This window comes from Podarcis tiliguerta, assembly GCF_965153285.1.
Source record: "Podarcis tiliguerta genome assembly, chromosome: 16".
NCBI lineage: Eukaryota > Metazoa > Chordata > Lepidosauria > Squamata > Lacertidae > Podarcis > Podarcis tiliguerta.
Genome location: NC_139549.1, coordinates 6,878,927 through 6,951,015, shown reverse-complemented (window position 1 = coordinate 6,951,015; position 72,089 = coordinate 6,878,927). Strand labels below are relative to the sequence as shown.

Sequence of the window (72,089 nt, the reverse complement as noted above, 5' to 3'; positions counted from 1 at the left end):
AAGTGAAAACCCCACCCCCTCTGTCTCTTCTATTATATGTCTTCCCTATGGTGGCTTCTCTATGCCTTTTGCCTCTGAGCTCTCTGCTCTACTACTTTCAATGCCTGCCAGGTTCTGGGAGAGAGAAGGGTCTGGAATGCATTCTAAAGACACTCAGTCTGCCAGCTGTATCTCCCCTGGTGCTTCTTCTTCCTTCTGCTCCTCTCCCAATATTTCCCAGCTTCTCCCCTCTGCAGCCTCTGAACTATGACCTCCTGCAAACCACTGTTGTAATTCTATACTGTCTCCCTCTTCTTTGGAAGCTTCAGGAGGAAAGTGGGTGGTCTCCACCATTCCTCCTCAGTCCAGTCCCTGACAGGAAGTCACTGATATTTTAAGTACGTAAAATCTTTAACTGGGATTGTGAAACAGAAAATGGAATAAAAAATTATATCCAGAACAAAACAAAACATAAAATTGCTGAACTGAGTTGATCATGGATCACGAAAGGGAAAGAATGAAAAAGTTTCAGATATGGTGCAGATCAAGGGGAATCAAAGTGATGCCTGCACTGATATCGTGGACTTCAACGCCCATGAGACTCAGCTAGCATGAACAATAGTTCAGGGTGATGAGAACCAGAGATATTGCTGCCATCTACTAAATGTGGGTTTTGTTGTCATTATTGTCTACACCAGGAGTCAGCAAACTTTTTCAGTCCACTGTCCCTCAGACCTTGTGGGGGGCCGGACTATATTTTGAAAAAAAATAATGAATGAATTCCTATGCCTCACAAATAACCCAGAGATGCATTCTAAATAAAAGGACACATTGTACTCATGTAAAAACATGCGGATTCTGGACCATCCATGGGCCGGATTTAGAAGGCGATTGGGCCAGATCCAGCCCCCGGACTGCAGTCTACCCACGGTCTACACTGATTGCCAATGACTCTCCTGGGTTCCCGACAGACATTACTGGCCCCACCTAGAGGTGTAGGGGACTGATCCTGGGACCTTGTGCATGCAAAGCATGGGCTGTATCACTAAGGAATGACCCCCTTTCTTGGGATTTTAACCCACAACATCTAGAAGGTGCTATGCTGGCTACCCCCAGTACTGATGTTCTGAAATATAAGAAAATGATGAGATAACCCAGTAAGGTTCTTTTAAGAAAAGGCATGTCTTATCAACAATGCTATCAGTGTGTATCTTGAACATACTGGACCACAGTATACCATTGTTTAGCAAGTTGGGGATGAGCTTGAAAAAAATAAGACAGCCCTGCTCTTGCCAACCTAGCAGTTTGAAAGCACGTCAAAGTGCAAGTAGATAAATAGGTACCGCTCTGGCAGGAAGGTAAACGGCATTTCCATGGCTGCTCTGGTTCACCAGAAGCGGCTTAGTTATGCTGGCCACATGACCCAGAAGCTGTATGCCGGCTCCCTCGGCCAATAAAGTGAGATGAGCGCTGCAACCCCAGAGTCGGCCACAACTGGACCTAATGGTCCGGGGTCCCTTTACCTTTACCTTTAAGCACAACACATTCAGGTTCACTACTGAGTGAAAAGCAGAGTTTTGTGCTGTAAAAGACAGCAGTGTGCATGTTTGTCTAAATATCATTTAGGAAGGAAGGAAGAAGATGGAGAGCTGGTGGCACCTTTCAGCTGTCCTTAAAAATGCTTAATGAGAGTTTCTTCTAGCAATATCATATTCAATGCACTTACAAAGTGTGAAGCTGGAAAATCGATCTAGTCTTAATTTGATGTGAATTTTTTAATAAATTCAGAAACATTCACCCAAGAAAATGGACTTACCTGCTTCTTTGAGAAGATGGAACGAAGACAAGAGAGTCAGATGAAGCTGTTGGAGGAACCGGGAGAAGTTTCCGTTTTTATACAGTTCTGTCAACCACTCCTGTGACCAAGAAACCGCCTCTTTCCAGCTAACATTTTATTTTGTTGTCAACAATTTCATGTGCAAAATACTTTACTAAGCACAAAAGAAGGAGGTCACAAAATTAAGTGGTTGCAATAATGCAACACAAATAGTCTTGACACCAGTTTGTTCCCCTCTCCCTTCCTTTTAATTTTGCTGACCTCAAGTCAAATTGCTCTAGTTTATCTGCTGTTTTAAATCAGAAACACCCAGAGGGAGGAGATGGAGATCATCAAAGCTCTTTCATCAGTGTAGGGAACTCTAGGACATGATCAAAGCTTTCTGCTTACACCTTCTGAGACATCTCCGGTATCAGATGAAATTGGTGTCCTTGAATGCCTTGAGCACATCAGAAAAGCCCTGCTGGATGTGGTCAAAGCCCCATCTAATTCAGCTTCTTGTATTCACAGTGCAGAACCAGATGCCTCAATGGGGAACTCACAATTGGGACCTGAGAGTGCCAATGCCACTTGAAAGAGAACAATAGTGAGAAAGAGCTATGGTCCCTATGTTGACCACTGCATCTGGTTGACCACTGCAGGAAAGAGGATGCTGGACAACATGGGCCTTTGGTTTGATCCAGCTTCAGGACCCATTATATGTTATCTTTTTCACTTGTCCTAGGAGGTCAGAGATGTTTCCTTCAACCTGGCAAAAATCTAGAGTTAATCTGGAGTGGTCTTCTGGGTGGCAGAGGTGGGAGGGGGCTGTCCCAACTTCAATAGAAGATGGTGTCTGTGGTTAAAAAAACCCCCACACCAACCAGAAATATGTTAAGCATCTAAACCAGATATATACAATCAGTACCAAGTTGAAACCAAAAAGAAAACACTACTTTTTTCCTTTTTAAAAAGGCAACTTAGAAAGGCAATTAAAACTTGCATAATGGGAAGCCTAGAAAACGTATGAAATGTATTCAAAATCTGTAGTTTAGAACATGCGAATTTAAGAGCAAAAAGCCACACACAAACATAGCTGAAATTATGATAGGTTGCATCTAATAAACTCATTCTCAGGAAATTTCCATCAAAATGCACGGTGTTGACTGACATGTCCATTGCTTTCTTCTTCTTCTTTTTTTACAAAGTAATAATAATTAATAAATGAGAATAAAAATGTGCACCCCACCACTGATACCATCCCATTGTAACTATCCAGCCTCCCAGAAATTCAACACTTCTTACGATGCTTTGACCCTTTTCCGTTTTAACAGTACAAGTTCTGCAAACAGTCTCCATATCTCCTCAAAATAATTTCCGTTGCATATTTCCCATCTTACCTCAATGGCACATGTTGATTTATCATTACCAGCTATAGCCCACACCTTTTTAGACCTTTCTTCCATTTTATATTCTGCTTGCCCCTTCCACTTCTTAGCTATAATACTTCACGCAGCTGTCAATAAATTTGTGAGCAAGTCTTTCATAGCCTGCGAACCTTCCACTCCATTGTAAATTGATAATAATGCTACCTGTAGACTTTCGGTCAGCTGTAACCCAGTGATTTCTGTTATCTCTTTAAATACCCTTTGCCCAAAAAATTTGTACATATTTACACTCCCACCACATGTAAACACAATTCCCTGTTTCCTGGCATCCCCTGTCCATTGCTTTCAATAGGTCTAACATGAGCTAGTTGAAAATAACCTTAGCATTTCAGTAAGTGGAGATAGATAGATACCAACAGATCTCAACTGCCACGTTGACATTACAAGTTACAGGCGGGCTAGAAATTCAGGAAACCAGGGGCTGCTAATATTACAAGTGAATTTAATATGTGATCCCTGATTGGTTGGGACATATGTCTAGTACAGTGCTGGTGAAAGTGGCCCTCCAGGTGTCTCCTATCATCCTTGCCTACGTTATCCTTTTATTTCTTCAATCGTTTTATTTGGGAGCTGGGCTTCAAATAATTGTCAATTTTTGCTAACTCTTCAAAATCATTTTCGCTTTATTGGGTACACTTATTCATACATGTGTATATGACATCCTTGCATCAATGAAAGTTAGAGCATTAGGAAGATTCTGTTCTCACAGTGGTCAACCAGGTGCCAATAGGAATCCCATAAGAAGGACAGGAACTCAATGTCCCATTACCCAATTCTGATTCCCAACATCTGGTATTCAGAGGCATGCTACCTCTGACATTGGAGGCAGAGAACCCTGGCTATGTGCTGTGAACGGAATGATAATCTTGGATATGGAAGTCAAGTAGGCTGCTGATAAAATCTCCAGCCATTTCAGCTACTTTAATTCTCTTCAAAGCCATAACACCTGTTGATCTGTCCGAAATGAACATACAAAGGCATCTTTACATTTTCTTAATTTTTTTATTAACTCCTTTGGTGGAAGAATGAGAATGCAAAGATCAAAAGGGTGAGAATGGGAAAGAAGCGTTGTGGGGAGCAGAGGAAATGCGAACTCTTTTGCCCCATTTTTCTTTCTTATTAAAACAATTAGTGGGCATGATGCAATTCATAAATTGCTTGCTAATTAAAGCCTCAGGGAAAGGGGGTGTATCCCAGCTAGCTGTGGGGCCATCAGGGGATACAGTCAAATGAGTATAAAAGGGCTCCCTGGGCTGAGATATCCCAACAGCTTTCCTTGACTTGATCTCCTTCTCTCCATTTGTACTCCTCAGAGACTTTGGTAAGTCAAATGTGTGCATGTATGTTATTATCTTGTCTTTACGTGCTTTTTTTTCTCCCACTGCTTAGAGGGTTCAGCTGGATGCGGGTCGCACTGTGGGTTAAACCACAGAGCCTAGGACTTGCTGATCAGAAGGTCGGCAGTTCGAATCCCCGCGACTGTGTGAGCTCCCGTTGCTTGGTCGCTGCTCCTGCCAACCTAGCAGTTCAAAAGCACGTCAAAGTGCAAGTAGATAAATACTTACTGCTCCTGCGGGAAGGTAAGCTGCGTTTCCGTGTGCTGCTCTGGTTCGCCGGAAGTGGCTTAGTCATGCTGGCCACATGACCCGGAAGCTGTATGCTGGCTCCCTCGGCCAGTAAAGTGATATGAGCGCCGCAACCCCAGAGTCGGTCACGACTAGACCTAATGGTCAGTGGTCCTTTATGTTGCTATTCCATCAGGAATCCTCCATTTTGTTGGCTGACTTATTATCAATGTATTTCTTCTGAACACAAACGTTTTAGGAAGTTGCCTTACACCGAGACCAGAGTGTTCATCCATCCAGCACTGTAATGTTTGACTGGCTGCAATTCTCCAGGGCTTCAAGGAAGGGTTTTCTTCCAAACCTTACCTGGAGATGCTGGGGAGTGAACTCAGCACATTCTGCATGCAAAGAAGATGCTCTAACAATTCACTATAGCCCTCTCCACCCCCATTGTTCAGCCCAGACACTGAGATCCAGCGCCCAGGGCCTTCTGGCGGTTCGCTCATTGCGAGAAGTGGGGTTACAGGGAACCAGACAGAGGGCCTTCTCGGTAGTGGCACCTGCCCTGTGGAATGTCCTCCCATCAGATGTCAAGGAAATAAGCAGCTATCTTATTTTTAAAAGACATCTGAAGGCAGCCCTGTTTAGGGAAGTTTTTAATATTTAATGCTGTATTGTTTTTAACACCTGATTGGGAGCTGCCCAGAGTGGCTGGGGAAACTCAGCTAGATGGGTGGGGTATAAATAATAAATTATTATTTTATTATTATTATTATTATTATTATTATTACTACTACTACTACTGCTGCTGCTGCTGCTGCTGCTGCTACTGCTACTACTACTACTACTACTACTACTACATCTTATAGCATTCTTTCAAAACTAGACATTTTTGTTTTCCTGGGTGGTGGTGATGGTGAGAGAATCTTATTCTATCACAAGTTGTGCAAATCCAGCTTTCCTCATTGTAAAGTACAAATTTAGCATTCATGATGCATTGGGTTTGAGACACATGACAGCGTTCCATGGAATGTTTTTCAGATTTCCCCAACAATGTAACCTTAGCAAAAATTCAATTAGGAAGATTAAAAAAAAACAGAAGTCAGCATCAGGGAAGTACAGTATTTATTGCATAGGCTAATACTCATTTGTTCTTCATGGAAGATTTGGCAGATGAAGAAACTAATAATATAGGAAGCTGCCTTACAATTCATCCATCTAGTTCAGTATTGTCTCCTCTGACCGACTGAGGCTTTCCAGGGTTTAAATGAGAGATTCTTTCCCAGCCCAACCTGCAGATTCCAGGGATCGAATGCAAAACATATGTTCTGCCAGTGAGTAATGGCCCTTCCTCTAGGAAAGAAAAAAAGATTCCTGCATTCATTGTTCCAGCTAAAGGTCTGGTTTAAATAGAAACTTAGGGAGTTGCTTTTTACCAAGACAGACCATTAGACCTCCTAGTTCAGTATTTCCTCACTGACTGGAAGCTATTCTCCAGAGTTTCAGATAGAGGACATTCTCAGACATTCCTGGAGCTGCCAGTATTTGGATTTGGGACCCACAATTAAGAGAAGGGCTGTGGTGAAAGAAAGAGAAGACAATAAAGAATCCAAGCATTAGGGCATAGCGTTAGAACTGTCAAAGGCAGCTGATTTAAATTTCCCCTGCATTCCCCATTGAAGTGGCATTCCACATTTTCATTTTGTCCCATGGTCCCTGACGTTCCTGGGACCATGAGGGATCAGATTTAGGACCCACAATAGAGAGAAAGGTTGTAGTGGACAATACAGAATCCATGAATTAGTGCTTAATGTTTGTTGAATAACAGAAAACAGCTGATTTTCAATCAAGGAGAAAGGAAGATGGTTTAAGTTGGGGAAAATGGGAATGGGGGAAATACCGTACCACCTCTGACAGATCCCCTGCATTCCCCATTGAAGTGATGTACCCACACTTATTTTATCCCTTGGTGTTTTTGCTTTCAGACTCACCTGCATCCAACAATGGTTGACTGTGGTCCATCCTGTGCTGTCCCATCCTGTGCTTCCACTCCCACTGTTGCATTTGGATCAGCAGGAGGTCTTGGCTATGGGTATGGAGGTCTTGGGTATGGAAATGGAGGATTCGGCTACGGCTACGGTGGTCTCGGCTATGGATATGGAGGTGCTGAAAGAGCAACCAACCTCGGAGTCCTGGCTGGAGTTGCCCCATCATGCGTCAACCAGATCCCACCAGCAGAGGTTGTGATTCAGCCACCTCCCAGTGTCCTGACCATCCCAGGGCCCATCCTCTCTGCCAGCTGTGAGCCCGTGTCTGTTGGAGGCAACACTCCATGTGCTGTTAGTGGTTCTGGGCTGGCAGGAGGCTATGGTTATGGTGGGTGGGGCTATGGGGATGGCCTCCTTGGAAGCTCTTGGGGCTATGGTCTGAGGAGGGGTGGGCTCTCTGGAAGGAGGGCTCTGCAGTGGCGTCGTGGCAGCGTGTGCTATTAGGCCTATTGAACTTGTGAAGAAAATCTGTGTGGTAATGATTTGAATGACCCTGAATGGATGAAGATCATGCCTATCCATTATTGGGTGTCTCACCTTGGATTCTGGGAAATCTGAGTTTCTGGGACCGTCATCTAAGCCAACAGCATTTACACGAGTCTCTGCCATCTTTCCTTTCTCCTGCTTTCCCACTATGTGTCCCGAAAGCCTCCAGACCAAGAAGAAGTTCAAAGCCGCATTGTATACTGTGTGGCTTTGCCTTGTTCCTGTCCTGCTTCTTTTACAATTGCCTGCTTGAAGCTTTTCATATTTCCATTAAAGTTCATTCTGAATCAACTCTCTTGGTTTGGCGCCTCATTGCGACATTATCTTTTTTTATCAGTGCAAGCACACACTTCCGCACAAGTTGCACTTGGGGGAACATCTCTTACAAGGAGATAAGGGCAGGCCTGATGGATCAGATCAAAAGCCCATCTAGTCAATGACCCTGTTCTCACACAGGCCAAACAGTTGACCCAATGGGAAGCTCACAAGCATGTCATAAGTGCAACAGCAACATTCCCCACTTGTGATTCCAAGCAACTGGTATTCACAGATAGGCTACCCCCAACAGTGGGAAGAGGACATAGACATAATGGCTAGTAGTCACAGACGGCTTTATCCCCCATGAATTTGTCTAATCCTGTCTTATAGCAATCCAATTTACTGGCCATCTCTTAACCATTGTGTGAAAGAATTTTGTAGTTTAATTATGCCCTATTTGAAGAAGTCATTGCTTTTTTTCTGTCCTGGATCTTCTGACATTCAACTTCATTGGCTGGCCCCAAGTTCTAATATTATAAGAGGAGATAAGCAGAAAATTTAAAACAAACATATCAAGCTACCATATGAGAAAAGCTAAATAATTCTTTAAAGCAGGTAAGAGACACAAAAAAATGACATGCATTGCAGCAAATAAAAGTTTGACATTTAAAAACAACTAACCATTTAAATGGGGATGCGGGTGGCGCTGTTTGTTAAACCACAGTGCCTAGGACTTGCTGATCAGAAGCTCAGCAGTTCGAATCCCCAGGACGGGGTGAGCTCCTGTTGCTCGGTCCCTCCTCCTGCCAACCTAGCAGTTCAAAAGCACGTCAAAGTGCAAGTAGAGAAATAGGTACCGCTCTGGCGGGAAGGTAAACGGCGTTTCCGTGCACTGCTCTGGTTCACCAGAAGCAGCTTAGTCATGCTGGCCACATGACCCAGAAGCTGTACGCTGGCTCCCTCGGCCAATAAAGCGAGATGAGCGCCGCAACCCCAGAGTCGGCCATGACTGGACCTAATGGTCAGGGGTCCCTTTACCTTTAACCATTTAAATAAACCCAGCCTTAAATAACCCCAGTTAGATAATTAAGAAACTGCCTTGTACAAAGTCAGGCCACTGGTCTACCTAACTCAGTATGGTCTACATTGGCTGTAGCATCTCCCAGGGTTTGAGATAGGAGTCCTTTTCCTAGCACTCCCTAGAGATGATAGGGATTGATCCTGTGACCTTTTGCATGCAAAGTAGATGTTCTACAACTGAGCTACAGCCCTGGAATGTGTGCAGAAGAGGGCAACCAAGATGATCAAGGGTCTGGAAAACAAGCTTTATGACGGAGCTGGGTATATTTAGCTTGGAAAAGAGGAGAATGAGATATGACAGCCCTCTTCAAATATCTCAAGGGAGGGAACAAACTTTTTCTCTTGCTCTTGAGGGTAGGACTTCAACCAGTGGCTTCAAGTTAAAATAAAGGAGATTCCAACTAAACATCAGGAAGTACTTTCTGACAGTAGGAGCTGTTTGACTGTGAAACAGTCTCACACAGGAGGTTGTGGACTCTCCTTCCTTGGAGGTTTTGAAGCAGACGTTGGTTGGCTATCTGTCATGGATGCTTTAACTGAGATTCCTGCATTGAAGGGGGTTGGACTAGATGACCCTTGGGAACTCTTCCAACTCTACAATTCTATGATTCTATGAAAAGGTAACTCAAAACAATACCAATTAAAACCTGTTTTATTTTTTTAAAAAATGCACAGCTGAGACAATTTTCATTTCAATGGAAATTGTATTCCATCATTTGGGAGAATCATAGAAAAGGCCTTACCTCTTCGGCCCATAAACCAATTTGACCTGAAGGATAATGGTACAGATGCATCCTCTGTAACAACCTCCTTTGGGTGTAACTGTTTTTGTCTAAGGCAGGTACCTGCAGCCAACGAGATGTCATTGAACCACAGCTCTCATCAGCCCCGGAACAACAGTCATACTTGCTGGGACTGGTGGGTACTATATGTAGTTGTTCAATAGCTGGAGGACCACAGCTTTCACATCCTTTGTCTACCTTGATCTCAAATTACAGCACAGCCCTAACCAAATCAATCTAAGTCCTATTGAATTCAATGGGGCTTACTGCCAGGTAAGCAGGGTTAGGATTGCAGCCTCAGGCAAGTAAGATGGAGGTTGGATAGGTGGTTCCAGGCTTGACCAGTTCTCACAGAGGCTACAGTACACTTTCATATATTCTAAAGTTGCACCCCTAGCAAGCCAAACACAAACATCCCACCTCTTTGTTCCAAGTGTTAGAATTACTAACTTGCAATGCTAAAGCAATAACTCCCAAAGTGAGTGGAATCACCCCAAGGGAGGCAGTGGGGTAATCCAGGGAGGTGCTAAAAGGCAAGCGGGTAGCAGAGGGGCATTGGAGATGTAATTACCAGGTTGTAAAAAGCTGGTATCCCTGGATCAAGTTCATAAATGTTGAATCAATTAAATTAAATAGTTTTAATAGGATTTTGAAAGGCTGTTGTCTTGCCAAAGGCAAGGTGGTTCTTTTAAAATGAGATTCAGAAGCAATGCAAACTACACAAGTGAGTGAGAAGATGAGAAGATTTCATTCTAAAACAGCAAGCAAGCACTTCAATCTGCCACTTGGAAGCCCTCGAGAAGCAGTGAAGTGACTCCTCTAGGTAGCCTCAGTTTGCCCTGCAGCCAATCAGTCCATGCATGATCTTCAAAAAAACTCTGCCCAAACCATCCAATTTTATAGATAGCCACCCCCTCCCATTGCCTAACTTCCTCAAAACAATGTCCAACATCAAATAAGGCACCCAACATTATCCTCCACAACTTGTTAAGGCAGCTGGGGGGAGGGGCTTCATGGGGCCATGAAGAGTCGGACACGACTAAACGACTAAACAACAACAATGCATTCTAACACTGTGACACCAGATGATGCTGTGGAGTCCTGTTTTTGCCAACCCGATTTCTCATGCAAAGTTTGCAATGCATTTCACGGAAATGCTTCTTTGATTTGTCTAGATCCAGCCTAAGTTAAGCGTGAGTGGTACTGTTCTGCAGTGATTCCAGTCCTACTTGGACTTCCAGTAGGTGATGCTTGGTGAGTGCTCTTTGGCTCTGTGAGGCCCATGGAGGGTTTGATCTTGTCCCTCATGCTGTTTAATATCCACATGAAACTGCTGAGTGGGGTTATCTGGAGTTTTGGAGTATGTCGTCAGCAGGGGCGACTTACCCATAGAGGCTAGTGGCACAGGGTGACGGGGCACCAAGTTCTGGAGGGTGCCAGGGAAGAGGCGGAGGCTGGACGCAGTGCCTCCCAGCATCAGCTCTCCACACTCGCCCAAAGCAGTGCCGTGCCGGGAGCCTCCACCTGCTGCGGCCACCGTGGCACGAAGCGGCCAGCTGAGCCGGGAGATGCCGCATCCAGCCTCTGCCTCTTCCCTGCCAGAGGAGCTGCCCTCCAGCTGCTGCCTACCTCCTTCAGCCTCCTCCCATCTTCCCTAAATAAAGGTTGACAACTCTGGGGAATGGAGGGAGCCTTGCACCACGGCGCCGGATATGCTTAAGACAGCCCTGGTCGTCAGCAATATGCTGATGACACACAGCTTTACATCTCTTTTATATCTCAAGGCTTGTCAGTGGATGTGCTGGGCAGTTTTCTTCCTTGGTAATGGACTGGATGAGAGCCAACAAACTGAAGCTCAGTCCAGATAAGACTGAGGTACAGTTAGTGGGTGGTCCGTAGACTGGATAGATGGGAGGTGGTTTGCTCTTGATGGGGTTACATAGCCCCCGAAGGAACAGACACATAGCTTGGAGGGTCCTTCTGGTTCCACTGCTGTCACTTGAGGTTCAGTTGGCCTCAGTGGCATGGAGTGCCCTCCATAAGATTTGGCTGGTGACCCAGCTGTGCGTCTATCTGAACAGGGATAGCCTAACCCAGTGATGGCCAAACTTGGCCCTCCAGCTGTTTGGGGACTACAACTCCTATGATCCCTAGCTAACAGGACCAGTGGTCAGGGATGATGGGAATGGTAGTCCCAAACCTGGAGGGCCAAGTTTGGCCATCACTGGCCTAACCTCTGTTGCCTCTACCACTAAGTGAGATTTCTGCAATGCATTGTATGTGAAGCTGCCTCTGAAAGCAGTTCAGAAACATCGGCTGGTGCAGAATTTGCTGGCTGAGTTGCTCACTGGGGCAGGACAGTTTGAGCATATAACACCAATCCTGGCCTGACTCCACTGGCTGCTAATTAGTTTCCTGACCCAATAAAGCCTTAAATGGCTCAGGACTGCAATATCTCAAGGACCACCTCTGCCCATATGAACTGACCCAGTCCCTGTGATCACCATCTCAGACCTTCTTGAGGTATCTCCTCCACGAGAGCTCTGAAGGACAGCAACAAGAAAATGGACATTTTCTTTTGTGGTTCTCTGTTTTTGGAATGCTCTCCCCAAGGAGGTTCAACTGATGCCTTCATTACATATCTTTAGTTGCCAGACAAGAACATTCCTCTTCTCTCAGGCCTTTGGCAGCCTTCCCAGCATCTAAGACACCAGAGGTACTAGAACAATTGCTTAAACCCTTTGAGACTAAAAAAAAACAGTGGTCAATTTTTATAGATATTTGGTGTCAGGAAATCAATATGATATACAGAATCTAAGAAATGAATGGAATGTTCATTAAATATTCCTCTAATCCAAATTTTAAGATTCCCCCTATTGCTGAGCAGACCGTCTTAAAACAACAGTGATACCTCTCTCTGGATTTATTGCTTCTGTGCCTTATCAATATTCTCTGTTGGTAAGCACCCCCATGATATCCCTTTCACCTTCTCCAATGTTCAAGGGTTCTGATGGTCTCTAGATGGCAAGTTCTGGAAACACTTCTTGCACTGTTAACAGGATGGTGGATGCTTGAACCAGTCCAGGAGGATATGTGATATGTTCTTAAGGCTGTGACCCTGAACCAACTTACTTTTGAGTAAGTTGCATTGAACTGTATGGAAAGGAATTTATTTCTTGGTAGACGTGTATAGGATTGTGCTGCCATATAAAAGGAAAACCAGAAAGCCAGTGCTATGATGCAGAAAAAGTTTTATTGGGAATTTCAAACAGTAAAAGTATTCAAGTGAATACTAAGCATACTGCAAGACAATAAAGCAAAAAAGAACACATTCCAGCGAACAGCTTCTCCTTTAGAATTATTTTTTTCATCCTGGAGGTAGAGTAGAGGGTTCTACATTTATAGAACATTCTTTCCACCTTCCTTTACATTAAGTCCCAATTACACATATTTACACTCGCATGCTAATTTCATAGACATAGTGAATGGATCTTGTGCTTTTCTTCCCAATGCGAACTGGTGTGTTTCAAAGAGACGTAGGCAAATAAATATAGTAACAAGCAGGAGAAAGGGAGATAAAATTAAACTGAAAACAGCTGCATGTTCTAGATGGGCCTGATTACAAGGGATGCAGAACACTCTCCCAGCTCCCATTGGGATTGCCTAGGGAGTTTGGGTGCTCAGCATATCTAAAATCAGACCGAAATAGTCCACCACAGATCTTTTTTTCCTTCCTCCTTCTTGACAGACCGTGAGAGCTTAGCAGGGGGTATAGCAGATGCTGCCTCTACGCCCCCCAAACCCATAACGGCCACGGCCCCCCAAAGCACCAGAGCTAGACCCCAGAAGACCTGCACCACCATAGAGCCCTCTGCCAAATCCGCTTCCAAATCCGCTGCCAAATCCGGATCCAAAACCACCAGGGGAGCATGGAGCATATCCTCCCACAGCCACGGGCTCACAGCTGGCAGAGAGGATGGGTCCTGGGATGGTCACGATGGCGGCAGGTGGCTGGATGACGACCTCTGATGGTGGGACCTGGTTGACGCATGAAGGCTGGACTCCAGAAAGAATACCAAGACTGGCAGAAGGGACGCCGGATCCAACCAGGGCACCGGAGCCAATGCCATAGCCAGAACCATAGCCGAATCCACCGCCAAGGCCACCGCCAAGGCCAAGGCCACTGCCAAAACCACAGCCAAGGCCGGCTGATCCAAAACCAACAACTGGGGTGGAAGCACAAGATGGGACGGCACAGGAAGGTCCACAGTTAGCCATGGTTGAGTCTGGAAAGACATAGGCAGGCACATATTATAGCAAAGAAACATTGTAATTCACAACAGCAATGAAAATTATGGGTTGCATCCAACTACCAATCTGAGTCGACATGTCTATTGATTAAATGGGTCTACATGGAAAAACATGGAATACATGGAGGAACATGGAATACAGCCCTATGTATTCTCAGTGGCACAGTATATCAAGAGAGGGATATACCAGACCATGTACTGAGCATCTTTATTTTCCCCCTGGTTAGATCTGAAGCTGGTGTTGCCAGTCTTTTGAGGCCAGTAGGGACATTTTATTCTTGACAATAGTTCTAATGGAGTGAGGGGAGAAGTGGCCTATCAGAAACTGACTGCCGTATCTGAAGAACCGGGAAAAGAGGCAGGGACATAATTTTAGTTCAACAACACCTGTGGACTCAAGGTTGAAACACTGATGCAGGGAGTTCGGAGCTAGATGATCTAATGACCAATACCATGATGGTTATGCTCTGCCTCACTAGTTACAGGCATCATGCTTCTGAATACCACTTGCTGGAAACGTCAGAAGGGGAGAGTGCCATTTCATAGGGATCTAACGGATGGGCTTTCAACAGGCATCTGATTGGCCTGTGTGAGAACAGGAGGATGCTGAACTAGATGGGCCTGATCCAACGGGCTCTCCTTAAAGCTTGCAACATATACAAGGTTCAGACTATTTATTGAGGCGTTTCAGTGAGGATAGTGGTGAAAACATGGCAAAGAATGGAGCTATACGCTATGCAAAAGCTTCATTAAGTTGTATTAACTGGCCTCAGTATATCATTGGCACATCCCCTACAATAGTCTAGGGTAGGAATGGAACCTAAGATGATGTCCCTGCTCCAGATGATCTACCATTGAGCTATAGCCCTCACTGAGGTTTCAGAAAGGGTGGCATTCCCATCCCTACTTGGAGATGCCAGGCATTCATCTGGGAACCTTCTGCCAGCACAGCAGATGCTCTGTCCCAGAGCTACAGCCCTTCCCTTAAGGATGACTTACCTGTCTCTTGGAGGAGCTGGAGATGAATGAGAAGGTTTGTCAGGTGAAGCTGTAGAGAGAACCTGGGATGGCATGAGCTTTTATACCATTTTTCCAGAAGGAGTGCCAGTTAGGAAACGCCCCATGAGGCTCAGAGGCTTTAATCAGCGGCAAACAAATTTCTTTTTATGCATCATGAGAGCTCATTAATGCTATTACTCACAGCATGCAAGGGAAATAATTAACAACTTGTCAGTGTTTTGTCTTCCATTCCAGAATGGCTTGTGGGCATTTCTGGTACTTTTCTTTCTCCCCCCCCCCCCATCACCTGATCCTCCTGGGGAATGCTATGAATCATAGAATCATAGAATCATAGAATCATAGAGTTGGAAGAGACCACAAGGGCCATCGAGTCCAACCCCCTGCCAAGCAGAAAACACCATCAGACCACTCCTGACATATGGTTGTCAAGCCTCTGCTTAAAGACCTCCAAAGAAGGAGACTCCACCATACTCCTTGGCAGCAAATTCCACTGTCAAACAGCTCTTACTGTCAGGACGTTCTTCCTAATGTTTAGGTGGAATCTTCTTTCTTGTAGTTTGGATCCATTGCTCCGTGTCCGCTTCTCTGGAGCAGCAGAAAACAACCTTTCTCCCTCCTCTATGTGACATCCTTTTATATATTTGAACATGGCTATCATATCACCCCTTAACCTCCTCTTCTCCAGGCTAAACATGCCCAGCTCCCTTAGCCGTTCCTCATAAGGCATCGTTTCCAGGCCTTTGACCATTTTGGTTGCCCTCCTCTGGACACGTTCCAGTTTGTCAGTGTCCTTCTTGAACTGTGGTGCCCAGAATGAAATGATTATGTATCTTCATCAATCAACATTGGTGTCCCACCATTCCAGGTGTCATAGGTTAGTGGCAGAGCACCTGTTCTGCATTCAGAAGGTTGTCAGGTTCAATCCCTGGCATCTACGGGTAGGGATGGGAATGTCCATGCTGAAACCCTGGATAGCTGCTTCCGGTCAGTGTAGACCAAGGGTGGGGAAATCTCAGGCTCAGGGGCAAATGTAGCCATCTCAACCTCTCTATCTGGCTCTCAGAACTCTCCCTATTTGGTGCCACCTTCCAGCACCAATGCCAAGTACATCCTTTGAATGCAGAAGCTCTCAGATTCAACCCCTAACTTTTCCAGGTAGGGCTGAGAGAAACCACCATACAGAACCCTGAAGCAGCACTGCCAAGCGACATAGACAATACTGAGATAGAACCAATGGCCTGACTAGAACCTAAGGGAGCACTTTGATCTAAGGCAGTGGTACCTCTGGTTACGTACTTAACTCGTTCCGGAGGTCCGTTCTTAACCTGAAACTGTTTTTAACCTGAAGCACCACTTTAGCAAATGGGGCCTCCTGCTGCCGCCGTGCTGCCAGAGCACAATTTCTGTTCTCATCCTGAAGCAAAGTTCTTAACCTGAAGACCATTTCTGGATTAGCGGAGTCTGTAACGTGAAGCATATGTAACCTGAAGCGTATGTAACCCGAGGTACCGCTGTTATTCTATAAACATTTTTCTTTGAAACTTTGAGACTGTGGGAACAGTCTGCCTAAGGGCCCCTTGCTTGGCTGGCCTACCCAGACTGGTATTTATGGCAGGAGGAGAGTAAAGACTCATTGACACACATGCAAATAAAACATACAAAAGTATAATTGAAATAATTGAAATAGTCTGGCTTCTTTCCAGCTCTATGCTTTACGTTTGCCTTAGAGTATTTGGCATGTGCCATTAAAGACATGGATACCTCTTGATATCCTTGTTGAAGTTCATTCAGATATAATACCCAGTGGATACCATTTTGAAGATATCAGCAATGCATTTTTTAGACGCAGAGGAACATAGCTTGGCTCCCAATGTAGAAAGGTGCTTTCTACCAAGACAGAACACTGAGGTCCCTATAGCTTAGTGCTGATTACATTGACAGGCATCTCCAGGGTTTCAGACAGGTGACAATTCCCAGCCCTACCTGGGCATTCTAAGGATTGAACCTGGGACCTTCGCCATGCAAAGCATGGACTCGATCAGTGAGCTATAACGGAAGGCAGAAAGAGCATCCATCTTGACAATGTATCAGCATTGATGGAGCATAGGGGACAGTAAAGGATTCTTGGCAACATCCCAGAATCCTCACAGCTGTGGAACGGGTATTTTGTGGCAGCAACAGAGATGTATGATGGAAGGGAGATTATTGGTTTTTATTCAAATAAGTCTTAATCATAGTAGACATACTGACATAAGTGGACAAGGTACTCAGGGCCACCAGAGTAATCAATCACTTTCACTGGGTCTACCCTTGGTAAGTCTTCATTGGTTCTAGGGATAAGTGAAGCTATCTATTTCAGTCTCTCCTTTATCCAGTGTGTTAAGTTCCGTTATCCACATTTGTATATAAAGTTGTGAAATTATTATTATTAGTAGTAGTAGTAGTATTAGTATTAGTATTCATATTAGTATTTTTTAATTAACATCATCATCATCATTAAAAAAAGCGCCTTCAGGAAAATTCATCAGCGTTGCTCTGAACTTGCATACAATATACACAATTTTACAACAGCACTGCAAAATTCAGAGAAGTGCAAATTTCGGAGTATGCTTTGCTTATTGTTTCAGCAATGTAATTTAGGTAGGCTTCCCTTTGATTGTGATTTGTGCCATCCATAAAAGGGAATTATTTTTTTAAAAATAAATAATATAAAATAAAATAAAACAAACCCAATTTGCATTGTGTGGGTGGGAGATCTTGAGGGGGCACATCTACTGGGGGGCAAAGCCCCCACACAAAATATCTTGCCTCTTCATTCATTTCCTTTTCTCACTCTCAGCAAAACAAAATCAAACCCAGACAACCCACGTGTTTGGGGGTGCCCTGGAGCTTAAACATGGTGACATACCTGCTGTTTAATTTGCTTGTTTCTGTCAAACTAATTTTGAGAGATCAGAACCCCGATTAAGGGAATGAGCACTCTAATTATACTGGTAAGAAACCTGTCCTGCCCAAAATGTAAAATGATTAATGTTAATTTCCCCAAATCGGTGCATCAGCAGCTTGTCTTGATGTGTTTGTGTGTGTGTGCATGTGTGCAAGAGAGAGAGAGAAGAGACAAGGGACAAAATGATGCTCTGTTGACTTGATCTTTATCACTTACAACTTAGCTGTCAAGGCAGCATCAAGTTAATGACAGAGTCTCTCTCCCTCCCACCCCCCCTCTCTCTCAAGTCAGGAGAGAGTAGCCTGGAAGAAATAGTTTACCCAAGGTAACACTAAGCTACAACTCATCCAGCTGGCCTCTTTTACATCATTATGGTTCTCCAACCCCAGCATTCTCTTCACAAATGTAAGAAAAGGCCTGCTAGCTCAGACCAAAAGCCCATATAGCCCCATGGCATACCCTCCAACATTTCTCAGATGAACATTGGTACGTTCTATTCTATACCAGGAAGCTTCTCCCATGTTTGATCTCCCACCCAGATATGCGTCATATACACCTGCCACCTTGAGCCAATTACAACCTCTCTGCCAAATCTGTTGAAAAGAAAAAATGTGTGAGTGAAGGAATCATGTGAAACACCTTCAACAGATAAATGGAACAGAATAAAATTGTAGCTGTGAGCTGCCTTGAAGAGAGTTTGGATTTGGATTTGATATCCTGCTTTATCACTACCTGAAGGAGTCTCAAAGCGGCTCACAATCTCCTTTCCCTTCCTCCTCCACAACAAACACTCTGTGAGGTGAGTGGGGCTGAGAGACCTCAGAGAAGTGTGACTAGCCCAAGGTCACCCAGCAGCTGCATGTGGAGGAGCAGGGAAGCGAACCCAGTTCACCAGATTACGAGTCCACCACTCTTAACCAATACACCACACTGGCTCTTGAGTCCCTGTCAGGGGGGAAAAGAAACAACAATGAAATATACTCAGGGTCGCAAAGTGATTTCATGCTCTTTATTCAGCTCATAGTGGTGAGGAGGAATGAATGAATGTCCCCTCAAAGTATCTGCTTTATATACATTATCTACACAATGGGCTGCACATGATTGGTTAATTCTGGAATTCTACTGTAAGCCAATCAGGTTGTGGATTCACTTATATCTGGAGCATGATTGGGTGGTTCCTGCCAACCAATCAGACTGCTGCATTGTTCTAGGACCAATCAGACTGATGCATTCTGAATCCTATTGTTCTAGGACCAATCAGACTGCTGCAATTTGGATCCTATTGTTCTAGGACCAATCAGACTGCTGCAGTTTGGATCCTATTCAACTCAGTACATAACAAACAACAACAACAACAACAACAACAACAACAGAAACTTTGAGAATGATCAGGAACATACCAGAGAGAAAATCCCATTGAATTCAGAGGGACTTAGTTATATATATATATATATATATATATATATATATATATATATATTATACAATACAGTCACTGGAAAGAAAAGAACATAGCATTAAGTTTATGGTGTTATTTTATATGATCTTAAAACGTTGGCAGTCCATATAGGTTCTCCACAGACAGGTTTGTGAGGCTGATAGAAGAGCTTTACTTACTTTTTCCTTTACAAATAAAAAAAGGGGAGACCAGGTTTCACCAAAGGTATTTGCCTTTATAACACCATTTGCAACTCTTCTAAGCCCAGCAGTCATTCTGAACTAGCTATATCCCAAATATTATTGAACCATGTCTCAAGAGGTAGCTCCACCCGGGATTTCCAGTGATACGCTATCACTAAATGTGCAACTACCAGCAGAAAGAGAATTAAATCTTTATACTGGATAGTAGGGTTGGAATCCGGGATTAGGCTGCATCAACAGAAATATAGTGTCCTGATCAAGGGAAGTAATATTATCACTCTATTCCACCTTGGTCAGACCACACTTGGAATACTATGTCCAGTTCTGGGTGCCACTATTTAAGATACATGTTGACAAGCTGGAATGTGTGCAGAGGAGGGTGACCAAGATGACAGAGGGTCTGGAAACCAAGCCTTATGAGGAAGGGTTAAAGGAACTGGGTATGTTTAGTCTGGAAAAGAGGCGACTGAGAGGAGATATGATAGCCATCTTCAAATATCTCCAGGGCTGTCACATGGAAGAGGGAGCAAGCTTGTTTTCTCCTGCTCTGGGGGGTAGGACTCAAACCAATGGATTGAAGTTACAAGAAAGAGTTTGACTAAACATCATGAAGAAATTTCTGACAGTAGGAGTTGTTTGACAGTGGAGTTGTCTTCCTTGGGAGGCTGTGGACTCTCCTTCCTTGGAGGTTTTTAAGCAGATGTTGGATGGCCATCTGTCATGGATGCTCTAGCTGAGATTGCTTGCCAATGGAAAGATGCGTCACACCACCAGATGTATGTGAGGGAGATCTCCCCTCCCTGCCTGGCAGCAAAAGCAGGGTGGCAGAATGCCTCTCCCCTCTCACTCAGCAGGAGGGGAGATGTTCTACAGAGTTTTGACACCAGTCCTTCTCTGCCCGTAGACTAGAGGCTGCGAAGACCAGTGGCAAAGCTGTGTGAGCTCTGCTTGTTTACATTGGATTGCATACACAATTTCTGTGTAATTTTTGTTTGCTCCTTGTAGGAAGTATAATCTTGAGAATTGTGTAACTCACAAATTTGAAATCTTTGTAAAGAAAAGTCAAGGAGGAATGATTTAAGTCAAACATGTGCAAACTTTAAGCTTGTCTTGTATTAAACCCTGAGAAAAAACATTCAGACAATTTTAATTAAATAAACTGAGCATTTTAACAAGCACACACTACAATTTTCTTTATGGGCAAATAATTACAAGCAGGGCAAAGCGGCTCAATTAATGCTGGAATGCAGGATTGCATGGGGTCATGGCACTTAACTTGCTTAGTTGGTTTCTTCTGATCTTGTCGACAATTTTGGGAAGCCAACAAGAATCCTGGAAACCCAAAGAGCCAACACCTGACACCTGACACAAACGGAAGGCATCAAAGCAGGGAGATGATCCTCTAGCCACAAGGTTGCTTGTGGGTTTTTCTCCTGTTAAGATTGCTGACTCCTGAATTACCCTGCGAGGTTCACACTATTCAGCTGACCAGGCATCACCAATGCCGGATTTACGTATAAGCTAAACAAGCTATAGCTTAGGGCCCCACTCTCTTGGGGGCCCCCAAAAAAAATTAAAGGAGAAAACCTGGATGTACATTTCCAAAATATAAGGAAAAGAAACAAATAAGGTCTGCTGTCCCAATGAACAGTGTGGACTACTATGGTGATATTGATGTTATAAAAAAATGCATTGTAATAACTACAATTGCATTGTACAGGTTATAACACTTAATTTCATATTAATAATGCTATTTATAATTATTCGTAGTTTGCCTCATATATTTACACCTATTATTATTTCATGTTATAGCAAGTTTCTAGAGACTAGATTATGGGTCTTTGTAAACTGAGTTTCTAAAGCAGCTTTTCTTATTGACAAATGCCATGTGTTTGCATTATTAAGTTTGTTATGAATAAAAAATCATTTTAAGTTAGAGTTTAATAATTATTTCACTATTAATATTCTTCTTCTTATTGTATTTCACTATTAATATACTTCTTCTTAAGTGTATTTCAGTTCAACAGTTACTTTGATAAAATACATATTTTGTTATGTGCAAATGGCTTTTGATACCTATTAGGTTCATAAATTACCATATAGCATATATTCAACACAAAAATCAGTGACAATTTGTTGTTGACAAAGGACAGCTGGACATATAAAGGGCCCCATTACCTTCAGCAACTGAGGGCCTCATCAAACCTAAATCCGGCCCTGGGCGCCACTGACAATATCCATTAACACAATCACCATGGCTCCCCCCAATGAATCCTGGGAACACTGGAATTTCAATCTCTCTCCGTTTCTCATATCCCCCATCTTAAGATCAATTCTTTTAAAAAAAAAGATATAGGCCCATCTCATCTATATAGGTGAAGCATCATTAGGCTGCTTTAAATAGTTATGGATATTTAAAGTCCCCAAAAAATGGTAACTGCAGTTTGTTAAGGGGGGCAAAAAGTTGTTAGGGGACCCATATTCCCAGCACAGAATTACAATTTCCAGGGTGTTTTAACAATCAACTGTTTAACAAACATGGGAACTCTGGAAATTGTGGCTTTGAAAAGGTGACTAACTGCAGCTTCCAGAAAAATATACAAGATCCCCACAGAATGTCACAGAAATTGCTTTGAGGGGACCTGCACATCTTTTCCTGTAATTTTATTTCCAAAATGGCTAGAGATTCTGGGTTGCCCCAGCCCCTCTGGGCGGCTTCCAACATATGTAAAAATATAATAAAACATTAGACATTTAAAAATGTCCCTATAAAGGGTTGCCTTCGCATGTCTTCTAAAGGTTGTATAATTACTTATCTCTGAGGCTCAGGGGTTGCATAACTGCATACCCTCCAACATTTATCAAATGAAAATAGGGAAATCCTAGGGAAAAGTGGGACATTCTGGGACTAATCAGAAACCGAGTGAGCTTTTAAATCCGGGACTGTCTCTGGAAAATAGGGACACTTGGAGGCTCTGTTATAGTTGCTGTTTCTTTGTATTTTCATTTGTTTAAAAATGCTGTATATTTAAAAACAGAACGAAAAGGAAATAAGGCCCACTTTTTTCCCCAACGAGATTCCTTCCCAAGCCAACGGAATACAGTGAACAATTCCCGGAGGGAAGAAATGGAGGGAAAAAATGAACATGTTGTGTAATAAGCTGATTACAGAGTTGGCATCCTGACAATGTTTGGCTTATTAAAGCAATTTTAGACTATGATGGAAGCAGCAGATTTTGATCGTGGATAATTGAGACATTAAGTGTGAAGGGGCGTTTCTTAACCATTAGGGACTCCGTGAGGAGGGTATAAAAGCTCTCCTTCTTCCACTGTTCACCAACAGCTTCACCTCTCATCATCTCTCAACTTCCCGCTCATCAAAACAACACAGGTAAGCTTGGTTTGTCCAAGTCCTTGCATAGATCAAATGGGTAAAAGCTGGAGGAAGGCCAATCTTGGTTGGACATAGCACAGTTTGTAGGAAAGCAGGGAGCATAGGAAGCTGCTTTATATTGAGTCAGATGATTGGTCTACCGAGCTACACTAGGAGTGGGAAACCTTTGGTCCTCCAGAGGTTGCTGAACTGTAGCTCCTGTCATCCTTAACAAGCATGGCCAATGGCCAGGGATGATGGATGTAGTAGTTCAGCAGTCCCTGGAGAGCAGAAGATTCCCCACCACTAGTCTACATTGGGTTCCACACTGGGTGTATCTGTCACCCCTACCTGAAGGTGCTGGGTGTTGAACTAGGGCCTTTTGCATACAAAGTAGATGCTTTAAACAGAGCCAGAATCCTTCCCCAAAGAAACCGATTGGTTTGATGAAGGAAGCGATTGACTAGAGAGTTGGGTAGTCAATATCTCCTGCACTGGAGGTCTGGATTGCCTGCATCAAACCAGGGAGATAGGAATTGATGGTGTAAAAAGCTATAGTTCTGTGATTCTTTATGGAGAGCGTTTAGAATAGTTACACTGATTCATCTCGGAAGAAGCTCCAGTTTGCTCCCATTTACAGTGGTACCTCAGGTTACAGACACTTCAGGTTACAGGTGCTTCAGGTTACAGACTCCACTAACCCAGAAATAGTACCTCGGGTTAAGAACTTTGCTTCAGGGTGAGAAGAGAAATAGTGCAGCAGTGGCGCGGTGGCAGCGGGTGGCCCCATTAGCTAAAGTGGTGCTTCAGGTTAAGAACAGTTTCAAGTTAAGAACAGACCTCCGGAACGAAATAAGTTCTTAACCCGAGGTACCACTGTACTTATACCTGTCAATGAAGGACTTGACTGGGAGATTTAAATTACTAATGCACACTTATACTAAATCTCCATGGTGTATTTCTGCTACCTAGTTCCTTTGAAGTATATCTCTTAGACTTCCACACACATTTCTAGCTCTTTTGAATTTCCAACATCTTTCAACAGTAGGCTGGGGATGTCGCATTCTCAGCATGTTTTACGCTATATGCTGGAAAGTCTACCTATGATACAAACCTAAAACTGATTTAATATTTCTTCTCTCTTTGGAAACAGAGATGTAATTCTGTTTGTGAGGGGGTAGAGATTTCTTCCAGAAGCCTGATCTAAATGGCAGTATTGGGAGCTGCTGTTGGATCAGGCAAATGGCCCATCTAGTCCAACATCCTGTTCCCACATAGGCCAATCAGATGCCTGTTGAAAGCCCATCTGTAAGATCCCTATGAAATGGCACTCTCCCCTTCTGAAGTTTCCAGCAAGTGGTATTCAGAAGCATGATGCCTGTAACTAGTGAGGCAGAGCATAACCATCATGGTATTGGCTGTTAGATCATCTAGCTCCGAACCCCCTGCACCAGTGTTTCAACCTTGAGTCCACAGGTGTTGCTGAACTAAAATTACGTCCCTGCCTCTTTTCCCGGTTCTTCAGATACGGCAGTCAATTTCTGATACGCCACTTCTCCCCTCACTCCATGGGAACAATTGTCAAGAATAAAATGTACCTGCTGGCCTCAAAAGACTGGCAACACCAGCTTCAGATCTAACCAGGGGGAGATAAAGATGCTCAGTACATGGTCTGGTATATCCCTCTCTTGATATACTGTGCCACTGAGAATACATAGGGCTGTATTCCATGTTCCTCCATGTATTCCATGTTTTTCCATGTAGACCCATTTAATCAATAGACATGTCGACTCAGATTGGTAGTTGGATGCAACCCATAATTTTCATTGCTGTTGTGAATTACAAAGTTTCTTTGCTATAATATGTGCCTGCCTATGTCTTTCCAGACACAACCATGGCTAACTGTGGACCTTCCTGTGCCGTCCCATCTTGTGCTTCCACCCCAGTCGTTGGTTTTGGATCAGCCGGCCTTGGCTGTGGTTTTGGCAGTGGCCTTGGCCTTGGCGGTGGCCTTGGCGGTGGATTTGGCTATGGTTCTGGCTATGGCATTGGCTCCGGTGCCCTGGTTGGATCCGGCGTCCCATCTGCCAGTCTTGGTATTCTTTCTGGAGTCCAGCCTTCATGCGTCAACCAGGTCCCACCATCAGAGGTCGTCATCCAGCCACCTGCCGCCATCGTGACCATCCCAGGACCCATCCTCTCTGCCAGCTGTGAGCCCGTGGCTGTGGGAGGATATGCTCCATGCTCCCCTGGTGGTTATGGATCCGGATTTGGCAGCGGATTTGGCGGCGGATTTGGCAGAGGGCTCTATGGTGGTGCAGGTCTTCTGGGGTCTAGCTCTGGTGCTTTGGGGGGCCGTGGCCGTTATGGGTTTGGGGGGCGTAGAGGCAGCATCTGCTATACCCCCTGCTAAGCTCTCACGGTCTGTCAAGAAGGAGGTAAGAAAAAGAGATCTGTGGTGGACTATTTCGGTCTGATTTTAGATATGCTGAGCACCCAAACTCCCTAGGCAATCCCAGTGGGAGCTGGGAGAGTGTTCTGCATCCCTTGTAATCAGGCCCATCTAGAACATGCAGCTGTTTTCAGTTTAATTTTATCTCCCTCTCCTGCTTGTTACTATATTTATTTGCCTACGTCTCTTTGAAACACACCAGTTCGCATTGGGAAGAAAAGCACAAGATCCATTCACTATGTCTATGAAATTAGCATGCGAGTGTAAATATGTGTAATTGGGACTTAATGTAAAGGAAGGTGGAAAGAATGTTCTATAAATGTAGAACCCTCTACTCTACCTCCAGCCTGAAAAAAATAATTCTAAAGGAGAAGCTGTTCACTGGAATGTGTTCTTTTTTGCTTTATTGTCTTGCAGTGTGCTTAGTATTCACTTGAATACTTTTACTGTTTGAAATTCCCAATAAAACTTTTTCTGCATCATAGCACTGGCTTTCTGGTTATTCTTTTATGTGGCAGCACAATGCTAGACACGTCTACCAAGAAATAAGTTCATTTCAATAGAGTTCAATGCAACTTACTCAAAAGTAAGTTGGTTCAGGGTCACAGCCTTAAGAACCTAACACATATCCTCTTGGACTGGTTGAAGCATCCACCATCCTGTTAACAGTGCAACAAGTGTTTCCAGAACTTGCCATCTAGAGACAATCAGAACCCTTGAACATTGGAGGAGGTGAAAGGGATATCATGGGGGTGCTTACCAACAGAGAATATTGATAAGGCACAGAAGCAATAAATCCAGAGAGAGGTATCACTGTTGTTTTAAGATGGTATGCTCAGCAATTGGGAAAATCTTCAAATTTGGATTTGAGAAACATTTAATGAACATTCCATTCATTTCTTAGATTCTGTATATTCCCCGACCTGGCCACAGTGATCCATGCGACGGTCATCTCCAGGCTTGACTACTGTAATTCGCTCTACGCGGGGCTGCCCTTGAAGCTGTCCCAGAAACTCCAGCGGGTGCAGAATGCTGCAGCGAGGCTCCTCACGGGGTCTCTGCCATGGGAGCATATTCACCCAGTGCTTTTCAAGCTACACTGGCTCCCGGTGTAGTACAGGGTCAGATTTAAGGTGCTGCTTTTGACCTTTAAAGCCCTTCACGGCCTAGGACCCTCATACCTACGGGACCGCCTCTCCTGGTATGCCCCACGGAGAGCTTCAAGGTCCATAAATAGCAACACCCTAGAGGTCCCGGGCCCTAAGGAAGTTGGACTAGCTTCAACCAGAGCCAGGGCCTTTTCAACACTGGCTCCGGCCTGGTGGAACGCTCTGCCTCATGAGACCAGGGCCCTGCAGGGCTGTAAGACTGAGTTGTTCCGCCTGGCCTTTGGCTTGGAGCCAATTTGATTCCCTCCCTCCCTCTCTTTCTTTTTTCTTTTCCTTCTCCTCCTGCGATGAGGCTACATTTTAATATTTTAATGTTCCAATATTTTAATGTTGTATTTTATTTTTGTTTTTAAGTTGTAATCATTCATCTTGTTTTTATTATTTCTTGTAAGCCGCTCTGAGGCTGGCCATGGCTGGGGAGGGCGGGGTATAAATAAAAAATTATTGTTATTATTATTATATCAAATTGATTTACTTATACCAAATATCTATAAAAATTGACCACTGTCTTTTTAGTCTCAAAGGATTTAACCAATTGTTCTAACACCTCTGTTGTCTTTGATGCCAGAAGTCTGCCAAAGGCCTGAGAGACATAGCTGTCAACTTTTCCCTTTTCTTGCGAGGAATCCTATTCAGAATAAGGGAATTTCTCTTTTAAAAAGGGAAACGTTGACAGCTGTTCTGAGAGAAGAGCAATAGAAGATATGGCAGAGGGCTCCATGGTGGGGCAGATACTCTGTTGTTGTTTTTTAAATACAATTTATTGATTTTATAATGACACAAAAAAGAAAAACACACACTACAAACATATCATAAATTTTAACTCAATTGACTTCCCTCCATTTGGTTCCATTGTTATATGCTTATTCATGCACGTCTGTTAAACATTATACAGTGGTAATAATAATAATAATAAATTTTATTTATACCCCACCCTCCCCAGCCCAGGCCTGGCTCAGGGTGGCTAACAAGCAATAATAAAAACAAGTTTTTTGAATACAACTTAAGAACAAGATTAAAATGCAACATTAAAATATTGAAACATTAAAATATTAATGTTTTATTAATGGTACCTTGGGTTACAAACGCTTCAGGTTACAAACACTTCAGGTTACAAACTCTGCCACCCCAGAAGTAGTACCTCGGGTTGAGAACTCTGCCCAAGGATGAGAACAGAAATCGTGCCCCGGCAGCACGGCAGCAGCAGGAGGCTCCATTAGCTAAAGTGGTGCTTCAGGTTAAGAACAGTTTCAGGTTAAGAACGGACCTCCGGAACGAATTAAGTACTTAACCCGAGGTACCACTGTATTCAGTAGAGAAAACCAGTACAGTGGTACCTCAGGTTAAGAACTTAATTCATTCTGGAGGTCCGTTCTTAACCTGAAACAGTTCTTAACCTGAGGTACCACTTTAGCTAATGGGGCCTCCCACTGCCACCGCACAATTTCTGTTCTCATCCTGAAGCAAAGTTCTTAACCCGAGGCACTATTTCTGGGTTAGCGGAGTCTGTAACCTAAAGCGTCTGTAACCTGAAGCGTCTGTAACCCGAGGTACCATTGTACTTCTAACCTCTTCCCTCCCCTCCTCCCACATTGCTCACAGATACAAATTTTAACAATTATATATTCAAATCTTAACATTCCTTCACACCAAAGTAATTTTTAGTATCCAATATAAATAAAACTGATTTTTATTTTAAATCCGATTTAGTCCAATATTAGCTATGGGTATTATAGTCCTCTTCTTTCAATCTTGATTTTTAACCAGCTGATGCCTTTTAATACAATAAGTCCACAATTCTAACTCCATTAGGTTTGGTATCTTCAGCGACTCTGAAAAGCCCAGAAACTCTTTCCCAAAGGTAAAAGAAATTCAGAGAGTCAGCCCTGTCTTTCTTCCAGAGAAGAAAATTATTATTATTATTATTATTAAAAAAACATTGTAATTCTTCTCAGGTTTAACCTCCATTTTCAGTCAAGTTCATTAGCGCCATAAGATAAGTTCAGGTTCAAATTGAATTCAAGTCAAGTTTGCTTTTTTTAAAAAAATTGAGATTGGTATAAACCAGCCTTTCTCAACCTGTGGGTCCCCAGATGTTGTTGAACTGCAACTCCCATCAGCCCTAGCTAGCAAGGCCAGAGCTCAGGGGTGATGGGAGTTGTAGTCCAACAACATCTGGGGACCCACAGGTTGAGAACCGCAACGAAAGCTGTGTAAAACCTTTTAGTCCTTATTGTTCATTAGTTAACTTGTCTCCCAAAGTAAACTTCATCAGCACTTCACTTGTGTGGATTTTGTGCTCGAAGACCTGAAAAGGAGAGTAGATTTCCTTTCCCCCCTCCCGCTTTGCTGAATTATATTAGTCAAATTAAACTGATCCTCCTCACCTTTCAATCGGCTCAATGTATTGGAAAGGTAACTGCTCGTGACTAGATCAGAGGCTTTGCTCTATGGAGTTGCATTGGTGCTTAGCTCACCGGTGGGTTCGGCTCTCCCCCCCCCCCTTTAACACACTTTTCAGTACAGAGGCAGGGACAGACTATGCCAATGTGCCATCAGTGAGCATCAGGACCCTGAGACACCCCAATACTCCCCTTGGAGCTTTTTGGGGAGGTGTGTCGCCCTTGCACTCTTCTATTCTTCTACACATTAAACAATAATTTAATATACAGTGGTACCTTGGTTTGCATACGTCTTGGTTTGCATACATTTTGGATTATTAACATTTCAAACCCAGAAGTGTGTGTCCCAGTTTGCAACCTTTTTTTGGATTACAGCCCATTTTTTTTGGATTACGAACAGTTTTATTTTGGAGGCCCCATTGGCGAAAGTGCGCCTTGGGTTACCACCCGTTTTGGTTTACAAATGGACCACCGGAATGGATTATGGTTGTAAACCAAGGTACCACTTTTTAGCTAGATTTACAGGTGTGCATAGCTCTAGCAAACTCTGTCCAAAGTAGTGAAAGGCTACAGACTCGCATTGAGGTTCTATATGAGTAAATAACATGTTTTCTGGAAAGGTATAATAGGAGTTTAGGTGAGTGATGCTGTGGGAAAGAGTGCTGGGGAGGACTACTACAATGTTATGCCAAAGCCACTTCCAACCTCGGGAGGCGGTGGTGTTGCGGGCTCACGCCTCCAACATGCACGCGGAGGCTGGCTTCCAGCCCTGCACGATCTGGGGAATCCTCTGCCTCATCATCGCCTGGCCAGCCAATTGGCTGGCTCAGGGGGTGTGGCTTGCCACATTTAAGGCAAGCGTGGCAGAGGATCTCCCTCTTTGGCTGCTCAGTTGGGGTGATTTCTCACCCTCCTGCCCTTCATGGTTTCTTCTTTGACCTTGCTATGGACTTCTGTTGGTCGCCGTTAAGGGGCCTGGTAGGAATTTTTCCACTTGGCAAACTGGCACCAGCCATTGGGTTTTTTTGCCTACCTCGTAGCAAATCATCACAACTTCTTCGGTTTTGGTGGTTAGGCATTGGTAGGGGTATTGTTATGTAGATGTGTTGGGGGGGGAGGAGTGCCATCACCTCCCCCAAATATTGAAGGGTAGTCCAGTAAAGGATTCCGGGGGGGGCGTGGCCTTGTCCGAAGCCTATGGAGGTGAGGGCCTAAGACCCCAGGGAAGCTCCTAGTTTATGTGCATCAGCAGGGCTCCCCCTGCTGGTGTTAACCCTTCCCAGTCTTCTAGCAATCAGGCTGAAGCCGGATAGTCGGATAGGACCAATGCCTAAGCCAATAACGCTCATCACCTGTAACCAATAAAGATGTGGCCAATTATTGTCCATTAACCTAATATAGTTGTGTCACGTGTCTTTATTCCTTCTGGTGGGAGGCGGGAACTCACCACGCAATCTAGAAAGACAATACCTAGGCTCCCAAAAGACTCATATAAGGCCCCATATATTGTTGCGTATATATTTACCATTGACTCTATTTTATATCTTATAGCTAATGTTGCTTTTTATGCTCCCGCTACCCCAGGCAGCAGCTGGTGGTTCTACAGCAGCAGTCCAGCTGACCATTCGTGGGTCAAATCCAACTAATTTAAACTCAGAGTATACCCATTTAAAGTTCTGACCATAAAACTGCCATACGCCGTCATTCTCATGGGCTTGAATAATATTGGAGTCTACTCTAGGGGAGGTATTCATGTATCATGTGCTTCTGACCATTCTATCAGCAAAAACACTTCTACTTGCTCCCTGGAATGATTCCACACTCTCCACCAACCTCCACATGGTATTATGGGGATTCTCCTGACCCTCCAGAGAAGATATGAAGGATGTGCAGTTATGAGTGGGCACAGGAGAGGGAGAAAGGCCTGTTGCACTAGTGGGAGTCCCAGTGCTGATTTCTGCTGGAATGCTGGGTTGTTTGAATCCAGTCCTATGATCTTAGAAGAAAACCCAAAAACCAGTGCTATGATGCAGTGTAAATTTTATTAGGAATGTAGAAGACAGCATTTCAGTGAACAACAAGCAGGTTTGAACAGGGCAAAATGCAAAAAGCTCATGCGATTGAACATCTTATTTGTTTCTGAGAGAGGTGATGTATTTAAATAATATTATTGCTCCTCTCCTTTACAGAAGGTCCTCAGTTACCTGGAAGTTCCGGTGCAACTGAAGTGCTAATTTCCTTGACAGAGAGAATAATTCCTGTGCTCTTTACTCTGCCATAGGAACATATGCCTTGAAGAGCTCTAGGCAAATAAATAAACAAACATCAGAGAGGAACATAAATAGTGGGAGAAAGTTTAGATAGCAAATAGATGCATGAAAGATCTAGTTGGGCCTGATTCCCAGGGGTGCTGAATGCCAGCTCCCATTGAGACTGACTGGGATTGGGGTGCTCATCATAGCTAAACTCAGGTGTAGCTATTCTGCTGTTTATCTGGGTCTGTCTTCTTCTCGTTAGTTGATAGTCCATGTGAACTTAGCAGGGGCTGTAACAGATGCTTCCTCTGTCTCCAACGAATCCATAGCGACTCCCAAGTCCAAAACGAGATCCTCTAAGACCACCAGCTCCAAGAGCACCGGCTCCAAGAGAACCAGCTCCGAGGAACCCACTGCCCAAACCACCAGGGGAGCATGGAGCATTTCCTCCTACGGCCACTGGCTCACAGCTAGCAGAGAGGATGGGTCCTGGGATGGTCATGATGCAAGCTGGTGGCTGGATCACGACCTCTGATGGTGGGACCTGGTTGATGCATGAAGGGGCGACACCAGAAAGAATACCAAGACTAGCAGAAGGGATGCCGGATCCCACCAGGGCACCGGAGCCATAGCCGTAGGTGTCACCAAGGCCAAGGCCACCAAGGCCACCAATGCCACCAAGACCTGCTGATCCAAAACCAACGACTGGGGTGGAAGCGCAAGATGGGACAGCACAGGATAGTCCACAGTTTGCCATGGCTGAGTGATGGAGGTGAGTCTACAAGGACACAGGAAGGAGCAGAAACAATACTATAAATAAGAAGTGCTACAATGCATTAAAGCCTAAGTTATGTTACCCAATGGCCCATCTAGTCCAGCATTCTCACTGTGGTCTTCCTGATGGGAGCCTTGTAAGTAGAACACAAGCACAAGAGCACCCACCTCCCTCCGTTATCCTGAAGCATTATTGCTTTTGGCCATGGATGGCACAGCAAAGGTGTCATGCCTAGTAGCCACTGAAGGTCTCATGGAAGCAATGTCCACAGTCATGGAAACAATGTCCATACAATCTGTGGGAACAAATTTAAGATAAGCTTTGCTGGATAAACCAAATTCTCATTTGGTGCAGTTTCTTGCTTTCATGTTGGCGAAACAGATGCCTGTCCCGACAGTGCAAGGAATGCAAGGATTGGAAGAGTGGCAGGGATAGATGTGGGGAGAGACAGCCTGACCATGAGTGTCTGCCTGTTTACTGTGTACCAGGGATAAGGAACTGCATCCATCTATTCTAGTTGTTCCTGGAGAACAGCTCCATCATCTGTGACCATCATGTCTGCTGAGTGGGGCTGACACGAGTTGCAGCCCAATAATATATGGAGGGCCACAGCCTCAACCAAAGAGTAAGGCTGCATCTGACAAATATCTTCATGTCGGAATTCAACATCCATTTTGCAAGAAACACCCATTCTGTTGATTGAACTAGCTCAAAGAATCACCATGCCATGCATATTTTTTTTAAAGCAAAACAGAGAGGAAGAGATGGATGGAGACAGATATGTCTTAGAAAAGTGACAAATGGTATTCCAAAAAACCCTTCTGGAGTCAGCCCTCTTACCTGCCCTTCCAAGCAATAGAAAGCTGAGAGATGTCGGAAGCTCTGGTGGAACTGATGGGAAAGCTCTCCAAGCCATGAGTTTATATACTCTCAGCCTCACTGGTCTGTGGTTTCAGGACACAGTGGTGGTTTTCTTTTTTTCTTCCCCTGTTGTCCTAATTAGCTGCTGACAAATTGCCTCATCAGCACCACACACCAGATTACTTTAATAATAGCCGTGAAGTGTTGGAGCAATTTGTCTTTAATGAAGCTGTTGTTAGATTCTCACAGTAACTGCACTGCACATTCCAACATATGGATCTTCCTTCTCCCCTCACTGAGATAATGTTCCACCAGCTTCATTTCAGATCAAATAAAGCAGGGAAACTTTGCAAAGAGGCCATGTGGAGGCATCACTGAACACAAGCCACTCATCATCATAACCCAGGAAGAGCCAGGCTGGATTAGGCCATAAACCAAAGGCCACCTAGCCCCACATCCAGCTCCATACTTGCCCCTCCGGAGAGGGGCGGCTTAAAATGGGGGCCGCTTTAGCACCCGTTGCTGCTGGCACCAACAAAGCCCAGCCCCCTTCCTCCTCTAGGTAGGGTGGGGAGAAGCCAGGAGGAGGGAAGGTGGAGCCACCACCACTGCCGCCGTGTGAGGGAGAGAGAAAGAATGTGCGTGCTGGTGATCTGCATGGTGATTCCTGGGCCGTCCACGGCCCAGATCCAGAAAGCAATTGGGCCTGATCTAGCCCACGGACCTTAGTTTGCCTACCCATGGTGTAGACAATACTGTATAGACAATACAATAGTATGGTTTGATATAAGGCAGTTTCCAAGGCTCTGAGCTTTTGCTGAACCCTGCTTTCAAGCTAAACATTTGAGGCAGGTTCCTAGCCCACAGTTTTATTAATTCCCATATTTATAACTGACAGAGACTGAAACTGAGAATGATTCAACCTGCCGCTGCATCTTGCATGGCTAAGCACCCCGTACCTTTCTTTGAGGTTTCCTAGAACAACAAATCAAACAAACACAAACACAGGATATTTGCTTCCTCAGAAGCTTGGCATTTTTTCGGAGCCATTTTCCAAGATCAAAGTGCCCATCAAAGCAAACTTCTCTCATAGACTGTTCATGCCAAGAACTAAATGCCAGGCTGAGATTTAATAAGAACATGGCTGCAAGCCGAAGCTCCTGTTATGGAGTCCCGACACTCCACCATCTTTTCTAGTGACAGGTCGGATATTACATATTACACAATAAAGACCTAATCTCTCAGAAGTGTCCACGTAGCAAATTTGTGGAGTTTAATGAACACTTCAGCCCAGCTTCTCATAACAACATGGCCCATCTAGTCCAGCGGCCTGTTCTCACAGATGTCCCTTTTGAGATAAAGGTAAAGGGACCCCTGACCATTAGGTCCAGTCGTGACCGACTCTGGGGTTGCGGTGCTCATCTCGCTTTATTGGCCAAGGGAGCCGGTGTACAGCTTCCAGGTCATGTGGCCAGCATGACTAAGCCGCTTCTGGCGAACCAGAGCAGCGCATGGAAACGCCGTTTACCTTCCCGCCAGAGCAGTACGTATTTAACTACTTGCACTTTGACGTGCTTTCAAACCGCTAGGTTGGCAGGAGCAGGGACCGAGCAACGGGAGCTAACCCCGTCGCAGGGATTCGAACCACCGACCTTCTGATCGGCAAGTCCTAGGCTCTGTGGTTTAACCCACAGCGCCACCCGCTCTCTCATAAAGGAAGAGATACATTCACAATTCTTTTTGAATATCTCCAAAAGTATATTGTTGAGCTGGGGAAAAGGGGGTAAGCAAAATGATCAGGGGACTGGAACAACTTTCCATAGTTACTTGCTTGCCACTCTTTTGTTTAGAACAGGCATAGGCAAACTCGGCACCCTCCAGATGTTTTGGGACTACAACTCCCATCATCCCTAGCTAACAGGACCAGTGGTCAAGGATGATGGGAGTTGTAGTCTCAAAACATCTGGAGGGCCGGGTTTGCTTTTGCCTGGTTTAGAACAAGTAACAGTGAATGAAATAATTTTGTGGAGTGATGACAGAGTGGATAGAGAGGAGCTTTTCTTCCCAACCACACTCACAGCGCTATGATACCACATAGTCATTGCTCCCCCCAAAGAATTATGGGATGTGTAGTTTCCCAGGGGTGCTGAGAGTTGCTAGGAGATCCCCTATTCCACTTCCAGAGCTCAAATGACCTATGTTCCACGAGGAGAGGAATTTTTTAAGAAAGATCAATTTTGTTAAACGTTTTCAACTTATAGTACAATAAAAACCAAACAAAGGTAATATCTAAAGAGCAAAATAAGAAAAAGAAAAAGAGGGAGGAGGAGAGAAAAAAGAAACACATCTACACAAAGCAACATTTTTATATTTTATCAACCTTCTGTCTTAATCTTTAATTCACAGAAATCCATGTCTTCCTAGCTCCCACTTGGGACAGCTCCCATCTTTCTCAGCCTCACACCCTGAGAAAAACCACGCTATTCTGTCCCTCCTACAGATCTGAAGAGGGATTGATTGTGAAACCACCCTGAAAGGTGTAGCTTTGAATTAAGTAAAGGATGATTGAAATAGGAATATAGGAAGCTGCATTGTGCTGAGTCAGACCATTGGTCCATCCAGTTCAGTGTTGTTTACACTGACTGGCAGTGCCTCTCCAAGTCTTCAGACAGGAAACCTTTCCCAGCCCTACTTGGAGGTGCCAGGAATTGGGACCTCATGAATGCAAGAAAGATACTCAATCACCCTTGAGACAGAGGGTGGTTGAGAGGGTGAGACTGAGACAATGTGCCTTAAGGGACCTACAGGGCTCCAGTCCTAGATTACCAAACAGGTGGATATTGGTTGATGGACAGAGTTGCATGACATTCAACAAACTTGGGTCTGATCTGTCTAGTCTAAAAACGCCCTTAATCTCAAATTACAGTGCTAGCTTGAGGTCTCACATACTAGTACATTACAATTCTCCTGAAGAATTGATATAGCTCCTCCATTTTCAAGAAGAGTGTACGAGCTATTCCTGGAAAAGACTTCATTGGGTTTTTTTACTGGGAATAGCTAGTACCCTGCTCTTGAAAATGGAGGAGCTATATAGATTATTCTGGAGAATTATTGCTTCTGTGCCCTACTCAGAAGATTCACAGAAGGATCTTGTTGTCCAAAACTAGTCAGACTTTGTGTTTGATCAATAGGGATCTTATTGTGTTCTTATATGTGGTGCTACAGAAACAGCAGCCAGTAGATTTATATTAGACCTGATCTATACAAAATGGGGCCCAAATGTGTGTGAGAGTGTGACCAGTGTCCCCGCAAATGTCATTGGATGCTGAGTGTGGGTGGGTTAACTGTAGATGTCTGTGGATGGTTGACTGTGGGTGCTTGAGTGAAGGTTGACTGTGAGTTGACTGTGGAAGTAGACTGTAGGTGGACACTGTGAATCTTTCGGAGGGATGAAGCCCAAGGTGAGAAATAAGAACACATAGGAACTGTTTCAGTTAATAATAAAATAATAAGAATAATTTTTTATTTACACCCCGCCCTTCCCGGTTCAGAAAACTGGGCTCAGGGCGGCTAACAACAAATTTAAAACACTTAATTGTAAAAGCAGCAAAAAATACAGTATAAAAGCATGAATAGCAATAAAATTCAAAGTTCAAAAATCAATTTGGGGAAAATCCATCTAATAAGCATTAGATAGTTACCAGGGCTAGCTGGCTGAATTGGTCCTACTTGGGCCAGCGAGGAGGCCAGGGGAGAATTAGCTGTGGGGTCTCAGAGTGGGTGATCTTCATAAAAGGGGAGGGGGAGGGAAGAGAAGGGAAATAAAAGATCAGGCTGAATTCAAATTAAAGGCCAGGCGAAATAGCTCTGTCTTACAGGCCCTGCGGAAGGAGTATAATCCTGCAGGGCACTAGTCTCATGGGACAGAGCATTCCACCAGCTCGGAGCCATCACTGAAAAGGCCCTGGCCCTGGTGGAGGATAGTCTGACTTCCTTAGGGCCCGGGACCTCTAAACTATGATTATTCATGGACCTTAAGGTCCTCTGCAGGGCATACCAGGAGAGGTGGTCCCATAAATACAAGGGCCCTAAGCCACAAAGTTAAAACAGGGGCAAGGAATCTATGGGACTCACCTGATGTTGTTGCACTCTAACTGCCCTAGCCGGCACTACCAATTATTGGGAATGATGGGAGTTTTAGTTTAAATTCCTTTCTTTCTTTCATTTTATTCAGATTAGCTTGGTTTTTGTTGTATTATGTTGAAAAGTTTCAATAAAAATTCTTTAAAAAACAACACAAAATCAACAGCTCAAAATCCTTTGCATGTTTTCTCACAAATAAGTCCCACTAAGACCAACAGTCGTCAGTGTGGTACATCAAGTCACTAGGCATGATACTAAAATATTAATGAAAATTCCCAGAGAGAAGACAGAGAGAACTTGAAAAGACGATCTGAGTAATTTATTGTAATAAGCTGAGGACAGCAGAGTCCTTGGCCCTGACACCACTGGGATTATTAAAGTAATTATGCACATGATGAAACCAGCAGATTTTGAGGGCGGATCTTGAGAGCAAAGAGATGTCATTGAGCAGGGATGCCACAGACACAGTATAAAAGGCCCTCACTTGCCCAGAGTCCTCCAACAGCTTCACTGATCAGCTTCTCTTGCCTTTTCATTTCTCAAAGGTACAGGTAAGCTTCTCTTGTCCAGGTCATCTTGGTAGCTTTGACCACTTCGAATCACAGGAGCTAAGATTTGGGTAGAATGTAAAGCAGCTCAGCAATGCAACCAATAAGCCAGCTCATGTTGGCTGTGTTCTTTGGTTATGTTCCATGTGCCAAAGGCAGTGGTGCTTCTGAATAACACTGGAGTGGCAAGAAACTTCAGGAAGAGAGTTTGCTGTTGCATTCAGGTCCTGCTTGAGAATTTCTCAAAGTCATCTGGCTGGCCACCGTGATGACAGGATGAAGGACTAGATGGGCCAGCAATATCTGAAGGACCACATCTTCTCCATACATTACTTATAGGAACTCTCACCTCTCTACATCGAAGGGTTGTCATCTCTGCTTTTAATAAAGAACTGATGTGTTTCTTCTTTTAGGATTATAAATGCACATTTTTATGACATTTAAACAGATTTTCTGTATTGTGATGGTGGTGGGGCTACATATCTCCCCAAACTCCTGAACATTGCAGCACTTCTTGTCTACAATTTTGCTTCTGCTTCCTCTTATGCCCCTGCAGACTCATCTCCATCACTCAGCCATGGCAAACTGTGGACCATCCTGTGCTGTCCCATCCTGCGCTTCCACCCCAGTCGTCGGTTTTGGATCAGCAGGTCTTGGTGGCATTGGTGCCTTGGTGGCCTTGGCCTTGGCGACACCTACGGCTATGGCTCTGGTGCCCTGGTTGGATCTGGCATCCCTTCTGCTAGTCTTGGTATTCTTTCTGGTGTCACCCCTTCATGCATCAACCAGGTCCCACCATCAGAGGTCGTGATCCAGCCACCAGCCTGCATCATGACCATCCCAGGACCCATCCTCTCTGCTAGCTGTGAGCCAGTGGCCGTAGGAGGATATGCTCCATGCTCCCCTGGTGGTTTGGGCAGTGGGTTCCTAGGAGCTGGTTCTCTTGGAGCCGGTGCTCTTGGAGCTGGTGGTCTTAGAGGATCTCGTTTTGGACTTGGGAGTCGCTATGGATTCGTTGGAGACAGAGGAAGCATCTGTTATACCCCCTGCTAAATTCACATGGACTATCAACTAGCGAGAAGAAGACGGACCCAGATAAACAGCAGAATAGCTTCACCTGAGTTTAGCTATGATGAGCACCCTAATCCTAGTCAGTCCCAATAGGAGCTGGGGGAATGTTCAGCACCCCTGGGAATCAGGCCCAGCTAGATCTTTCATGCATCTCTTTCTATCTAAACTTGCTCCACTGTGTCCCACTATTTATGTTCCTCTCTGATGTTTATTTATTTATTTGCCTATGGCTCTTCAAGGCATATGTTCCTATAGCAGAGTAAAGAGCACAGGAATTATTCTCTCTGTCGATGAAATTAGCACACTCATTTGCACCGGATCTTCTGGGTAACTGGGGACCTCCTGTAAAGGAGCAGAGCAATTATGTTCTTTAAATACATCGCCTCTCTCAGAAACAAATAAGCTGTTCAATCACATGAGCTTTTTGCATTTCGCCCTGTTCAAACCTGCTTGTTGTTCACTGAAATGCTGTCTTCTACATTCCTAATAAAATTTACACTGCATCATAGCACTGGTTTTGGGGTTTTCTTTTAAGATCATAGGACTGGATTCAAACAGCCCAGCATTTCAGCAGAAATCAGCACTGGGACTCCCACTAATGCAACAGGCCTTTCTCCCTCTCCTGTGCCCACTCATAACTGCACGTCCTTCATATCTTCTCTGGAGGGTCAGGAGAACCCCCAGAATACCATGTGGAGGTTGGTGAAGAGTGTGGAATCATTCCAGGGAGCAAGTAGAAGTGTTTTTGCTGATAGAATGGTCAGAAGCACATGATACATGAACACCTCCCCTAGAGTAGACTCCAATATTATTCAAGCCCATGAGAATGATGGTGTATGGCAGTTTTATGGTCAGAACTTTAAATGGGTATACTCTGAGTTCAAATTAGTTGTGTATGACCCACGAATGGTCAGCTGGACTGCTGCTGTAGAACCACCAGCTGCTGTCTGGAGTAGCTTGGGAGCATAAAAAGCAACATTAGCTATAAGAAACCAAATAGAGTCAATGGTAAATATATACACAACAATATATGGTCCCATGAGTCTTTTTGGAGCCTAGGTATTGTCTTTCTTGATTGGCATAACATTGTACTAGTCCCCCCTCCCCAGCGCTCTTTTCCACAGCATCACTCACCTAAACTCCTATTATACCTTTCCAGAAAACATATGTTATTTAGTCATATGGAACCTTGGTGTGAGTCTGTAGCATTTCACTACTTTGGACATAGTTTGCTAGAGCTATGCACACCTGTAAACCTATCTAATATATTAAATTATTGCTTAATGTGAGAAGAACCCCATTCTGGCTAATGGCTCATCTAGGCTGTCTTACAGATATTTCTTCTTGTTTAGTCATTTAGTCGCGTCCGACTCTTCGTGACCCCATGGACCAGAGCACTCCAAGCACTCCTGTCTTCCACTGCCTCCCACAATTTGGTCAAACCCATGCTGGTAGCTTCCAGAACATTGTCCAACCATCTCGTCCTTTGTCATCCCCTTCTCCTTGTGCCCTCCATCTTTCCCAATGTTCTATGAAGACTTACAACACCGTCTAGAAATGACATCAAATAAGGATGTTCTTCTCATTATAGGGGATTGGAATGCTAAAGTAGGGAGTCAAGAGATAAAAGGAACAACTGGCAAGTTTGGTCTTGGAGTTCAAAACAAAGCAGGGCAAAGGCTTACAGATATAAGGGTGTCCTATTAGATATTCCCCCAGAAGTCCACTGTTGAGGAATGAACTCAGCTCAGTGGTTACTTTTGCTCCTTAGGTCTTTACATTTGTAGAGACTTTAACAAAGAGCCTTATGGTGGTGGGTGGTATACTCTGCATTTTTAGCACCTTCTCTTAAAAATTATGTTTGAGAACAGAATACTGGCGTGAAATTGTTAAACCAATCACGTTAGTTAAAAATTACTGTGTTTTGGATCTTGCCAAGTGTTTTAAAAACATAAACAGCAGATGGTAAAAAAATACACAAGACTATGGTCTTATATGATTTTCGTTTAACTGCTTCCAAACTTTTCCATGCTCATAAGCAATTCCAAACTATGATAATCTCAAGTCAGTCTTCAAAGTAATTAATGTACGATTACAGGGTAACAATAAAGGGGACTGGGTAGGAATGGCAGAAAACAGCTTGCAAGTTTGTTTCAGACATATTGCAGAATTTACTGTGATTTTGACCTGGACAATAGTCCTTTTCTTCTTAATTTCAGTGTTCAGATAGGCAATGCACATTAGGCGAAGGATCTGAGCTTCTTATTCCAAGTGAAGTCAGCATGCCACAGAGCATATGAACATCATGTATGCATGCCAGGGTGATGTTGGCATGCCTGGCCACCCAATGTTGCGGGGGCAAGGCAGTGCACCTGCCCGCCACCATTTTCCCTAGGAAAAGAGCTCTACTTATATGATTCCACAAACCAGAGCTCTTAGAACCATCACTGTCAACTGTTGTGTGTGAAACATTCATACAGCCGGAAGACTTGGTTTTAATTGGTGACAGCTTTGCTAGGGCTCTGCCACCTGGGCACTTGTCATAGCCAGCAGCTGCAACAGCAAATATAGAGTTTCCATTTCTGCATGGGAGAGAGGCTGTCTTTGCCACCTTATGTTTGGCTCTCATGTTTCGGTTCATTGAAATTGTTCACAATACTGCTGTAAGTGCTTTGGGTCACAAAGGCCAATGATGCAGGGAAGAGAGATGGAGAGACAGCAGTGGTTGGTGGTGCCTGTTGTTGTCTCGGGAAAACATCTGCACTGAGGGGTTGCAGGGACAGTTTATAAAGGTTGTCAGTAGAGCCGACTGCTTTGTGAATTGACACCAAGTCCTCCATAGTGTTGCTGGTGAATCGTTCTCTGTGGAGTATGGTGGTTATAGGGTTAACCTCCAGTGATGTCCTGGATCTGGGGGGAGGAGCTTCTAGGTGAAGCTGTGTGTCACAGGTCTTTGTCTCTGTGTTACTTTCAGTTTAGGCTGAAATGCTGAGAGACACAGAGCTTGCTTTTGTGCTCTGGCACTGAGAGAATGTCTCCAAGCTCTGACGGTTTTTGTGAACTGATTTATGGTTGTAAATAAACGCTTCAGGAGATAGAAGAAACAGTCTCTGGACTTTTTACTCCTCCTTCTCACATGGAAGGCAACCGCTGCGACTCTGCATCTGCCTAGGTCATTTTCCACAGAGTTTGGCTCAGGGGAAACGTGCTGGACAGCAGTTTTTCACAAGATTCTCTCCTTCTGAGCTGCTGGTATTGCACATCTTCTGACCAGAACCACTGGAGAAAAACCTTGCTAGTATAGATGGCCTGTAATCCATCAGCTTCATATTGTTACGGTAAAATCTGGGTGCGAGGCTGCTCTGTCACCCAGCTTGTCGGACTAAGTCCGCGGGTCCCTGAGGAGGAAAATGAGCTCAGCCGGAGACAGGAGCAAACGGCAGAAGATCCAAGTTTATTGCGCAACAGGTTCAAGGCGAGATTGAACAGCGAGAAAGGGGTGACATGAACTTTTGAAATTTCCCTCCATGTCCCAGAATACAGTGCAAAATACATCCCAGTTACATCATGAATACATTAAGAAGAGGTTGGGTCACACAATATTAACATATGGAGGAGGGAGAGAGGAATATGCAGAGCTGGAGATATGTGCAGATAAGCACATCCTGAGTACCTGATGAGAAGACAATGGTCCATGTATGCATGGTCTGCCACCTGGCCTTGCCTGGAGGAAAGGCTTGGCAGAGTGATTTGACAGGATTAGGGTCTTGACACCTTGCTTGAGGGATTATGGAGGACAGGGGAGGTGTCATGGAGTCCTAGAGAAATTGAGCAAATTGGCACGTTGATTTTCTATGAATTTTATAGATTTTAGTCCCTTTTGACATTGACATTTGGAAATAAATGGATATATTGTAGCGAAGAAGGAGGTGAAGAAGACATGCCCCCCCCTTCCTTATCAATATGAATACCTTTTATTTTCAGGAGGTTTCATCGTTTGAATCCATTTGGGAACATATGCTGAGAAGACAGCTGGGACGAAAGGACATGCAGAGAAGGCCCCGTTCTCATGTTGCCACACTCCGGACCTCTCAAGGAGGAGGCACACAAAGGAGGGCCTCAGAAGATGATCTCAGGGTCCACGTAGGTTCATACTGAAAGAGGTGATCCTTGGGGTATTGTGGTCCTGAGCCATTTAAGGCTTTATAGGTCAAAACCAGCATTTTGAATTGGACCCGGAAATTAACTGGTAGCCAGTGCAGGATCGGTGCAATATGCTCAAACCATCTTGCTCCGGTGAGCAACCCGGCCACTGAATTCTGCACCAGCTGAAGTTTCCAAACCATCTTCAGAGGCAGCCCTACGTATAACGCATTGCAGTAATCTAACCTTGAGGTTACTAGAGCATAGACAACAGTAGTTAGGCTACTGTTAGTGGTGTAGCTGGACCACCAGCCAAAGCTGATGGAAGGCACTCTGGGCCACCGAGGCCACCTGAGCCTTGAGCGACAGCAAAGGATCTAGGTGTACCCCCCAAGCAATGAACCTGCTCCTTCAGAGGAAATATAACTCTATCAAGAGCAGGCGATCTCCCAGCCATCTGTTCTAGGGAACCACCCACCAACAGTGCCTCAGTCTTATCTGGATTGAGCTTCAGTTTGTTGGGTCTCATCCAGTCTATTACTGAAGGAAGACACTGGTCCAGCACTTCCACTGCCTCCCCTGCAGATGTAAAGGAGAAGCAGAGCTGAGTGTCATCAGCAAACTGCTGACAAGGTACTCCAAACCTCCGGATAACCCCACCTAGCAGTTTCATGTAGATGCTAAACAACGTGGGGGAAAGGATTGAGCCCTGTGGAACCCCACGTTGAAGCTTCCATGTGGCTGAAAAACATTCCCCAAGTAACACGCTCTGGGAACGACCATCCAAGTAGGCCTGGAACCAGCACAAAGTGGTGTCACACACCCCTAGTTCAGAGAGTCGCTCCAGAAGGTTACCATGGTCAATGGTATCGAAAGCTGCTGAGCAGTCAAGAAGTACTAACAGGGACATGTTTCCTTTCTCTCGCTCTCTTTTATCTTCCTGCCCAGTTGAGAAAACAGAGTCCAGATGCATTGGCCAGTGACATGTTGGGGCAAAACCATGGTTGTCATGGCAGCCATGAAGTCCTGAGCCATGCCAACTTGGGCATGGTTGTTGAAGTCCCCCAGAACCAGCAGTCTAGGCCTCCTCAACACTGCCTCCGAAACCAGCTCCATCAGACCAGGCAGGGAGACTTCTAGTCGGTGAGGTGGGCAGTAAATCAGCAGAATCCATAATCTTTCTTGATTGCCCAATGCTAAGGACACATGCCCTGGATCTTACCCAAATTGAACAGAGAGCTGGGAGGGAGAGAGGAAAGGAAGAAGAGAATCTCTATAGACTACAGCAGCAACTCCCCCTCCTTGAGCGCCAAGTCTACCATGATACTACGCCGAATACCCCCGTGGGCACAACAGGGTGAGACCAGATGCACCCAGTTCACCCAGGTCTTAGTGAAACAGCCCAGATTGGCTTTCTCATCCACAATCCAGCCATAGATAAGGGTGGTCTTACCGTGAGCTGACCTAGTCATAGCAGCAGCAGCTGCAGACCCCAGGGCTGGCTGATAGGACCACCACAGTTCCCCAGGTTGGAGGAAGGGCTGGCACATGGCACAGGCAGTAACTTACACAGCCTGTGGCTTCTTCCACACCATACTTCCCCCTACACTTTGCTTTTTTCAGAAAGGGTTCAACCATGCAAGCTAGACATGAGTAAAGGCAACTTACGCACAAGCAATCCCTAGAATCATTACACTGAGCCACTGTAAATCACTTTTGCTTTCTTTATCAATGGAATCTCTATGTGTGTGTTTTTATATTCTTTTTAAGCGATGCTTGTGAAGTGTGATTGAGACTGAACAGGTAGTGGAAGGGACTGTGTCGATCCAACTTCCCATGATTAAGTCTACTCTGAACCAAAGATCAACCAACTTTATTGATTAAATTCCAAAGGAAAGAGTGTGTCAAGTCTTCCAACTCCCTCCTCAAGCACTGGGCACTTTTCTGGGAAGCAAATAGAACTGCCCTGACCATCTAGGAAGCCGTGAATGGGACCCTTAGAAGCTACATTGGAGCCAGGAAAGTCCTTGAGGGTGCCATTGCTCTGAGAAATGTTGGAGACCCCCTCTGTAATGTACCCCACCTACGCCGTGTCATGTAAGGATTCTAGAAACTCCCTGAAAATTTGCCCCAATCCTGCAAAGAATGCTCCAGAGATGGAAGGCCTTGATTGGAATCCAATCATCAGATGATTCTCTTCACAGTAAAGGTAAAGGTAAAGGTAAAGGTATCTCTGCCCGTACAGGCCAGTCTTGACAGACTCTAGGGTTGTGCACTCATCTCACTCTAGAGGCCAGGAGCCAGCGCTGTCCGCAGACACTTCTGGGTCATGTGGCCAGCGTGACGAAGCTGCTCCGGCGAACCGGCACCAGAGCAGCACACGGAAACGCCGTTTACCTTCCCGCTATAAAGCAGTACCTATTTATCTACTTGCACTTAAGGGTGCTTTCGAACTGCTAGGCGGGCAGGAGCTGGGACCGAACGATGGGAGCTCACCCCGCCATGGGAATTCGAACCGCCGACCATGCGATCAGCAAGTCCTAGGCGCTGAGGTTTTACCCACAGCGCCACCCGCGTCCCTCTCTTCACAGTAATCCATCTTTAAGGAAGAAAAGAGTCTAAATGCTAAAGTAGAACAGGAGACCAGAGCTATGATGCAGGGTAAGTTTTATTAGGAATCCAGGGGTGGGGGAGAGATACATAATTGAACAAATTCTCAAGACGTTGGTTATTTTTTGAAAAGGACAAATCTGAAGAAATATACATAAATTGTCTCTGTATTGCAAATCTTGTCCCAGGATGAGATGAATTCTATTTGTGGGATTTATAAAACTTTTCCCACCTCTGCCATTTTCACAGATGTACCAAACTGACTGGGCATTAATTCCAGGGGACAAGTCCATAGTTGTTGGCTTTTTTGCTCTTTAGTCTGCTGGAGGAGTGCAGAAGAGCTGTAGAGATAATAAATAAAAGCCAGGGGAGGGGAAAGCACATAAACAGTGGGATAGAGGGGGATTATGTTAAGATGAGAAATGGATGCATGAAAGATAGTTGTGGATCTGATTTTCAGGCTTGCTGGGTGCCCCCAATGCCCAATGGCTTCATCAGGAATTGAGGATGCTCAGCATATCTTAAACGCAGGCTTGAACGTTTTGCAGTCGATATTCTTTCCTCTAATAAACCTTCCATGTTAACTTAGCAGGGGCTGTAACAGATGCTTCCTCTGTCTCCAACGAATCCATAGCGACTCCCAAGTCCAAAACGAGATCCTCTAAGACCACCAGCTCCAAGAGCACCGGCTCCAAGAGAACCGGCTCCTAGGACCCCACTGCCAAAACCACCAAAGGAGCATGGAGCATATCCTCCTACGGCCACTGGCTCACAGCTAGCAGAGAGGATGGGTCCTGGGATGGTCACGATGCAGGCTGGTGGCTGGATCACAACCTCTGATGGTGGGACCTGGTTGATGCATGAAGGGGCGACACCAGAAAGAATACCAAGACTAGCAGAAGGGATGCCGGATCCCACCAGGGCGCCGGAGCCATAGCCGTAGGTCTCACCAAGGCCAAGGCCACCAAGGCCTCCAAGGCCTCCAAGACCTGCTGATCCAAAACCGACGACTGGGGTGGAAGCGCAAGATGGGACAGCACAGGATGGTCCACAGTTTGCCATGGTTGAGTGATGGAGATGAGTCTGAAAGGACACAGGAGGGAGTAGAAAGATAGACAAGTGTTTATGGGAGATATTTAGCCTCACCTTTACAATGCAATTAATCTGTTTAAATTTTATCACAATGTGTATTCATAATACTAAAAGAAGATTTACATTTTATTGTGCCTTAAAGCATATCTGGGATGCGGGTGGAGCTGTGGTCCAAACCACTGAGCCTAGGGTATGCCGATCAGAAGGTCAGCAGCTAAAATCCCCACGATGGGGTGAGCTCCTGTTGCTCGGTCCCTGCTCCTGCCCACCTAGCATTTCGAAAGCCTGTCAAAGTGGAAGTAGATAAATAGGTACCGCTCCGGCAGGAAGGTAAACAGTGTTTCCGTGCGCTGCTCTGTTTCACCTGTTTTTGCTCTCTTACTTTCAAGATTTGCCGTGTTCCAGAAAGGGGTGGGGGCAGTGGTCTGGAATGCTTTCTAAATACACTGTGTCCACCAGCTGTCTCTCCCCCCCGTTCTTCCTCTTCCTCCTCCCCCCATTATTTCCCAGCTTTTCTTCTCATTAGCCTCTGAGCTGTGACCTTCCTCAAACCCCTGTCTGAAGTGTCTTCCTCTTCTCTGGAAGGGTTAGGCTGGGCAGGGGGTCTCCACCTTTCCTCCTCTCCCCAGTCCCTGACATCTGGAGAGTCACAGGTTTTGTGTCCCTAGATGCAGTGCAATGGTGCAGAGCAGGCAATTCCCACAGCTTGCAGAAGAACAACGTAAGAAAAGCCCTGCTGGATGAGACTAAAGACCCATTTCATCCAGTATCTTGTTCGCATGGTGCCAGACACATATCCCTGGAGTCCAAGGAAAGCCAGACTGGACAAATGGCAGTGATGGATGTGTAGAGAAAGAGCCTGATCAGGAGCGTCAGCCTGGTGACATTATATCAGGGATGGGGAAGTTGTGGTCATCCAGAAATTCCTAGACTACAGCTCCCATCAGCCCTTATCCTCAACCCTGCTTGCTGGGGCTGATGGGAATTTCAGTCCAGCAACATCTGGGTGGCCATTGGGTCCCCATCTGCAGCTCATCCAAGCATCCAGCCAACAGCTAATAAACCTCTTAATGTATAGATTCGCCTTCCCTTTTGTGAGGGACGCACATTCTGTACTTGAACCGGCTCTAAGATCCACCATGCTATCCATATTTTAAAGGGGGAAAACCCAGAGGAAAGGAAACAGGAAGACAAAGATACATTGAAAAGGCAAGTAATGTTCTCGCAAACCCTTCTGGAGTCAGCCCTCTTACCTGCTTTTCCAACCAACAGGAAGCTGAGAGATGTCTGAAGCTCTGGTGGAACTGATGGAAAAGCTCTGCATGTCATGGGCTTATATACTCTAAGCCTCACAGGTCTGTGGTATTGGGACACAGGATCTTTCCCCTCCTGCCCAAAGTCATAATTAGCTGCCAAAAAATCGCCTCATCAGCATCACACACCAAATTACTTTAATAATAGCCATAAAGAGTATGAGCAAATTGTATTTAATGAAGCTGTTGCTGGATTCTCACAATAACTGCACTGCACATTCCAACATGCTGACCTCCCTTTTCCCCACTGGGAAAATGTTCCACCGACTTCATTTTACATCAAAGGCAAAAAGGGAAGCTTTGCAAAGAGGCATCACTTAATACATGCCATTGATCATCATAACCCAAGAGCCCTGGGCCAAAGACACATAATCAATCCTTCATCCAGGTCTCATACTGGCTAATGGATTAACAACATAGGTCACTTCCCTGTTCATATGGAGAAGCCTCCTAGAACACAACGTACATCAGGGGACTTACTGTAGTTTGGTCAGAATCGAGGATACACTTCCAGAGCTAACATGAAATACATTACCCCTGGTCAGGGCTTCTTAAGCATATCCGGCGCCGTGGTACACTGCTCCCTCTGGTGCCCCCCCCCATTTCCCAGAATTTTGTAGGGAGGACGGTGGTGCCGGTGGGTCTGGAGGAGGTGGGCAGCAGCTGGAGGGCAGCTTCTCCAGTGGGGAAGAGGTGGAGGCTGGACGTGGCACCTCCCGGCTCAATTGGCAGGTGGCCACAGCTGTTGGAGACTCTGGGTGCGGCACTGCTTAGGCGCAACATGGCGGAGACTGGTGAGCATGGCAAGCTGATGCCGGGAGGCACCACATCCAGCCTCTGCCTCTTCCCTGGCGCCCTCCAGAACTTGGCGCCCCGGCGCCCCTCACCACTAGCCTCTATGGGTAAGATGCCCCTGCCTCTGAGCCACCACGTTCGCTAGAGGACTATGAAACTTTCTGTCCGAGGCTTTAGATGGTGGTTTCAGTCCTACTTGGATCGCCGTTCCCAGAGGGTGTTGCTTGGAGAGTGCTTCTCAGCCCTGTGGAACCTTCAGTGTGGGGTTCCGTGGGGCTCAATCCTATCCCCCATGTTGTCTAACATCTACATGAAACTACTGGGTGGGATTATCCGGAGGTTTGGAGCATGCTGTCAGCAGTATGCTGATGATGCTCAGCTCTATTTCTCCTTTGCATATGCAGGTGAGGCAGTGGAAGTGCTGGACCAGTGACTTGCCTCGGTAATGGACTGGATGAGACCCAACAAACTGAAGCTCGATCCAGATAACACTGAGGCACTGTTAGTGGGTGGTTCCCTAGACTGGATGGGTGGGAGATTGCCCGCTCATGATGGGGTTACTGCTTCTGAAGGAATAGGTTGGTAGCTTGGGGTTACTCCTGGATCTTTTGCTGTCGCTCAAGGCTCAGGTGGCCATCAGCTTCGGCTGGTGGCCCAGCTGTGCCCCTATCTGGACAGGGATAGCCTAACTACTGTTTTCTATACAGTGGTACCTCTTAATTCGTTCCGGAGGGCTGTTCTTAACCTGAAGCACCACTTTAGCTAATGGGGCCTCCCACTCTCGCTGCGCTGCCGGAGCACGATTACTGTGTTCATCCTGAAGCAAAGTTCTTAACCCGAGGTACTATTTCTGGGTTAGCGGAGTCTGTAACCTGAAGCATATGTAACCCAAGGCACCACTGTACTCTGGTAACCTCAAGGTTAGATTACTGCAATGGATTTTACATAGGGCTGCCTCTGAAGATGGTTCAGAAACTTCAGCTAGTGCAGAATTCAGCAAATAGGCTGCTCACTGGAGCAAGATGCTTTGAGCATATTGCACCGATCCTGGTCTGACTGCACTGGCTACCAATTCGTTTCTGGGTCCAATTCAAAGTGGTTTTGATGTATAAAGCCTTAAACAGCTCAGGACCACAATACCTCAAGGACCGCCTCTTTCCGTATGAACCTACCCGGACCCTGAGATCATCTTCTGGGGCCCTTCTTCATTTGCCTCCTCCTCGAGAGGTCCGGAGGGTGGCAACTCGAGAACGGGGCCTACTCTGCAGTGGCTCCCTGGCTGTGGAATGCGCTCCCCAGGGAAGTTCGCCTGGCGCCTTCATTATCCACCTTAGGCGCCAGGCAAAAATGTTGTTTTTAAACCAGGCCTTTGGTTGATTTGATTAACACCCTCTGCTCTTTTAAAATGTGTTTCTTTTTGGGAGGGAGTTGTTATTGGGTTGTTGCTTTTATTTTGATTATATATATATTGTGGTTTTTATGTTGCTCTTTTCTGTGAACCACCCCGAGACCTCTAAGTATAGGCCGGTATATGAATTCAATAAATAATAATAATAATAATAATGGGTAAAAGGTAAAAGGCAGCTTCTAAGGCCCAGAATGTTTGTTAAACCCCGTTTATAAATAGGCATTTTTGGCAGGTTTCCGTCCACCAGTGGTCTTTTTAAGGCCCACTTTTATAACTGATGGGAAGTGGGAATGATCCAGCCATCTCCGCATCTGGCTAAGAATCCTTTACCCTTCTTTGGGGTTTCCCGAAACAACAAATCAAACAAACAAACACAGGTTATTTGTTGCCTCAGAAGCCTGGCATTTTTCGGAGCCATTTTCCAAGATCAAAGTGCCCATCAAAGCAGACGTCTTCTGGGATGTTCATGCCAGGAACCAAATGCCAACCTGGAATTTAATAAGAACATGTCTGCCAGCCTCAGCTCATGTTATGGACTCCCAGGCTGACACTTCCACCAGCCTTTCTGGTGACAGGACAGATATTACCATATTATATAGATTTACTTTAGCAAACCACAAAATAAGAGCCTAATTTCCTGGAAGACTCCTTGTAGCATATTTGTAGAGTTTAATTAACACTTGGATTAGTGTCTCCAACCAATGACTTATTTACCCCCCTTCTTTGAAGAAAGCAACGTATTCATTTGTGTACAGCTCTGTTTGAAAAAAGAAGATGAATAGAATATTATTATAAAAAAGAAATAATTTCAAAAACGAGATTCTTGAACTGGGGGAAAGTGCAGAAAGCAGGCAACCAAAATGATCAGGGGCCTGCAACAACTCCCTTTACTGGGAACATTTGTATTGCTTGCTACTTTTTAGTTTAGAAAAACTAAAAGTGAATAAAAGGAGAGGGGGCGGACGGGAGATGAGTGAAATGACGCATGGCGTTGAGAGAATGTATTGAGAGACATCTTTCTCCCTGGCCAAAATTCAGTGGTACCTCAGGTTACATACGCTTCAGGTTACAGACTCCGCTAACCCAGAAATAGTGCTTCAGGTTAAAAACTTTGCTTCAGGAGAAGAACAGAAATCGGGCTCTGGCGGTGCGGCGGCAGCAGGAGGCCCCATTAGCTAAAGTGGTGCTTCAGGTTAAGATCAATTTCAGGTTAAGTACGGACCTCCAGAACGAATTAAGTACTTAACCCAAGGTACCACTGTAATGTCATGTACAGTCATACCTTGGGTTGAATGTGCTTCAGGTTGAGCGCTTTCAGGTTGCGCTCTGTGGCAACCCAGAAGTAAAGGAGCACGCTACTTCTGGGTTTCACCGCTCATGCATGCGCAGACGCTCAAAATGATTTCATGTGCATGCGCAGAAGCGCAGAGGCATTGTCGCATCTTATGTTCGCTTCAGGATGTGAATGGGGCTCCGGAATGGATCCCATTCGCATCCCGAGGTACCACTGTATTTAAAGCTCTATGATACCACTTTAAACAGACATGACATCCGGCAAAGAATTCTGGGAGCTGTAGTTTGTTTAAGCTTGTTTGCTGTTAGGCTGAATGTTGTTAGGAGACCCCTTCCATTCCCCTCACAATTCTACAATTCCCAGTGCTCCCTGTGCAGAGGGATTTATTGTAGCTCTCTGGCCTTTGAGATGTAGTCCTGCACTGGCCCCAAGGAAAGCCATCTAGATTAGGAGTCAAAATGCAGGCTCATACGCCTGCCCCCTGCAAGTGTCCCTATTTTCCAGGTACAGTCCCAGAATTGCAAAAGCCATCTCGGCTTCTGATTTGATCCCAGAATGTCCTTATTTTCTCTGCCAAGCTTGGGCAGGAGGATGAACCAGTGCTTGTTCTGAGTAGGGGCAATGGCAGTGGTGACTGTGAGGGAGCACCCTATTGCCTGTCTATGGCTGCTGCTGCTGGCGGCCTCCTCACTTGAGCAACTCGTAGTGGCTATTGGGAAGTGGGTGTCAGGCGTGGAGAACCCTCTCCTCCCTTCGGTAACATCACAAGCAAGAACAACGAGCACTTAATATTTTACAGTCCTTTTTGTTCAGTCCTATAGGTAAAGGGACCCCTGACCATTAGGTCCAGTCGAAGACGACTCTGGGGTTGCGGCGCTCATGTTGCATTATTGGCTGAGGGAGCTGGCGTACAGCTTCCGGGTCATGTGGCCAGCATGACTAAGCCGCTTCTGGCGAACCAGAGCAGCGCACGGAAAAACTGTTTACCTTCCCACCGGAGTGGTACCTATTTATCTACTTGTACTTTGACATGCTTTTGAACTGATAGGTTGGCAGGAGCAGGGACTGAGCAATGGGAGCTCACCCCGTCACAGGGATTCAAATCACTGAGCTTCCCATCGGCAAGCCCTTAAGTACAAAATTTGCTAACCTTCGGCCCTCCGGTTGCTTCTGAACTGCATCTCTCTTTAGTCCACAGGCAGCAGAGCCAATGATCAGAGACAATGGTAGAGCATCATTTCTGCTACATCTGGTTTAGAATGCCACACGCCCTATGGTCAGGGATGATTTCCAGAAATGGTTTCTAGGATCTGGAAACCAAGCCTTATGAAGAACGGTTGAAGGAGTTGGGTATATTTAGCCTGGAAAAGAAGAGGTTGAGAGGAGATATGATAGCCATCTTCAAATATCTCAAGGACTGTCACATGGAAGAGGGAACAAACTTGTTTTCTCCTGCTCTGGAGGGTGGGACTCAAACCAATGGCCTCAAGTTACAAGAAAGGAGATTCTGACTAAACATATGGAAAAACTTTCTGACAGCAATAGCTGTTCAACAGTGGAACCATCTCTCTTGGGAGGTTGTGGGTTCTCCTTCCTTGGAGGTTTTCAAGCAGATGTTGGATGGCCATCTGTCATGGATGCTTTAGCTGAAAGTCCTGCATTACAGGGGTTGGACTAGATGACCCTTGGGGATCCCTTTCAACTATGATTCTAAGACCTGGAGTCCAGCCACATTCTGGAGGGCCACACCAGTTTCCCATTTTGGGGATAACAGGAGTAAGGGGTTCTGCAAATTTAATGAAAATTCTCAATGAGCGAAACAGAGAACATGAAAATGCAATCTGGGTGATTCATTGTAATAAGCTGAGGAGAGCATAATACTTGGCCCTGACATCACTGGAATTATTAAAGTAATTTTGCACATGATGGAATCAGCAGTTCTTGAGGGTGGAACTTGAGAACAAAGTGATGTCACTGGGCTGTCAAGGATGCTACTGACACAGTATAAAAAGCCCTCATCCATCCAGAGTCCTCCAACAGCTTCACTGATCAGCTTCTCCTGCCTTTCCATTCCTCAAAGGAACAGGTAAGCTTGGCTTGCCCAAGTCATCTTGGTAGCTTTAACCACTTTAAATTCCAGGAGCTTAATTTGGGTAGAGTGTGAAGAAGTTTAGCAATGCAACCAATGAGCTAGGCCATGTTGACCATGTTCATTGGTTATGTTCTACCTCCACTGTTAGAGGAGTGGTACTTCCAAATGCCAATGACCAGCAGCAATGAGGGGGAAGTGTTGCTGATGCTCTTAGACCCTACTTGAAGGTTTCCCAAAGGCATCTGGTCCAACACTGTGATAACAGGGTGAAGGACTAATTCAGCTGACATTTACTATGTTCACATGTGGACTACAGCTTCCATCAGCCCTGGCCATTGGCCCTTATGGGTGTGGATGATAGGAGTTGGAGTTCACAAAGTCTGTTGAGCTGCAGCTTGCATCATTCCTGACCAATGGCCATGCAGGCGGGAATCCGGCAAACTCTGGAGGGGACAACATTGAATTTGGGGATGCCTTAGTCTTCCTTGCCTTGGAAGCTGCTTATGCTTTAGCCCGGAGAATGCAAACAATTGATTATGATGACTTCACTAGCAGTGATGTAAAAAATATTTAGGGCATTTCTGTACTAGCTAGGACAGCTTTGGTCAACCTGAAACTCTCCAAATTGTAATACTTAGAGTAGAAGGATGAGAGCTGTGGGCTTCCAGATACCCATCAGCCTCCAGCTCTCAAGCTCATATTTTCTATCAGCCTCCAACTCTCATCAGCACCACTCAGCAAGGCCAGCAAAAGGGGATGAATGCGAGCAGCAGTTCAGCAACAGATCAACCTAGGGACATTCTCACCTCTGTAAAGGTGCCAACCACCATTTTATGGCACTAAAAACACATTTTTTACACTGTAATGGTGGTGGGGGAGGTGAGGCTAAATATCTCCTGTCACCCTGGAACACTGCAGCTCTTCTTGCCTTCAAATTGTTTATGCTCCTTCCTGCGTCCTTTCAGACCTTCAATGGATACTAGGCATGGCACCTTTGCTGTGCCTCCGTGGCCAAATGCAGTAATGCTTCTGAATAGCGGAGGTGGGTGCTCTTCTGCTTGTGTTCTACTTACAAAGCTCCCATTGCCACATCAAGAAGACCACAGTGAGAAGATAATGCTGGACTAGATGGGCCATTGGGTAACATAACTTAGGTTTTAATGCATTGTAGCACTCCTTACCTATAATAATCTTTCTGCTCCCTCCTGTGTCCTTTCAGACTTACCTCCAACACTCAGCCATGGCAAACTGTGGACCATCCTGTGCTGTCCCATCTTGCGCTTCCACCCCAGTCGTCGGTTTTGGATCAGCAGGTCTTGGAGGCCTTGGAGGCCTTGGTGGCCTTGGCCTTGGTGAGACCTACGGCTATGGCTCCGGCGCCCTGGTGGGATCCGGCATCCCTTCTGCTAGTCTTGGTATTCTTTCTGGTGTCGCCCCTTCATGCATCAACCAGGTCCCACCATCAGAGGTCGTGATCCAGCCACCAGCCTGCATCGTGACCATCCCAGGACCCATCCTCTCTGCTAGCTGTGAGCCAGTGGCCGTAGGAGGATATGCTCCATGCTCCTTTGGTGGTTTGGGCAGTGGGTTCCTAGGAGCCGGTTCTCTTGGAGCCGGTGCTCTTGGAGCTGGTGGTCTTAGAGGATCTCGTTTTGGACTTGGGAGTCGCTATGGATTCGTTGGAGACAGAGGAAGCATCTGTTACACCCCCTGCTAAGTTAACATGGAAGGTTTATTAGGGAAAAGAATATCCACTGCAAAGCATTCAAGCCTGTGTTTAAGATATGCTGAGCATCCTCAATTCCTGATGAAGCCATTGGGCATTGGGGGCACCCAGCAAGCCTGAAAATCAGACCCACAACTATCTTTCATGCATCCACTTCTCATCTTAACATAATCCCCCTCTATCCCACTGTTTATGTGCTTTCCCCTCCCCTGGCTTTTATTTATTATCTGTACAGCTCTTTTGCACCCCTCTAGCATTGCAAAGAACAGGAAAACTATGGACAAGGAACTTGGCCCCTGGAATTTATTCCCAGTCAATTTGGTACATCTGTGAAAAAGGCGGGGAGAGTTTTTATAATTGCCAACAATATAACTGATCTCTTTCTGGGAAGGGATTTGTAATCCAGAAACGATTCATGTATATTTCTTCAGATTTGTCCTTTTCAAAAATATCCAACTTCTTGAGCGTTTGTATTTGTTCACTCAAATATCTTTTCCCCGTTCCTAATACAACTTACTCTGCATCATAACTCTGATCTCCTGTTCTTCTTTGGCATTTAGACACTTTTCTTCCCTTAAACATGATTTACTGTGGAGGGTACCTTTTGATGAATGTTGACCTATATTGGTAGCGACCTAAATCGTTGGGAACAATGCACCCTTGAGAACATTCCTGGCACCCATAAAGTTTATATAATTCTCTTCACTACCCCCCCTTGTACTGGTCTGTGTTGTTACCCTTTTTCCCCTGGAAAAGTACAATAGTACCTTGGGTTAAGAACTTAATTTGTTCTGGTGGTCCGTTCTTAACCTGAAACTGTTCTTAACCTGAGGTACTACTTTAGCTAATAGGGCCTCCCGCTGCCACCGTTCCGCCGCTACACAATTTCTGTTCTCATCCTGAAGCAAAGTTCTTAACCCGAGGTACTATTTCTGGGTTAGTGGAGTCTGTAACCTGAAGCGTCTGTAACCTGAAGCGTCTGTGACCAGAGGAGGCACTGTACATATAGCTGAAGGAGGAAGTTGGAAGTTGGAAGTTGGAAGAGTGAGCTTTCCCCACTCATCCTTTCCATCTCCATGTGCTTCACAAGACTGAGATTAATGCATTTGGGTCTGAATTTATCCAGATCTCATAGAAGCATGAAGTGTTGACTCCCTCCCCGGCCCCCTCTTCTTTGGGAGGGAATGATTTCATGGAGAGTGGGGGAAAGTAACCAGATTTAGTGGCACCCACAGCACTTATACAAAAATCAAAATGTGCCCATCAGCATAAAATAGTTGGTGGTCCCTGCAAAGTGACTGGTGTTGGGGGTGGGGGCTCTAGCAAAACAGCATACATTTTGAGAAAATCCAACACCAAAAAAAGCCCTCTGCGTTTCCATACTTCCTTCAGTTGTGACCCAATTGCACCTAAGGCAAACCTGGAAGTCAATTGGAAGGTTATTGGAAGGTTGCATCTAAATGCAAGGAGATAAATCTGGTTGCATATTTGCATGTGGCAGGAAGGGGTGATTGTTGTCCCTGTCAGGAGTTCAGCCTACACTCGAGTAGGACCCTGGCAGAGAGACATGCCTGACTGGCATGTTCCCTCCTTCCTAATTGATCGTTCGGGAGCTTCAGAAGCTTTCTTCAGCCCAAACATCTCAGCGACCAATGCCAACCGACACCGGCACACTTAGGGATCCACAGAGTTTGCGCATCATGAGCATGACAGATCTCAGCGACTCAGCATTTTGGCTAATCTACATTATTTACATATAAACACACACGGAGCACTGCAACATGGCTCCCTCTCTCTCTAGCATTCTACAGCAAAGAGAAAAAGAACAAAGGACAATAGTCACACTTCACAGAACACAATAACACAAACATCCTGTCTCTGTCACTTCCCACTCTGTGGAGTCAAAACACATACTGTCATGTGATAGACAAAAACCCCACGACTGCAAGCACGGAGTAGGAATTCTAACAGTCCCATGTGTTGAGAAGCATCACTGTAACTTCTAAGTATGGCATCCAGAATGGCTAAATACTGCTTTGTGTGGAAAAGCAGTATCATTACAGCTTCTCAGCGAAGGATCTCCTGGACCAACTGAGTCCAGTCTGGCCTTGGGCTTCTGCTGGGCAGGAAGGGTCTACAAGAGCATTTCTTGGGTCCTTTCCTTGAGCAGCAAGGCCTCCCTGAGCTCCAGAACATAGTTATCTGCCTTCCGCTGAGCCATATCGTTGGCCCAGCTAGCTCAGGGTCATTTACACACAGCACAATGTCGAACTACGAAGCTCACTCCCACAGGAGGCAGGGATGTCTTTGAAAGAGGAGTAGACAAATTCATGGAGGAAAGGACTATCAATGTGATAAAGGAAAATCTTGGGGATTTACTCCACTGCCCAGCTCGTCGGGGTGGCTTCTCCCCGTGGGTCTCTCCGGTTAGCAAAAGAAGGAGTTTCCAACCAAGTGAAAGAAGCAAACAGCGGTCAGCAGACCTGATCTTCATTTGTTGCAACAAGGTTCAGACACACAAAGAGTAGGAACCCCGAGCATGGGGCTGCGTGGACTTTTAAGACCTCTCCCATTTCCCGCAATACATTTTTCAACAGCATCATCAATACATCACAAATATGTCACGAAGTAGGTGTGTTTGGCATGTAGAAACGTGAGCCCATCACCCACCCCTGTCAATAACCCCAGTTCCTGAAACCTTTTAACTACCCTCTTCCCCAAAGAACAATAAGAAAATTTACAAATCCCCCTAGCTACAAGGCTTTCTCCTTTGAAAGTACAGTAGTACCTGTGGTTAAGAACTTAATTCATTCTGGAGATCTGTTCTTAACCTGAAACCGTTCTTAACCTGAGGTTCCACTTTAGCTAATGGGGCCTCCCACCATCATCGCATGATTTCTCTTCTCATCCTGGAGCAAAGTTCTTAACCCGAGGTACTACTTCCGGGTTAGCGGAGTCTGTAACCTGAAGTGTTTGTAACCCGAGGTACCACTGTATCAGGATTCAACCACCATCCCAATGGATTTCTGTCTGGTGCATGTGCTGTCCTTGATTGCCTCCTGCCTCCTATTGTGTGGCTAAGTTCACACCTTGTGGAGGAGCAAGTATTATGTGACCTTATGCTTAAGCGCAGCGGTTCTCAACCTGTGGCTCCCCAGATATTGTTGGACTACAACTCCCATCATCCCTGAGCTCTGGCCTTGCTAGCTAGGGGTGATGGGAGTTGTAGTTTAACAACATCTGGGGACCCACAGGTTGAGAAAGGCTGGCTTAAGGGATTATGGAGGCAGGGGGAGCCCTGGATTCCCCTCTTCCAGAGGAGTCATTAGCTGCCTGAACCAAGGAAATCCATCAAACCATTGAATTTTGGCGATTATTTTGATTCTATATTGGATAGCCAGAGGAAACAGTATGATCAACAGTATCTGCTTATTGCTACAATTTTATAGACTGCTTTTCTGAGCCTCTTTGCTGTTGTGTATGTACGGTGCCTGTGTCAACGGTCATTGTCCTGGCCTTAGTTAGAGGCTGTCATGGGGACTTGGGATTTTGGGGGGAGTCGTTTAACTGCCCCCCCATTCCTGGTTTTAACAAATGGCTACTAGCTATAATAGGGGACGCGGGTGGCGCTGTGGGTAAAACCTCAGCGCCTAGGACTTGCTGATCGCATGGTCGGCGGTTCGAATCCCCGCGGCGGGGTGCGCTCCCGTTGCTCGGTCCCAGCGCCTGCCAACCTAGCAGTTCGAAAGCACCCCCGGGTGCAAGTAGATCAATAGGGACCGCTTACCAGCAGGAAGGTAAACAGCGTTTCCGTGTGCGGCTCTGGCTCGCCAGAGCAGCTTCGTCACACTGGCCACGTGACCCGGAAGTGTCTGCAGACAGCGCTGGCTCCCGGCCTCTAGAGTGAGATGAGCGCACAACCCTAGAGTCTGTCAAGACTGGCCCGTATGGGCAGAGATACCTTTACCTTTACTAGCTATAATACTAGCTCCCCCTCCATGGCTGTAGGTGGTAATGCTTATGAATGGACTTAAATTAAACTGATAACTTCCAGCATGTGGTTAGTGGAGTCCCCATGTCCCTCCTGGGCAGGCAAAACTATGAATCAAGTGTGGGAGAGTTTACTTTTGAATTGCCTCTTGATTTCCACTGGGCAAGCCCAAGATCCTTGAGCAAATCATCAGATCCTGCCCTATTTAGTTTTCATTGTTTTGCTTCTACACATTTCGTTATGATAGAACTGCTATATAGAGCCAGTGTGGTGTAGTGGTTAAGAGCGGTAGACTCGTAAAGCGGGATATCAAATCCAAACACCTCCTCCTCCTCCTCCTCCTCCTCCTCCTCCTCCTCCTCCTCCTCCTCTTCTTCTTCTTCTTCTTCTTCTTCTTCTTCTTTTTCTCTGTCTGTATGTCGCTCCCTCGTGTGGCTCACCTCTGAACTGCAGGTGCCTGTTTCTCATTGAAGTAACACCAGGGCTTGGACTGGCTCCACCAGTTGAATGATCCAAGACAGGAAGGAGTACAGGAGGACTCCCTATACCAATTAAGCTTTGCTCTATATAGAAGAACTTTAGACCAGTTATCTTATTTAAATAGCATGAGACTGTAGTTTGCACAGGGTCAAGATAGGAGGGAGAAGAATAAGTGTATGGTGGTGTCAAATACAGGTTACGGTGAGGCTAGCAGTTGGGGTGATGTGAGAAATGAAAAACGGGGCCATGGAAATGATAAGGCCTCTTTTATATCAGGGTAGGTAACTTTTTTGGTCCAGCTGACCAGCTTGGGTGTCCTCCTGTATCCTTTGCTGTCATTCAAGGTTCAGGTGGTCTCAGTGGCCCAGAGTGCCTTCCATCAGCTTTGACTGGACAGGGGTAGCCTAACTACTGTTGTCTATGCTCTGGTAACCTCAAGCTTAGATTACTACAATGCATCATACATAGGGCTGCCTCTGAAGACGGTTTGGAAACTTCAGCTAGTGCAGAATTCAGTGGCTGGGTTGCTTACCGGAGCAAGATGGTTTGAGCATATTGCACTGATCCTGGTCCAACTGCACTGGCTACCAATTAGTTTCTGACCCTAATTCGAAGTGCTGGTTTTTGACCTATAAAGCCTTAAACGGCTCAGGACCAAAATACCTCAAGCACCGCCTCTTTCCATATGAACCTACCCGGACCCTGGGATCATCCTCTGAGGCCCTTCTTTGTGTGCCTCCATCTCAAGAAGTCTGGAGGATGGCAACTTGAGAACGGGGCCTTCTCTGCAGTGGCTCCCTGCCTGTGGAATGCTCTCCCCAGGGAAGTTTGCCTGGCGCCCTCATTATACACCTTCAGGCACCAGGCAAAAACATTCCTTTTTAACCAGGCCTTTGGTTGACTTGGTTGACATTCTATACCCTTTTAAAACATGGCTGCTTTTGGGGGGGGGTGTTATTGGGTTATTGTTTTTATTTTGAAATTATATATTGTGATCTTTTCTGTGAACTGCCCTGAGACCTCCAGGTATAGAACACTATATAAATTCAATAAATAAAGAAATAAATAAAATAAAAGCTTATGTAATAGAGTGTTGGACTATGACCCGGGAGGCCATGGTTCGAATTCCCACTCAGCCAGGAAGCCTACTGGATGACCGTGGGGCAGCCACCATCTCTTAGCCTAACCTACCTCACAGGGTTGTTGTGAGGATGAGATGGGGAGGAGGAGGACCATGGACACAGCTTTGGGATATTTGGAAGATAAAAGTGTTATAGAAAGATAATAAATAAATGAAACAATAAATAAATCTTTATCTGGACTAGATGGTGAATCACAAAATAACAACCCCACCACGGAAGAAGGGATGAGTGAAGATCTAAATCTGGAACAAGGGGGAATAAAGATCTACATCAGCATCTGCTGCCCCTGTGGATCCTGCCACCTGAGGTCATTGCTTCACCTTGCCTCATGCGTGGGCCGGTCCTGCTGAATCGGTTCCACCCGAGGTGGACAGCACATTCATTGCTGAAAGACAGGAAAAATATATCACAAAAGAAGCGTGTCTGTGTGGTTGCATGCAACAACCTGCTATGCATAGAGAGGTGTGCATTTCATGTCCCCCCCCCCTTCTGTTGAACAGCCACAGCTGGATTCAGGCTCTTTATAGGCATTGGTAACAAGGAATGTTAGAATCGTGGAATTGCAGAGTGGGAAGGGACCCTGAGGGTCATGTAGTCCAACCCTCTGCAATGCAGGAATCTGTATATGCAGGGTTACAGACAGATCACTGGCAGGACTCTAAACCAAAGCCTGTGGCAGGATTTCTCCTAGTCCAGTGAAAGAGGAGGAGGGAAAATTCTGGAGGCCGGGCTGTAAATAAAATAACAGTGTATGGTTAATACCCTGGGCCTGTGTGCACCACACCACAATTCTGTTGGCACCAATGGTAGGTTGCTGACTCCTGGTACAAATAGCACTGGATGCAACCTTCTATCCAACACAGAGACAGAGAAATAAATGGGAAGGAGACACCTAGGAACTTGCTGGGAGATTTGACTAGGAGAGAGAACATGTGGAGAACATCTGAGGGTATGTGTGTGGGGTATACACACCAAAAGCATTTATATTGCCAATGAAAGTTATTCCCTAAAGGAAGCAGGGGCATGGAGTGGCTAATCAGGGAATGACAGGTCCAGAGGATAGATGGATAAATGATAGATAGATGATAGATGACAGATAGTTAGATGATAGATAGATAGATAGATGATAGATAGATAGATAGATGATAGATAGATGATAGATAGATAGATAGATAGATAGATGATAGATAGATAGATATAGATAGATAGATATAGATAGATAGATAGATAGATAGATGATAGATAGATATAGATAGATAGATGATAGATAGATAGATAGATAGATAGATAGATAGATATAGATAGATATAGATGATAGATGATAGATAGATGATAGATGATATATGATAGATAGATGATATATGATAGATAGATGATAGATGATAGATGATAGATGATAGATGATAGATAGATGATAGATGATAGATGATAGATAGATGATAGATGATAGATAGATATAGATAGATAGACAGACAGAGATAGATAGATATAGATAGATAGATATAGATAGATGACAGATAGATAGATAGATGATAGATGATAGATGATAGATAGATAGATAGATGATAGATGATAGATGATAGATAGATAGATAGATAGATAGATAGATAGATGATAGATAGATAGATAGATGGATAGATGATTGATAGATAGATAGATAGATAGATAGATAGATAGATAGATAGATGATGATGATAGATAGATAGATAGATAGATGATAGATAGATAGATAGATAGATAGATGGATAGATGATAGATAGATAGATAGATATTGCTAGGCGCTGTCAACCTTGGTTGCTTGAGTACTCCAGGTACCCACCAACCTTTTTGCTAATGGCCCTTCCCTCCCCCCACCTGTGCAAACCCCTTCCCTTGACAACTAATTCACTCACACACCTATCAGCCTGACAGCTCACCCAATCCGCACCTTTGGTGTGGAGAAAGGGGATAGCGAAAAGTTTTCCTCCTCTCTCCAATGAAGCTGAAGGCCTTCACTATACCATTTACTGGTAAACACAAGGGCAGGGAGCACTGTTCCTGCACAGGTCCTGCTTGAGGGCTCCCCAAGAGTCATCTGGTTGGCCACTGTGAGATACTGCACCAGGTGGACCACTGGTCCATTCTTATCTTGTCCAGACCGCTGGTTCAGTGGGCTCTTACCTTGTGCAGACCATTCTCTCCTGGAATGCAGTGATGTTCTTACAGGAGCATTCAATGGCAGGTCTGTTTATATTGCTCCTTCAGCTGCCTAATGTATAATCTAGGACAGGGATACCCAATCTGATGCCCTCTAGATGTTGTTAAATTACATCTCCCCACCCATCCCTTACCATTGGCTACCCTGGTGGGAGTTGCAGCCCAAAAAGTATCTGGAGGACAACACGTCAGATGTCTTGATCTAAGAGATGGCCCACAGCTCATTTGTGGCTCATTACACTTCTCTGTCATCCTCTACCATATAATTTGGAATAACAGCTCCTCTAAGTAATTAATAGCCAGCTCCAGATTGCCTCAAGTCAGCTCCTGTTGTTATTCTGCTGACTTCACTGGGATTATAACGAAAAGAGCTTTTGTCTCCACCTTCATTTAGTGAGGATGAATGAAATATATCTGTGCCACACAATTATGCTTCTAGATCAGATGTGGTCCCTTTAGATCAGTGGTGTAGCATGGGGGGTGCACCGGGCACAACATCTGGGGGGGGGGCGCGCTCGCACTCGCAGCTCTCTGCCCCTACCTGGCTCACTCACTCTCTCTCACTGCAGTGCTGGCTGTGCGAATCCGATCCGAGCCGCCAGGTCGCCGCCCACTGTGGAGGGGAGGGTGCGAGGCGTGCGGTGCGGTGCGGAGAGAGAGCGAGGGACTATCTGGGGGAGGGACAGTGCCTTGCCCCGGGTTAGGGGGCGCAAATTACTTGCCTTGCCCCGGGTGCTGACAACCCACACTACGCCACTGCTTTAGATTCTTGGCTGTTCTTATATTCACCCATGGTCCACCTATGACCGAGGGTGGACTTTAACATTCACCCAGAAAAGGACTGTCTCTATGAATTGATCAGTCGATTTGTTCTCCCCCTCCACTGTCTATAAAAGTAAAGGGAATCCTGACCATTAGGTCCAGTCGTGGCCGACTCTGGGGTTGCGGCGTTCATCTTGCTTTATTGGCTGAGGGAGCCTGCGTGTGGCCAGCATGGCTAAGCCACTTCTGGCGAACCAGAGCAGCACACAGAAAACGCCGTTTACCTTCCCACCAGAGCGGTACCTATTTATCTACTTGCACTTTGATGTGCTTTCGAACTGCTGGGGGCCGGAGCAGGGATTGAGCAACGGGAGCTCACCCCGTGGTGGGGATTCGAACCGCCGACCTTCTGATTGGCAAGACCTAGGCTCTGTGGTTTAACCCACAGCGCCACCCACATCCACTGTCTATATAAGACGGCAAATAAAATGGGTGGGCCATACACCAGCTATTATAGAATAACAGAATGCAACAAACAACCCAACAAACGAATGAATAAACTTTGATTTTTTTAAAAAAAGAACAATGCTTCGCCTTCAACATTATTTTACTTCAGCCAACAAATGTTTATAAATCACACATATTGTGGAAAACTGTTCAGCAGATCAAGGCATGTTGCTTTTCTTCTGTGTACATTCTGTGCTGGAGCATAGAAATGTCAAAAGGTTCTAATAGCATGACATCTAAGCTGCAGGTGGCAGAGGTAAAATTACTGGATAGAGCAACACCATTATTATTTTCCCCCATGTGCTTTGATGTCTAATGTTCCCTCCCTCTGGCCATTCACCATTCCCAGGAAGTCAGACTAGGCAACCCTGGAAGTTGAATGCAGCCTAACTGCCCTAACACTCCCCTTTGAGGTTTGCACCTCCAACCTTGCCAATGATTAGGAAGCCCAGTAATTCAGGATTAATGAAATACTCTTTATTCTTTTTAATATATATATATCCGGAGAAGAAAATTAGTTTCATGGCTTTGGTGGTTTTACGTGGAAAGGGATTCCCCACAGTAGACAAGAACCTGTGTCTGTGCTTTCTGAATGGGAACAGGATGGACTGAGACAGACTCCCTTAACCCATTATGGCCTACACTGACTGGCAGCAGCTCCCTAGGGAGATTTTAGAATAGGGTCTTTCCTAGTCATACCTGAAGGTGCTTGAGGTTGAACCTGGGGCATTCTGAATGCTGTATTAAGTAAGGCTCTAGTCCTCATGGATATGGATAAAGCGATGATTTAAATAGGAACATAAAGCGTTGTATTGTACTGTTGATTGATCCAGTTTTGTATTGTCTACACTGACTGGCAGTGGCTCTGCAGGGCTTCAGACTGCTCTCTCTCCCAGCCCCATCTAGAGATGCTGAGGTGTAGTTTGGGAGGTCAGGGGGGCCATGGCCACAGACACACAATATTGAGGGGTTACAAACCAGGTGCCCCCATGCAGGCACAGGCTTCCAAGGGGATCCCTGTCCCACCCAGATGTATCGTAGCAGGCCTCATTCCTGGCTCCCCTTCCTTCCCTGCCTGCCGCTGGGGGTCTCTGGACTTGGAGGCCAACCTGGTCTCATTGCTGCATCCCCAGCCCCCTCACTGAATGTCTACCCAGCCAGCACTTGCTCACTCCTTGCTTGGTGCGCCCCTCAGGTGGTGAGTGGGCATGGATGGAGGGAGGCAGGCAAGGGCTGACCCCAGGGTGGCCTTGCCCAGCACTCCTCTTCATGGGCATCAGGGGGGATTTGCGGGTCAAGGTCTCCCCCCTGCGCAGGTAGGCAGGTGGTTCAGTGTGGCCCCAGTGTGGCCCCAGTGTGGCACTGGTTGGAGGCCACCCCAGCAGCAGCAGCAGCAGTGAGGGCTGGGTTGGTATGGCAGGACTCAGTTCACCCTCCGTGCCCCACCCCTGCCCAGTGCCTGTGTGGCAGCCCAGCACCCGTGCCCCGGGCACCAGCAAAACACACTACGCTACTGGTTTGAAGCTGTGAGCACTTGCATGATTGCAACAGGATTCCTTTTTTTTTGTATACCACACAACCAGTATGGTGTAGTGGTTAAGCGCGGTAGTCACGTAATCTGGGTAACCGGGTTTGCGTCTCCGCTCCTCCACATGCAGCTGCTGGGTGACCTTGGGCCAGTCACAGTCTCTCAGCCCCACTCACCTCACAGAGTGTTTGTTGTGGGGGAGGAAGGGAAAGGAGAATGTTAGCCGCTTTGAGACTCCTTAAAGGAAGTGAAAGGCGGGATATCAAATTCAAACTCTTCTTCTTCTTCTTCTTCAACTAGCATCCCCCCTTTTTTCATTGGTTTCCATAGATGCAACTGAAAACAATCATACCTCCAGGTAAGTATTCGTGCCTTTATAATATTAATTTGTCCTTTAGCATCTTCCTACAGAATTCTCCTGTGTCAGGGTGGTCCAACTTTTCATACCAAGTGGGCCGCAAGAGGACTTCGGCATGGATCCTGCAGGCCACACAGTGCACCAGACCCTCCTGACATGCTGGGAATTGAACTAGGGATGGAGTCTATGATTCTATGATTCTAAATCCTATCCAAAAGGGGTTTCTTGTGTGTGTGATTCTTGTGGCTGATTAGCTGCTTTCCCTGGTCAAAGGTCAGAGGGGGCAGGGTTTCTGTTGAGGCAGGTGATTAGCTGTGGGAGGAGCTTATCAGTGTTTGCAGGGCAGCGGCTGAAGAAGGAGCCAAAAGGGGTTTCTTGTGTGTGTGATTCTTGTGGCTGATTAGCTGCTTTCCCTGGTCAAAGGTCAGAGGGGGCAGGGTTTCTGTTGAGGCAGGTGATTAGCTGTGGGAGGAGCTATCGGCGCGCGCAGTTTGAACCATCTTTTAGATTTAGGGGAGCTACTCTCAAGCCCAACGACACATTCTCAAGATGGAGGGGGAGGGAATAGCTGCAGTCGCCTGCGGTTCCTGCGCAATGTTTGCCATCTTGCCAAAGGTTGCAGGCAGCTTTACGTGCAGCAATTGCATGTTGATTGACCTCCTAAAAGACAAAGTCCAGCAACTGGAGGAACGTGTAGCTACGCTCCAAAGAATTAGAGAGCTGGAGCTCTTCTTGGAAGCAACAGAGCACACCGTCTCCACCAAGGAGGAGACAGGGGACTCCCCTGAGGAGGCGGCTAGTTCACCAACACAGGAGCCCGATATGTGGAGAAACGTGACTCAAAGAAGTAGGAGGCCCAGGGTTCGCTCTGATTGTCTAGAAATACACAATCGCTTTGAGGTCCTCTCCCCTAGCATGGAAGACGAAGAGCAGACTCCATTTGAGGATCTCTCCCTCATTACAGTCGATCACGTTTATGAAGATGAGCAGCAAAGTCAGTCCTCAGGGAATGTGCAGGTGACCTTGGAACGGACCGCTCACGGAAGAACCCTGACCAAACCTAAGAGAAGGCGTGTAGTGGTGATAGGGGATTCCTTACTGAGGGGAACAGAAGCAGTGATCTGTGGGCCTGACAAGATGTCTCGGGAAGTGTGCTGTCTCCCCGGGGCTAAGATCCAAGATGTAACTGAACGACTGCAAGGAATCATAAAACCCACTGACAAATACCCCTTCCTCTTGGTTCATGTGGGAACCAATGACACTGCAAGCAATAGCCTCCAGAAGATCAAAAGAGACTACGAGGCTCTGGGCAGGAAATTGAAGCAATTAAATGCACAAATCGTCATCTCATCTGTCCTCCCAGTTGAACGACGGGGCCCAGGGAGAGAGAGGAAAATAGTGGAAGTAAACAGCTGGCTTCGCAAATGGTGTAAACAGGAACGGTTTGGATTCTTAGATCACGGACTGCAGTTTCTTGAGGATGGACTTCTGGCAAGCGATGGGCTACACCTCACAACGGTTGGGAGGAATGTTTTTGCCAAAAAACTAAGAAACCTCATCAGGAGGGCTTTAAACTGACTAATGCGGGGGAGGGAGACAGTGCTCCTGAAGGTAGGAGTCTATTAATTGATGAAGATGATCATCCAAATGTCATAGACCAAATGGAGCAAACAGCAAGCAGACCTAGTGGTGGGAGGAAAAAATCCTTAAATAAGAGACACGGGGGAATGACTAATGGACTTCAATGTCTGTACACTAATGCACAAAGCATGGGAAATAAACAAGATGAGCTTGAGCTCTTGGCACAGCAAACTAAATATGACATAATAGGCATCACTGAAACCTGGTGGGATAAGTCCCACGATTGGAATGTAAAAATGGAGGGATACAATCTATTTCAGAGAAACAGACCAGACAAGAAAGGAGGAGGAGTGGCGTTATATGTCAGGGATGTGTATACCTGTGAAGAGATCCAAGATTTAGAACCTCAAAGCCAAAGTGAGAGCATTTGGGTCAAAATTAAGGGAGAGAAGAATAATAGTGACCTCATTGTCGGAGTTTACTATAGATCCCCAAGCCAAACGGAGGACATAGATGATGCCTTCCTGGAACAGATGGCCAAGCATGCAAAAGGAAGGGAGATAGTAGTAATGGGGGACTTCAATTACCCAGATATTTGTTGGATGTCAAACTCAGCCAAGAGCATAAGGTCAAACAGATTCCTCACTGGCCTTGCAGACAACTTCATTGTCCAGAAAGTGGGAGAAGCAACAAGAGGAACAGCCATTTTAGATCTGGTCCTAACCAATGTCGATGACCTGGTTAATGGGGTAGAAGTGGAAGGATCATTAGGCGCAAGTGATCATGCTCTTCTGAAGTTTACTATACAACGGAAAGGAGAAGCCAAGCATACTAGGACTCAATTTCTTGACTTTAAGAAAGCCGACTTCATAAAACTTAGGGAAGTGCTGGGTGAGATCCCATGGACAGTAATACTAAAAGGAAAGGGAGTTCATGATGGCTGGGAGTTTGTTAAGAGGGAGATAGTAAAAGCACAACTTCAGGCAATACCAATAAGACGGAAACATGGAAGGTGCCTAAAGAAGCCAGGGTGGCTATCTAAAGAACTTTTAACTGAGTTAAGATTAAAAAAGGATGTGTACAAAAAATGGAAAAGGGGGGAAACCACCAAAGAGGAATTCAAACAAATAGCCAGCACGTGTAGACACAAAGTCAGAAAAGCTAAAGCACAGAATGAACTCAGGCTTGCTAGAGAGGTTAAAAGCAACAAAAAAGGCTTCTATGGGTATGTTCGTAGCAAAAGGAAGAACAAAGAAACAGTGGGGTCACTCAGAGGAGAAGATGGTGAAATGCAAACAGGGGACACAGAAAGGGCTGAACTCCTCAATGCCTTCTTTGCCTCAGTCTTCTCCGATAAAGAAAACAATGCCCGACCTGAAGAATTTGGAGGAAATGATTCAGCAGAGGAAACACAGCCCAGAATAACTAAGGAGATAGTACAAGAATACTTGGCTAGTTTAGATGTATTCAAGTCTCCAGGGCCAGATGAACTGCATCCAAGAGTATTAAAAGAACTGGCAGATGTGATCTCAGAACCACTGGCAGTCATCTTTGAGAATTCCTGGAGAACAGGCGAAGTCCCGGCAGACTGGAGGAGGGCAAATGTTGTCCCTATTTTCAAAAAGGGGAAAAGAGAGGACCCAAATAATTACCGCCCAGTCAGTCTAACATCAATACCAGGGAAGATTCTGGAGCAGATCATTAAGCAAACAATCTGTGAGCACCTAGAAAGGAATGCTGTGATCACCAATAGTCAGCATGGATTTCTGAAAAATAAGTCATGTCAGACTAACCTGATCTCATTTTTTGACAGAATTACAAGCCTGGTAGATGAAGGGAACGCAGTGGATGTAGTCTACCTTGATTTCAGCAAGGCATTTGACAAGGTGCCCCATGATATTCTTGTAAAGAAGCTGGTAAATTGCGGTCTTGACTATGCTACCACTCAGTGGATTTGTAACTGGCTGACTGACCGGACCCAAAGGGTGCTCATCAATGGTTCCTCTTCATCCTGGAGAAGAGTGACTAGTGGGGTGCCACAGGGTTCTGTCTTGGGCCCGGTCTTATTCAACATCTTTATCAACGACTTGGATGATGGACTCAAGGGCATCCTGATCAAATTTGCAGATGACACCAAACTGGGAGGGGTGGCTAACACCCCAGAAGACAGGATCACACTTCAAAACGACCTTGACAGATTAGAGAACTGGGCCAAAACAAACAAGATGAATTTTAACAGGGAGAAATGTAAAGTATTGCACTTGGGCAAAAAAAATGAGAGGCACAAATACAAGATGGGTGACACCTGGCTTGAGAGCAGTACATGTGAAAAGGATCTAGGAGTCTTGGTTGACCACAAACTTAACATGAGCCAACAGTGTGACGCGGCAGCTAAAAAAGCCAATGCAATTCTGGGCTGCATCAATAGGAGTATAGCATCTAGATCAAGGGAAGTTATAGTGCCACTGTATTCTGCTCTGGTCAGACCTCACCTGGAGTACTGTGTCCAGTTCTGGGCACCACAGTTCAAGAAGGACACTGACAAACTAGAACGTGTACAGAGGAGGGCAACCAAAATGGTCAAAGGCCTGGAAACAATGCCTTATGAGGATCGGCTAAGGGAGCTGGGCATGTTTAGCCTGGAGAAGAGGAGGTTAAGGGGTGATATGATAGCCATGTTCAAATATATAAAAGGATGTCACATAGAGGAGGGAGAAAGGTTGTTTTCTGCTGCTCCAGAGAAGCGGACACGGAGCAATGGATACAAACTACAAGAAAGAAGATTCCACCTAAACATTAGGAAGAACTTCCTGACAGTAAGAGCTGTTCGACAGTGGAATTTGCTGCCAAGGAGTGTGGTGGAGTCTCCTTCTTTGGAGGTCTTTAAGCAGAGGCTTGACAACCATATGTCAGGAGTGCTCTGATGGTGTTTCCTGCTTGGCAGGGGGTTGGACTCGATGACCCTTGTGGTCTCTTCCAACTCTATGATTCTATGATTCTATGATTCTATGATTCTGACCTTATGCAGACCTAGCCACTCAGTTGTGGCCTGTGCCCTAGCCGTCATAGTTCTGAATAAAGGACTAGATTTAAACAAAAAGATGGGATGCTTGCTTCCTCATAACAAATCACACCTTTACCCATTACAGCTTTCCCCCCCATATTGCTTTATTAGTTTTGAAAAGAAAAATTACAATCAACCAAAAGAACCAAAGAGTAATACAATTTACAAAGGATAAATTAAATTCTTACAACATAGCTTTCATTGTGACTTCCAGTCACCTCATAGAGGGTTTCCTTTTTGTGTAACACACTTTTCATTATCTCTTCAAACTTTTCCTAAGTTTTATTTTAGTAAAACTTTCTATGTTCAATCTAAGCCTGCCAGAGGATTCAAATTTTTACAACGCTCTTCAAAATATTTTCTGTAGATGTCCCACTCTCTAAGAAAAGTTTGTTCTGTATTGTCTCTAATTCTTCCCATCATTCTTGCTAGTTCTGTATATTCCAATAGTTTCCCTTGTCAGTCCAATTTAGTCAGGGTAGAAGAAGAAGAAGAAGAGTTTGGATTTGATATTCCGCCTTTCACTCCCTTTAAGGAGTCTCAAAGCGGCTAACATTCTCCTTTCCCTTCCTCCCCCACAACAAACACTCTGTGAGGTGAGTGGGGCTGAGAGACTTCAAAGAAGTGTGACTAGCCCAAGGTCACCCAGCAGTTGCATGTGGAGGAGCAGAGACTCGAACCCGGTTCCCCAGATTTCGAGACTACCGCTCTTAACCACTACACCACACTGGCTCTCACCAGGGTAGCTTCTCCTTTCCATACCCATTATAGCTAAAATGGATTAGATGGATGTTTGTTATGATCCACCAGGGGATGTTTATGTGTCTATAATTTATCTGTAAATATTTAAAATTTATCTGTAAATATTCAATAAACCATTTCCATTCTTTTATTTAAAAAACTTGTTATTTTGGGCAAGTAACATTCTTGCCACTGTAGTAGCATACATGAATAAATTTCAATACATTTTAGGTAGTTCTGTCCATATAATTCCCAAAAGAAAAGGTTCTGGAGGTTTTGTTTTGTTTTGTTTGTTTTTTTACAAAGGTTATTTTAAACATCCTTTTCATTTCATTATATATCATTTCCCAGTAAGCTTTAACCTAACTACAAGACCACCACATATGATAACTAGAACTTACTTTCTCTACATTTCCAACACTTATTTGAATTAAATTTATACATTTTTGCCAGTTTACTTGGTGTTAGATACCATCGATATATCATTTTCATATAATTTTCTCTTAGACCATAACATGCTGAAAATTTTATATCCATATCCACAATCATTCCCATGCTTCCATGTCTATAGGGGTGAGAGAGAGAGTGAGAGGCAGAGAGGCAGAGAGGCAGAGAGAGATTTCAGACTCTCCAAGTGCCTCTATTTCCCAGGGACAATTCTGGACAAGAAGCCATCCTGGTTTTTTATTTGACCCCTGCTTTTCCTAAACAGTCCCTATTTTCATCACAAAAATGAAGTTATGTATGAAGTTATGTAACCCCCTGAGCCAATGGGATAAGTGACTACACAACCTTTAGAAGGCATCTGAAAGCAGCCCTGTATAGTGAAGTTTTTTT

General features: G+C 45.3%; 1 protein-coding gene and 5 long non-coding RNA genes across 6 annotated transcripts in view; 2 read left to right on the top strand and 4 right to left on the bottom strand.

Moving 5' to 3' along the window:
• Window positions 1-1,891, bottom strand: part of LOC310666184 (uncharacterized protein) — a 3,177-nt gene extending 1,286 nt beyond the window's left edge. The window contains exon 1 of the mRNA XM_083416860.1: window positions 1,796-1,891. The gene's annotated coding sequence lies outside the window, so the exon portion shown is untranslated. The remainder of the gene's footprint in view (window positions 1-1,795) is intronic.
• Window positions 1,892-12,696: 10,805 nt separating this feature from the next.
• Window positions 12,697-14,898, bottom strand: LOC310666241. The gene is made up of 2 exons (XR_014505797.1): window positions 14,772-14,898; window positions 12,697-13,748 (listed from the first exon to the last, which is right to left on the bottom strand). It is a non-coding gene; the product is annotated as an uncharacterized lncRNA (long non-coding RNA).
• A 7,714-nt stretch (window positions 14,899-22,612) lies between these two features.
• LOC310666239 lies at window positions 22,613-25,689 on the top strand. The gene is made up of 2 exons (XR_014505795.1): window positions 22,613-22,771; window positions 24,640-25,689. It is a non-coding gene; the product is annotated as an uncharacterized lncRNA (long non-coding RNA).
• Window positions 25,690-30,799: 5,110 nt separating this feature from the next.
• On the bottom strand, window positions 30,800-32,793 carry LOC310666285. The gene is made up of 2 exons (XR_014505851.1): window positions 32,647-32,793; window positions 30,800-31,809 (listed from the first exon to the last, which is right to left on the bottom strand). It is a non-coding gene; the product is annotated as an uncharacterized lncRNA (long non-coding RNA).
• A 4,527-nt stretch (window positions 32,794-37,320) lies between these two features.
• LOC310666293 lies at window positions 37,321-38,937 on the top strand. Its single transcript, XR_014505860.1, has 2 exons — window positions 37,321-37,361; window positions 37,915-38,937. It is a non-coding gene; the product is annotated as an uncharacterized lncRNA (long non-coding RNA).
• Window positions 38,938-45,222: 6,285 nt separating this feature from the next.
• Window positions 45,223-47,634, bottom strand: LOC310666247. Its single transcript, XR_014505804.1, has 2 exons — window positions 47,528-47,634; window positions 45,223-46,265 (listed from the first exon to the last, which is right to left on the bottom strand). It is a non-coding gene; the product is annotated as an uncharacterized lncRNA (long non-coding RNA).
• Between the last annotated feature and the right edge of the window lie 24,455 nt (window positions 47,635-72,089).